General features: G+C 49.5%; 2 protein-coding genes across 2 annotated transcripts in view; one reads left to right on the forward strand and one right to left on the reverse strand.

Moving 5' to 3' along the window:
• Positions 1–5,504: 5,504 nt before the first annotated feature.
• Positions 5,505–55,930, forward strand: EFCAB8 (EF-hand calcium binding domain 8). Its single transcript, XM_065921829.1, has 27 exons — positions 5,505–5,630; positions 9,584–9,635; positions 12,338–12,506; positions 16,930–17,048; positions 18,572–18,675; positions 19,148–19,283; positions 22,434–22,539; positions 22,776–22,860; positions 23,422–23,546; positions 25,463–25,536; positions 27,597–27,727; positions 32,257–32,324; positions 32,647–32,798; positions 34,705–34,842; positions 36,178–36,291; positions 37,453–37,680; positions 39,100–39,170; positions 40,205–40,409; positions 41,234–41,446; positions 42,379–42,513; positions 44,592–44,798; positions 45,342–45,479; positions 48,279–48,447; positions 52,008–52,140; positions 53,717–53,921; positions 54,006–54,104; positions 55,354–55,930. Exons 1-27 carry the CDS (start codon positions 5,542–5,544, stop codon positions 55,618–55,620), a joined length of 3,732 nt encoding a protein of 1,243 aa, XP_065777901.1. The 5' UTR covers positions 5,505–5,541; the 3' UTR covers positions 55,621–55,930.
• An 8,308-nt stretch (positions 55,931–64,238) lies between these two features.
• Positions 64,239–70,231, reverse strand: part of SUN5 (Sad1 and UNC84 domain containing 5) — a 22,828-nt gene continuing 16,835 nt past the window's right edge. The window contains exons 9-13 of the mRNA XM_065921830.1: positions 67,977–68,055; positions 66,697–66,812; positions 66,026–66,193; positions 65,436–65,522; positions 64,239–64,370 (exon numbers count right to left, since the gene is read on the reverse strand). Coding sequence (XP_065777902.1) covers positions 64,239–64,370; positions 65,436–65,522; positions 66,026–66,193; positions 66,697–66,812; positions 67,977–68,055 — 582 coding nt within the window. The remainder of the gene's footprint in view (positions 64,371–65,435; positions 65,523–66,025; positions 66,194–66,696; positions 66,813–67,976; positions 68,056–70,231) is intronic.

The following is a 70,231-nucleotide window of genomic DNA, read 5'->3' on the forward strand; positions in this document are numbered from 1 at the left end:
GACATAAAATTTCTAACGTCCAATTGGCAGAAATTCTGAGTGAGGCGATTAGAAATCTGCATTTTACTATGTGCCTCAGATGACATGGTTTAATGTAGTCTTCACAGTTAATTTTCGTCTTAACATTTATCTCTGCAAGCTCAAATGTAACTGGCAGGGGGGTATCAGGTTGGAGTCCTTGTAGATTCCTCCTAGTTTCGTGACTTTTAAGCTATTAATAATTGATCTCTTGTTCTGACCTGCAAAACAAGGATGGCAGTGTTGACTGCAGTGCCTCCCTCACCAGGTGCTTGTTGACATCAGAATGAGCTGAGAACCAGAAAAGGCAACCACAGCGTCAGAAAGCACTGCTTGGTTCTTCGGATCCAGTTTGAAGTTTATGGATCAGAAAAGCTTAGGCCAGGGTTTTTGTATCCTGAGAATTCAGGCAGGAGATTCTTCAGATAGGCTTTGAGTATTTTGTAAAAATTATAAGTAACAAGTTCTAATTTTTTTTTCCCCCCAGCTTGGACGATTGATGAGTACAGCTCCTTTCTTTTGAGACTATCATTTTCATCCCTTTTTTTTCCCCCAAGTGAAATCATGGTCTAAACACACCTTTCACCTTTTTCTTTTGAATGAAGATTCAGTGATTCAGTAATTCAGATTCATTGATTTAAAGATAAGTGTTTTCTTCAGGATATAATGTGTTGGAAAGGAAGCAGTTTCCTTTTGCTATATCAAGATAAGTATAGGGAAGTTTTTCTTTAAGGATTGTTTTATGAGATTTGGTATGAAGAACTCCTTTTGTGATGGTTACCATAGTTCAGCATAGTCTATAAACAAAACCTTAGTTTTAGGCCTGATCAGCCTGATCAGATTAGCTTGCTAGTATGTGGGTGACCCAAATCTGACTGCTGTCAGCAGAGTGGAAATGATTGCTTTGAGCCAAGTTGAACCTGAGCCTGAGCCTGTCTGTGGTCAGTGTTCTGAATCACCAGTCATTTTGCTGGTCTGGCACTGTTGCCATTGATTTAAAATCAGGTGTATATTGTAGTTTTGAATTCATACATTACAGTTACAGAGTTTTAAAACCTGATGAGTTCATGTTTATTTCAGACACTTGCTACTCTTTACTGTTTTCACATGTGAGACTTGAGTATGCAGAGTCCTTTTCTGAAGGAAAGCCCACAGAAGAATTCTGTGCTTTTACACTGAACTTGACCATTACCCCACATGCCTTCAGCCAGATTGTTAAGCAGCTATAATTTGTGAAGGTCTGTTTTCCTTTTGGCTTAATCTGAGTTGGAAAGCAGTGTTACCTTAGCCTAGCATACAGCTTTCTGTTGAGGTTGTGGTCAGGTTGCTTCACTAATTTCATTATCTAGATAAGCAGGTCTAACCTTAGTGTTGGAATTCTGGGCCCCTTATTCCAGGACTATGTATATATACATATAGAAATTTTAAAAATTAAAATAACCTATATTTCTTTTGAATTGGAGGCTCCGAAGTTCTGAAATATAAAATGAACGTAGCCTTCACAAACATGTTTCTGGGGGTAGGGTGAGGAAAAGAAATCTTTATCTTTTGATCATAGGAAGAGCAAAGCAAGTTAGCCTTCAAAACCTAGAACTTCGTAAATGGCATTGAGAGACTTAGAATTACAGTGATCGGTCAGCAGTTTGAAATTCTGTAAGATGTCTTACCTTTAAAATTCAAAAAAATTGTTCCCTTCTTCCTGGATGACTGAATATTTTTCATGGTCTGTGTAGGAATTGGTAAGGATAGGCTGGATGCAGGTATGAAGAAGAGGAGAAAGAGCAATTTACTGTATTTGCTGATGTTTTTAATTTTCACTGCTAGTGGGAGAATGAGATTTGGGAAGCTGGTAGTGAGGTTCAGTCCACCAGGGTAGATCTTAACAAAGCTGTCTTTATGTCTCTTACTAGTTTCCAGCAGGGACAAAGATGGGTTTCTAAGACAACCTTCATGGATGATTCACAAACTGCAGTGTAGACTGTTATAAAGTTAAGCCACGCTCAAGCATGCAAGTGGGTGGACTGAATATATAAAGGGAGTATGTGTCTGGAGCCCTTTTCTGACCTTTATCAAGATGAACGAAGGAGAAGTGCTGTGATCAGGAGGCCAAGGGCCAGGAGTTGAGACCAGTGTCCTCTTCCAGGCCCTGCATCCCTGGTCTGCAGAGCTTTTCTTTGCCTCAGTTAGGAGATGAGTGAGGATGGTTTCCCTGGGATCCCTTCTGAGCCGGGAAAAATTACTTAGATCTGTAAAAGCCAGCAGGATACCAGAGCCAGAAAGAGTGGGAGAGTGCCCAGTTCCATCAAGTGTTGCCTCTGGAGGCCAGGTTTCATCAGTTAAACAATTTTGGTTCAAAAAACACAATGTTTTTCAGCATCAATGACATTTTTTGTGTGAAATTTTGAAAAAACTCACACTGACAATGAAATGGTTTGTAAAGTGTACATCCTTTTGTGTTTTAATAAAAGTTTTGACCCTGAAAGACAGGTGAAATAAAAAGTGGCTCAACACATGAGTTTGGCTCTCTCTGGCCCTTGCCCTCCCCCCATAGACTGCAAGCTGCAGGGAGAGCTTTGCTAATATAGCCATTCCTGGCCCCCCGTTTAGTGCAGGAATCAGAATGTATTGCTTCCAGATCTGGCACGGTTTATCCTCGTCTAATCTTGAGTGACCTTCAGATTTCTTTCCTCTCTTGCTTGCTTCACAGTTACTTTATCACATTCTTATTTTATATTTCTCCTGATTGGGCTCATTTATATATTTTGGAGTAGTTCTAATGATTTTAAGATCCAGCATACCTCAGGGTCATCTGGGTTTTTCGCATTCTAAAGGTTTCTCACCTGATATTGCCTTTTTCTTTGGTATTTTATGTGTTTTTCTACAAAATAATGTGAGTTAAATATGTGTTATTATATATGACTGCTGTTTTTACTTTGAAATTTAAACGCTACCTAGAAGAATGGAATAAACTTTTTTTTACAGGTAGCTGTAGGCGAATCCCAGCTTGCCCCTGTGTGTGCCCCTCCCTTCCTACTAATTTTAAAGGCGGAGAGAAGAAACAATTATGTTGAATGAAATAAAGTTATTTTAAAAAAAATTCCCCAAGCATCTGTAGCTCTCTTGACTTAATTTTTGTTTTTCATTCTTTTTTGGGAGGAAGTGGGTAAGTAGATAGTAAACCGCCCAAAGAAGCTACTGTTTTCTTTTTTTTTTAATTATTTTTTTTTTTGAAGCTACTGTGTTCTTGAATCATGAGTGGTATTTTGAAATCTTTGGTATTTGAACTGGGAATTCTCTCTGGTGGTGGGGTGTGGTGGGAAGAGCATTGTTTTAAGTGGCATGTGAGGTGAGTTGTTGGTCTCATCTGAAGGTGTAATCTTAACATTCGTTAATCCTCTGGGTCCTCTACAGTTCCCAGCAGTCACTGGCTTCTGTCTTGTTTATTTGATTTTGAAAAGGAAAAACCCTGGTTAGCATCAAGTTGCACCCTAAAGCTTTTGATACATTTTATAAAGCTGAGGATACAAGTTTTCATTTTTGCTAGCTTTATTAAGGAATAAATTTTTTTAAAAACTGTGTTAGGATACAACTTTTTAAAATTAAAAAAATTTTTTTGGACCACACCATGAATCATGAGGGATCATAGTTCTCTGATCAGGGACTGAACTTGAGCCCCCTGCATTGGAAATGTGGGGTCTCAACCACTGAACCCCCCAGGGAGATCCCAGGATACAATTTTTGAGATTTTAAAAACTCACAGTGGTAAAGCTGAAGAGAGCAGAGTTGGTACCATTTCTGAGCAGAGCTCAGAAGGGCCACCTTCCCTGGATGAGTCAGCCATGTCCTTGAGTGCCCTTGAAGCCTTCCTGCAACACCCATCACATCTCCAGTGTTAGGGAGCAGAGTAGGGTCTCCTTGGCATTGGCAAGTGATGCCTGAACTTGTAGGCATTGAGTAGGACTTTGAACTCTCTCCAGGATTGTTTTGTACAGAGGTTTTATCTAGGAGATTTTTTTTTTTTTCTTCAACACCTTCCCTCCTGCTTCTGTTTTTAAATGAGTTACTGGTTATCATGATTTTATTCTTTTTAGGTGGGGGTTTTCTGAAGTTTTTCTTACCTAAAAAATGGAATGCATCTTAACTAATTTCCCTGTTCGCATGTTTCTTGTTTGGGAAGGAAAATGATATTGTGAATGAATCTAGCATACCCATGTAAAAATGGATAAACACGGACAGCTGTAAGTAGAAATGGTAACATTGGATTGGAAAATGAAAGCCTCAAGTCAAAAAAACAGTGGGGGAACAGTCAGATGTAGCACCATCAGCCTTGTTTCTGTTTTTTCTTTTTTTTAAATTTTAAATAAACCCTTCTAGTTTATTAATACCTAGTTTAATAAAACTGGTTTAAAAGACCTGTGTCTTTTATGACATTTCATTGAACCACTTCTCATATTTTACAATATGATGAAATCTTTTGTCTTCACTGTTATGAAATGGGAGCAGGAATTTCTTTCTGTCTGCGGGTGGTCTCTGTGGTGAAGATCTGGGGAGGGGGGTCTTGGCTTGGTGGTCAGTTAACATTTTGGTAACATCTAGGTGATCATGAAATGTGACTCAGCGCGGAATCCGTGTCCCTGTTTGAATTCTCCCCCAAGAGATTTACCTTTGGCCAACTGATGCTGCTGAATTGTGCCAGGGGCAAGACTGAACAGTGCTGCCTCAAGTCCAGGCCTGCCATGAAGTCTGGGTTTATAAGACCCTCGTGTTACACACGTTTCTCTTGTCACCCTCCTCTGTTTTGGAGCTCGGGATTTCCTTGGTGGTCCAGTGGTTAAGAATCCTCCATGCAATGCAGGGGACACAGGTTCAGTCCCTGGTTGGGGAACTAAGATCCCACCTGCCACAGACCAACTCAACCCACGTGCTGCAACTCCTGGAGCCCTTGAGCTACAATAACTAGAGCCCTCAAGCCACGACTAAGAGAGTTGGTACACTGCAACAAAAGATACCTCCAGTGGCAGTGAAGATCCCGCGTGCTGCAACTAAGACCCGATGCAGCCAAATGAAGACTTGGAGCTTGCGCAGCTCATGTTAAGAGGGCTACTGTGCCTTCCACTGTCTCCCAACTGTGGGGCCAGTTGGCCGCCTGGATTTATCGTTAGACTTGCTGGCAGTTTTCCATGGTTTCCATGGCAGGTGGGTTCTCTGTGCTGCCTTTGTCCTGTGGTTCATCCTCCACTCATGTTTGTCCTGGCTGCAACTGCTGGAGCTCCTTCTGTCAGCTGTCTGCTCTCAGCCCAACTTCATCAATAACAAGAATGTCTCAGATTGGAGGAAAAATGGCCGCGTGGTAACCGTTTGTGGGGTGGATTCTGATGTTCCATTTTGTGTTCTGCATGTGGAATTCTGTCTCATTTCCCAGGTTCTAAGTGTGGACAACTGACCCTGCAGTCTGTGGAGGCCCTCGGAGTTCCACAGCGACTTCACAGAGGAGCCACTCTGAACTTGGGGGCGGCTGCTAAGATGTCTCGGTCAAGAAGGAAGTTGGAAACCGATAAGTCTCCGTTAAATACAATGAGCAGTATTAACTGGGGAGAGCAGATCGGGTCAGGGTGAGTGTCTGGGGTTAGTCTCTAAAACACTGGACCCCTGGGCCCTAAGATCCAGTTATTCAGTCACTCAGTTGTGTCCAACTCATACTGCAGCACACCAGGCTTCCCTGTCCTTCACTATCTCCCAGAGCTTGCTCAGACTCCTGTCCATCCAGTCGGTGATGCCATCCAGCCATCTCATCCTCTTTTGTCCCCTTCTCCTGCCTTCAATCTTTGCCAGCATTAGGGTCTTTTCTGATGAGTCAGTTCTTCACATACCTGAGACTCAAGGCCAAACAGGAGAGCTGAGCCTATCTCAGCTCGATTTCCAGGGCAGTTTTACTGCCCTTGGTCTTCAGTCACCTGCTGCTACAGATTCTTACAAACAGCAAACCAGTTATTCTCCCATTCCCCGCCTGTCCTTCTAGAGGCAGTTCTAAGCTCTCAGCCTTATTTCCAGGTTTGTACCAAAGACCCCACCCCAAACCCAGCCACCTTCCCTTCAGAGCAGGCTTCCTCTCATCTGCTCTCATCCTACATGGATATTTAACTGTCCAGCTGAATCTTCTTTGCTGCCAGTACTTCTCTCTGCTTCTTGTGCTTTGCTCTTGGGTATCTTTAATTGTCCTCCACCAGTATTTTTTCCCTCTTGTTCAGTCCTTGAACACAAACAGAGCTCCCCTCTTCTGGTTAAACTCATTTCTCATAAAGCTTATAGTTTTGAAATAATAAAGTTTTAAATAGATTTAAGAATAGTATAAAGAACTCCCCTTTACCCAGATCTTCTAATAAGCAGGAAACAACATCAATATTACCTAAAAATGTAAAGTCATGTTTAAATTTCACTGATGGTCCTAATGGCCCTGAGACCTTTTGCTCCCCTAGTCTAGGATCCAGTTCAGATCACACATTGCCTTTAGTTGTTACCTCTCTCCAGTCACCTTCGGTGCACTTTAATCTTTGTCCTTCATGACACTAAGATTTTTAAGAGTAAAGCCCACTTGCTTAGAAGAATGTCCTTCAGTTTGGGGTTGTCAGGTTATGGGTTTGTAGGGGATACCACAGAAGCAGTGGTCCAGAGTCCAGCACACCATGAGGCATGACCTTTGGTTCCCTGATGAGTGATGTTGACTTTAGTTACTTGTTAACCCAGACTTTAAAGCAAAAGAAAATACGGTCATTTTCTGTATACCTACCCATGCTTGCCTTCTTAATATAAATGGAATGATACATGTGCAGACTTTTCGTATTCCTTTATTTCTGGCCCACCTTTTTTTTTTGCCACACTGGACCCCTACTCTCCATGATCCATATCAACACCCTAGTTTCTATGCTCATAGTTTTGTGTGTACTGACAGTACAGGAGCCCCTTAGACCCAGGCCAAAAAGGCCCCTGCCCTGAGCCAGGCAACCTGTTCTGTCCCCTGTCTGACCGTGTCCCTTCCTACTAGATGAGGGAGGTCCCAGGGGCTGAGAGGATGGCTGCTCAGCCCTGTTGGTTCACCGCCCCTCTTCCCCACTGCTCTCAGTTCTGGAATTCCCTGCCCAAATCCCTTTGAACCGGATTCCAGAGTCTGGGGGCCTATTCCTCAGTGCATCATTAAAACCTTTTTAAAAAATTCTTCTTACTTTTTTGGCTGTTGCTTGTAGCATATGAGATCTTAGTTTTCCAACCAGGGTTGGGACCTGCACCCCCTGCAGTTGGATGTGCAGAGTCCTAACCATTGGACCACCAGGGAAGTTGCTCAGTGCATCGCTTGAGGGCACCCCTGCCTAGGCTTGTGGTGGCCGTGGAGCTGTGGAGGCATGGGATGTATGGGTGTATGGGTGACGGTGGCCGTCCACATGCCACCATTTACAAGCCCCCCCTCAGCAGGAATGAGAGGGCAGCAGGACAGAGGGCTTGGAGGTCTTCCATGTTGTTAGGAAAAGTACTTGTGAAGGCACATGTATGTATTTTATTTAACAGTATATTAATCTATGAACATTTTAAATAACTAGACTTGCTGTGTGGACCAGTATTTGTTCTTTTGCCCTTGGCCCCGTAACTATTAAGGGTAGACCTGTTTACAGACGTGTGTACATGTACATGCACATTCTATGTATCAGCACGTACCTATTCATCATCCTTTTGTAAATATTGGCCTCATTCTGTGCACACTTTTCTTTTGAGTATCTCCTGGAAATTCCCCCTAGTCATCTGCTGAAGGTCTGATTCATCTTTTTGGTTCCTTGGGTAACGTCCTGAGTGCAAGTGCCCTGACTTATTCAGCCATTCATCTACTAGGAGTCGTTCACTGTACTTGGTGCTGTGAACAACGCTGCTGCCAGCACTCCTGTCCCGTGATCTTTCACAGATGAGTAAATTGTACCCACCATTCATTCTCTTGAAATCTTCAAGATTACCATGAATCTTTTCTGAATTAAAAACTAAAGAAAAATACATGGTTTTATACTATAGACATTCTCTTTGATCTCACCTGCCAGAAATAGCTGCCATTACTTTTGGAGTATATTTTTCCAGGCTCTCTAGGCACGTGCCAACACCTACATAGAATATTCTTGACAGAAATGAACTCATGAATACATCTCTGCAGCTTTCTCACTGGTGACCTTGCATCGCCATGTTCAGTGTCCTTCATTATCACTGTGGCTCATTCTGGAGCATTCCAGACTTCTAGTTGACCCACCCTGTCATCTGTGTGTTTTCCGCCCCACCTCTCTATCCCCTCAGTGCAGCCATTTTTCAGTCCCCATATTTCTGGGAACTTGTTTTTTATTTCTAACTGGACGGCCCAGCCAGTATCACGTGCATTAAACCACTTTCCCTCATTGTCCCTTTCCTGGAAATGTTTCTGGCATTTCCCTCAGTTACTTGGTTCCTGGCTTCCAAGTCTCCTTTCCTTTGGCTCTTCTTGCCCCTTTGGTCCTTATATCTGGGCTGTCACCGGGACACGGTTAGGTTAGGACACCATTGGCCAGTATCTAGTCTTCTTCCTCCTCACTCCCCACATCTTATGCTGGTGAGTTTTCATAACTGCCCTTCATCCTGTTCAGACTTCCTGGTGAAGATATTTAAGATTCTGCTTCCATTTTTCTCCTCCTTCCTCTTGCACTATTCCTCCCCCCACCCCACCCCAGGAGCCCTTTGTCAAGCCAGACTGGCTCATTTGCTCTGTCCCCCGAACCTGTCTGGGACTCATCTCTTTCCTGGCCATTACCCTGCCGTCCTGGAATGCCCTGTTGATTCCTGCTGGTGGCACTTGCTGATGGGGCGGATGGATGCTTCTAATAACCCAACACAACACTGTCTTCCATCCTCTGTGGAGGTCTGTTGACCCAGGGCAGTGTGCCCTTCATTTTCTCAGAGCAGAGATCCATGGAACAGACCTCTCCCACACACTTGCACCTGCCCCCATGCTGCGTGAGGGGAGTCCTGTCAGCTCCCTAAAGATGTCCTGTCTCCAAGGACATCGAGGGCTGGGCGTGGGGGTGCTCGTCGTGGAGAGTCAGGGACCCTTCTTGTCCCACCTTTGGTGAATGGAAACCTTTGACCCTCTGGAAACATGCTTTCCCTGGATCTTATTTCCCTAATCTGTGGATTACAGTTGAACCCCCGCATGACCTTCTAAGCCTTTTCTACTTCTGTAAAATGGGTGACTCCCTTTAGGAAGCTGCTGGCATGAAGCCAGGAGTATAGTAACCTGAGAAACCTCAGGTCATCAGGAAGACAGCTCTCCCATCAGCAGAAAGAAGGCTTGCAGGTATAAGCTCTGGAGAAGCTCTGTGTTGGAGGAGCCCCAATGGGAAATGGGGTGCTTGTCAAATGCTAGTTGGGGGTCCACAGGCCTAGGGCAGCCACCTTCTCCCTTGACCTTGACTTCTTTTCCATTCTCCTGTGATGCAGTTAGGTCAGCCTCCTCATGGTCCTTACAGAGATCAAGAGTTAAAGCCACTGTGATTCCCTATTCTAGGTCGAGACCTGTGTCTTCTGAGGACTTAAAAGACAAGACTCTGCCTCGAAAGGTAAGAAAATCCTCAGAGTTGATAATGGGAGGGGTATTCCAGGGATGCCAGACATCATCCTTGAGCTTCTACGTCTGTTGATTATCAGGTTATCAGCCTCCGCACCAGGGGTTGCAAGCTTAGATATTTATAAAATGTTGATAATTTAAGCTGCAGTAGGCTGGTTTTGCCTTTTAAAGCACTTCATGGGCCAAATGCAATAAACCTGAGGTCACCAATTTATAGTATCTACTTGGACTCTACTTAATTTTGTCCAGCCAAGTTGTGATAACGATGGGGTGGGCTGTGCAGAGTATTATCAAGTCAGATGAGTATTCAGTGTCCATTGTGTTCTTGGGACTGGGAAACAGAGAGAGAACTAATGTAGATTAAATGAAGATAAATTAAAATGCTCTGGCCTTCAAAGAACCCACTTTGGTACTTCCCTGGGGGTGTAGTGGTTAAGAATCCGCCTTTCAATGCAGGGGATGTGGGTTGGTTGGATCCCTGGTCGGGGAACTAAGATCCCATGTGTCATGGGGTATCACAACTGCTTGTGATACCTGCGTGTCACAACTACTGAGCCCATGCACCCTAGAGCTGGTGCTCCACAGCTAGAGAGGCCCCGTGCACCCAAAGAGGCCACGTGCAGCAGGGAAGACCCAGTACAGCCAAAAATAAATAAATAAAGAGCTCACTGTGAGATGGAGAGAAATAACAGTTCTCATGGATTGTGTAATACAATGTGGTGGGGCTTCATGTGTGTTCATGTGTCATTTTGTCTCACTACAACCCTGCTAGGTGGTTATTAGGGAGAGAGATTCTGCAGACAAGGCAACTTGTGGCTCAGAGAAGTGAGGTAATAGCCCTCACCAAATGAGCCTGGGAGCAGGGAGCCAGGCAGAATCCTAGTTCAGAGATTTGGGACTCTACCGTCATGTTTCCCACCATGTCTTGCTGCTACATGTATGGACAGACACGCACAGGAGTCATGCATGCATGGCAGATGGGAACAAAGAGTTTGGGAGCACAGAGGTGGCGGTGATGACTCTCACCTGAAAGTCACTGAGAAGCTCCTCGGAGGAGGTGCATTTGAGCCAGACTTTGAAGAATGGGTGGGACTTCACCTCTGGAGGTGGTGGTCTGTGCCGCAGAGAGGGAAAGACATGAGTAGATGTGGAATGTTGGCTGTGATTGTGGGGCGGTGGAGAGCAGTTGGTGTGCCTAAATCGTGGTGTGTGCATTGAAACTAGAGACAGGTCAGAGCTGCATGGCAAAGGGCTTTGAGTGCCTTGCTCAGGAGTTGATAGGGATGATGGGAGTATTCTGGAAAGTGTCAGCTGGGGTCAAGTCATGATCAGACTTGCCTTCCAGAAAGAAGATTGGCTCCAGTGTTGGGAGGTGGATTGGGAGGGAAAAACAAACTCTGGTCCCAGTTGGGGAAGGGCACTGTACTTGTCCCAGCAGAAGGCTAGGGCTTAAGGTGGGACAGGGGTGGGGGAGAGGAGGGTTTAGATGTAGGAACTGGATTACAGTAAGAAGCAACACGAAGGTCAGTAAGAATGCAAGGGAGGCAGAGGGAGGAGCCAAAGATGGTGCTGGGATGTCTAATCTGGGGGCTGCATGGTTGGTGAGAGAATTAACCAGCTCATCCGCTGGGTTCTATGAAGGCAGGTCTCCACTCTGTTCACTGGTGTGTTCACAGTGTCTGGTACTCAATAAATGTGCACAGACCCTGAGTGAATGAGGGCAAGTTCACAGTTGGATTTGCAGTTGGATGAGCTCTGTGTTTGGTGCACTTGGGATAGGGTGAGTGAGTAATCCAACCTCCACCTTGTCTTTTGACTTTCTGAACCGATGTCTCCTTGACTGCCCAACACCCAAAGCAGTGTATTTCAGTGGGCAACACTCAATGGTTACCACGTAGTCCACACCTGGAGTCTTCTGGGAGAGGCAGCCTTTGATGACCTGAGCCTCCAGTAACCTGAAACACCGTGCTGAGTGTCAAAATGAGTCTCGTGTAGGGGCTGCAGAGAGGAAGCGTTGTGGAGGGCTGAGAGTCCCTGATGGTGGGGACTGCGTGAACTTGGCTGTGTGCACAGGTGATCTGATCTGACCTGGGGTGTCTGGTCTGGTCAGGACAAGATTGTGATAGCTGGGGAAGATGGAGCTGGACTCTTTGGGGTCTTGAATTCCGACCACTGAAGATGTGGAACTATATAGTTACCAAACCGAAGCACCTTATGTGATGTGCTTATGTGAGTCCTGTGATGTGTGAGGTGGGATCTTGGCTGTGGGCACTGACCTCTAAGCCTCAATCACAGCACATGTGTAATAGAGGAGCAGCAGTTAACTCCCCAGAGTCAGGGGACGCAGTTAGATCTTCCTTGGACTTCTTAGGGCTAAAAGTGGTTCAGATCTACTTGTTTGCATCAGTAAGTAACACACCATAACACTATATACCCCACAGATGTTCTCTTTCTTTTTTTTTTTTTTAAATAATTATTTTTATTTGGCTGCGCTGGGTCTTAGTTGCAGCATGTGGGATCTAGTTCCCTGCCCAGGGAATGAACCTGGGCCCCCTGCATTGGGAGCACAGAGACTTAGCTACCGGACCTCCAGAGAAATCCCAGATGTTCTCTTTCAATAGATGTGCTTAAAACTGTTCAGCTCTGGAAGTCACCCCTTTCAGGGCCTGGTTCTTGTCATCATCTGTGTTCCAGGTGTCCTTTGCAGGTGGACCCGGGAAGAACAAGGAGGTTCTCAGCTCCCCAACACCATCCATCTCCGTTAGCCAGACATCTGACTTCCAATATGAGTCTCAGCTGTTCACTGAGGCACACCTGGCTGAGATGGAGAAGACATTTCACAGTGAGGTCAACTCGACTGGAGGTAAGGCTGTGTCATGGGCCTAGCCTCTGGCCTCTGCACAGGGTGGGACCCAGGACCCGGCCTGGGTGGAGGGTGCAGGCTGCATAAGCATTTTTGCATCCTGCGTGTCCTTTAAAACTTTTCATCATTATTCTCTGTGAGTATTGTAAGCCCACTAGAGGCTATTTGGGACTGAGGGAAAAAATACCCTTAATCCAGACACTTGGGTAACCACAGTCAGCATTTCAGCATGTTTGCAACTGAACAATTTCATATGCATGGCTTGCTATCTATTGCTGTGTAACGGTGTTTCTACAAAATTCATGGCTTAAATCAACACACTTTTATTATCTCACCATTTCAGTGAGTCAGGAGTCTGGGCACAGTTTAGTTGGCTCCTCTGCTCAGGGTCTCACTAGGCTGTGATCAAGGAGTCAGCTGGGGCTGCAGTATCAACTAGGCTTGAGTGGGAAGTAGTCATTTCTTTTTTTAAGAAAATATTTATTTATTTATTTGGCTGTACTGGGTCTTAGTTGTGTCATTTGTGATCTTTAGCTGTGGCATGTGAACTCTCAGTTGCAGCATGTGAGATCTTTAGTTGGGACATGTTGGATCTAGTCCTCCGACCAGGGATCGAACCCAGGCCCCCTGCCTTGGGAGGTGTGGAGTGTCAGCCACTGAACCACCAGGGAAGTCCTTGTGAAAGATCCACTTCTAAGTTTATGCAGGTTGTTGGCAGAATTCAGTTCCTTGAAGCTACAGGACTAAGGGCTCTCATTTTGTCCTGGCTATTGGAGGGCGACTGTCTTCAGCTCTTGGAGCTGCCTGCTTCCTGGCTTCTGGGACTCACCAACATGGCTGACTTCAACACTCAGGCCAGGTAGAAACTCCAGCAGCAGGTATGCTACCATCGCGTAGTCCTGCATACACAGTCCTGTACATCCTGTCACCATTGCCGTCCTTGTTGGTCAGAAGCAGGTCACAGGTTCCACCACACGCAAGGGGGCATGACTGCTAGGAGGTCTGCCATCACGGGGCCACCTTCAGTCTCTTTGCCCCAGATGACTACACGTGTTTTCACATGTCTGTAAACCGTACTTTAATTTCACACCCTCCTTTTTCTCTTAATGTTAATTCCTTAAGGGTTTTGTTTTTCATATGTTATGTGATCTGCTGAACCATCATTAGCAGTGAATGCAAGGGCTCCACTGGTTGACTAAGACATTTCCCTGAACGAAACATTTAGTTTTTTTTAAAGCATTTGTTTATTTGTTGTGGCTCTTGGCATCTTTGTTGCGTCATGCGGGATCTTTCCTGGCAGTGCACGGACTCTCTAGGGGTGATGTGCAGATCCTGGAGCACAGTCTCTCCAGGATTGTAAGCAATGCATGGGCTTACAACATGCGGGATATTAGTTCCCTGACCAGGGACCGAACCTATGTCCCCTACATTGCAAGAAGGATTCTTAACTACTGGACCACCAGGGAAGTCCCCAACTTTTAGATTTTTTGCCAAGTTTAAATAACATTGTGAAGAACATCCTTTGTACATAAGGTTTTTTTTTTTTTCTCTTCAGAGCTTGAATTTTCCCCTTGGGAAAATACACATAAAGGTTACTTATTATTCCTATTGGAGTTCTTTAAGGCATCTTTATTTCTATCCAGTAGACTCAGAGCACCAATGCTGGGACCATGGCTACTTGCCCCGTCAATTTGAGTTTGATAGCCACACTGTAATGTGGGCAGGAAGGGTAACAAATGGCCTGTTCATAAAGAGCAGAGTGAGGCTGGGGAGGGATGGTTTGTGTCTGACCTGAAGCTGAGATGCTTCCTCATCTGAACTCTTTTGAGTGTTGGTGTTCGGCGGCCAGGAGGTGCCACCACTGTCTTGGAGGACCCGACAGTTCCAGTTTTGGCCACTATTTTTATTGTGTTTTGTTTTGAACAGGTAATATATTTACACAGGTCAAAATTTAAAAAGTGCCATCACCTCGCCCTCTTTTTGAAGTAGACCACTTTTTTTTTTTTTTAAACAATAACAGTAAAAATAACAGTACTTTTACAGTGTTGATCCTAGGGAATATATAGGCTTCCCTGGTGGCTCAGATGGTAAAGAATCTGCCTGCAATGCAAGAGACCCGTGTTTGATCCCTGGGTCAGGAAGGTCCCCTGGAGAGGGAAATGGCAACCCACTCCAGTATTCTTGTCTAGACAGAAGAGCCTGACAGGCTGCATATAGTCAATAGGGTCGCAAAGAGTCGGACACGACTGAGTGACTCTCACTCACTCACTCCCTCCCTCCCCAGGGACATGACATTTTCACTTTTGTGCTTCAAGAGCTATTTTTAAAATTTATTTACTTATTTGGCTGCATCGAGTCTTAGTTGCGTCATGCAGGATCTTTCCTGGCAGCACATAGACTCTCTGGTTGCGTCACCGGAGCATGCGGCCTTCAGTAGTTGCAGCATGTGGGACTCGTTGCTCCTCGGCTGGTAGAATCTTAGTTCCCCAACCAAGGATTGAACCTATGTCCCCTGAGTTGCAAGGCAGATTCTTAACCACTGGACCACAAGAGCTATTAATGAACCATTTGTTCATTATACGTGTGAGACTGGGTGAGCATTTCCTTTTAGCATCAATGTGCAGGGGACCTGACTGGCTCCCACATTGTACCCATCCTTTCCAGGACACCATTGTGTCTAGTCTTTTGTTCTACTCAACAGTTTTTTTTTTTTTTTTTCCAGTAAGCTGTTTTTAAGAAGAAGAATATGAAAGTAATACAGCAGTGAACAATATATATAGGTTCTTAAAGAGCAATGAAAGGACTCTCCCTGTAGTGCTGTCAAGAGGAGTTTGTTCATTTGTTCTGCACAAAGGCGCTTTGACTGCCAGCTCTTTCCCGAGGGGACGGCTCCGAGCTCATGGGCTGACATCCGTCTGATACACAGAGGGACCATTACATGTCACTCAAATGTGTAAGGCTCTTGGCTATCACTTCAGATGAGCAGGCTGGATCTTTATTTAAGCAGGGCACCTTTTGTTCAGACTTTCATTTGCTCCTCAGTCTAGCCGTGAGCGATGACAGTTGTCACTTTAGCACAGAGTGGGTTGTTTTATGAGGAGCATGGAGCAGGGTGAGAGCGTGACCCCAGATTGGGGGGAATGGCTCGGTGCCACCACTCACCAGCTATGTGACCTTGGGCTCACACCCTCCCTCTTTGTGTCAGTTTCCTCATGCCCCCCTCACCCACACCGCGACCATCAGGTGGTCAGTGTGAATAAACTCAGATGATACTGATGATCAGTCATCATCATCACATCCCCCAGTGCTGAAGGAAACACTCAGGGAACAAATGTCTGCTTCGCACAAGGACTCGGTCATGGAGAGGACGGGCTTAGCCCTGTACTCCCTGAGCTCATGGCCAGGGTGGTGATAAGGAAGGTCAGGGGGCAGTGGAACCAGGCAGGGTGGCATGCCGCCTGCTTAGAGAGTCTCTGGGAAAAGGCTTCCCTGTGGAGGAACCAGGCAGCACAAAGGCCTTGAGATGACAGGTGCGGAGACATGGTGGCTGCAGCAGAGAATGAAGGGGACAGTAGGGGTGGGGTGAGGTCCTAGAGAAGAGCCTTAAGGCCGAGGTGAGAGTTCCATGTATTTGGAGCGGGTTTTAGAAGCACTTAAAAAAATGTTTCTACTTATTTTTTTGACTGCAGTAGGTCTTAGTTGTGGCACTTGGTATATTTACCTGCAGCATGTGGGATCCCCGACCAGGGATCAAACTGAGGCCCCCCTGCACTGGGAGCATGGACCACCAGGGAAGTCCCCATAGGAGTGTGCTTTTTAAAGACTGATTATTTTTTAAAAACCTAGACAGGAGTAATCGACCCCTCTGCAGACAGATTCCCTTGTAGCCACAAAACCCAGCAGGGGAAAAAAATTGGTTCTTGTCCTTCTGTTCCTTGTTCCTCTCCCCTTTTCATTTTTCTCTCCAGCCCAAGGTTGTATTTTAATTGCCTCTAAAAGATGCACATCTCTTTTCCCTCTATAGCTTTGGATTTATTTATGTCTCCTTGCTGCCATTGTTGAAGTTTTTCTCCTTTCCTATTTATTTATTTATTTATGAGTTTTCATCAGTTTTCTTTGTCTCAATGCCTGGTCTGTCTTATTTGCTCAGAAATGGGATCTGATCTCAGATCTGATCTGTTTTTAGTACATGTCCCCTCTCACTGCTCTGGGGCCACCACAATGCTCTCATGCAGCAGGTGTGGAGCCAGGATTTGTGGGTGATCGAATGTTGAGCAGATAAGATGGAAAAGGTGACCCAGCAGTGTGACCCTCTGTGTGTCCCGCCCCTCCAACACCCAGACGTCCAGGAACACTGTGGCTGGTGATGGGGCCAGGGGTCTTGCGATGAAGTGGGCGGTGTTCTCCCTTCTCTCTCTTGAAGCCCTGGACATGAAGACTTTCATTAAGGCTGTGAAGAAGATTCTGAGCAATATGTCAGAAGAGATGCTGGAGGCGCTGTTTTTGAAGGTGGACTTGAACTGTAACGGCTTCATCACCTGGGTGAGGAGGGCGCCCCTGCTGCCTCAGAGAGCTGGGGGGAGGCTGGAAGGCATGGGCCATGGCTGGTCAGAGGAGCACAAGGAGGGCTGAGGATCCGGGGGGCAGATTCTGGGGGACTTACTGGGTAGAGGGAACACTTGGAGTCTTTAAGGGGGCCCTCTTGAGACTCCCGAAAACTGGACTTGTTGCAGCTTGTTCCCTTCCAGGGAACAGGAGAGTGTGACAAAGGCCACTGACCCCTGCATGAAGCTGGCTGTGCCCCCAGCGGTGAGCAGCAGAGGCCTGCAGCTGCCATGTAACACTCCTGCACACCGACCTCCCATTTGACTAAGGGGGCTCCAGCCAATGCCACAACTGTCTCGTGGCCCTTGGTGCTCACTCAGTGTCTGTTAAATCACAAAAAGTCAGAGTTTTAGAGCCTAATATGCTCTCATGCAGCATACCTACCCCCTGCTCCAATTTTAAATGTTCTACAATGAGCATATACATTTAAGAATGCAGAACACAGTAAAGTACAAAAAAAAAAAAAATCAGTCTGATGTATTGATGTAGAAATGCTAACAGTGACAACTAGCATTTACAGCAGAATTTATCTAAGCAGTCTAAACATTTAACTCAAACCTCACGGGAATCCTATGGGGTAGGTGCTGGTAATGTACCTCTATTTGACAGACTAGGAAACTGAGGCAAGAGAAGAATAAACTGGCCTGAGCTTACAGAGCTACTTTAGCTGAGTCAGTCTTCAGACCTAGGGATTTTCCTTCAAGAGTCCATGTGTAGTCAGCTCTGTCATACCTCCCTCCAAGCATAGATGTACATTCTGTTTTTATGTGTGGTTTTTGCTTTCATTTCTTGTTTTAAATTTACTTTCAATTGGAAGATAATTGCTTTATGGTTTCTGCCATACAACAATGTGAATCAGTCATTAGTATACATATGTCCCTTCCTTCTTGAACCTCCACTGCCCATTTCTCTTAATATTCTATAATAAGCATGTTTCTAGCACCCTGTCATCTACACCATGGTCTTTCCTCATAGCTCCCTGTGTCTTGTTATGGCTTCACTTGGTGGTTCTCTCTGGCCTTGGCAATATTTTCGTGAGGCTGGTCAATAGAACCTAGAATTGTTGTGGCTTATGGGTGCTTCCCTACTATTGACTTGATATAAGAGCTGGGGCAACTCATCTATACTTACGTGGGTCTCAGTCTTATTATCTGTACAGTGGGAGGAATAAAGGGACTCCGAGGAGATGCCAGCTGTGGAGTGAGGTGAGGATCATGTAGAATTACAGACACGAGATAAGGTGGGAGGTACTGTTGTGCCATCTTCACCTACATGTGCAAATAGGCCCTCTGCACAATATAGATCCAAAAACAGCACCAGTGCTTGACAGTCTCCCTCCACCAGAGCCTCCGGGATCTCCTAGAGACCCTTGGAAGGGGCTGGGGGAGAAGGGGAAGGTACTGGAAGCCTTGGGTGGGTTTGGCTGACACCCACCCTGCTGGCGCTTCTTCCCGAGGCAGCAGGAGTACGTGGACTACGTGATGCGCGAGTTCCAGGGGAAGGAGAAAATGATGAGGGGCCAGTACCGCCTACGCTTCCACCTTCCCATGAGGATCATCCCCCTGTAAGGAGCCTCTCCCTGGGCTGAAGGGTGTGTCTGGACAAGGCTGGGGCCAACCTGCACCTGCACCCCTTCCTGAGTCCTCTCTCCATCTCTAAGCACTAGAGTTGTGGCTGGATATACTGTTATTTCACAGTTTTCATCACAAGCCCCCTCTACTTGCCTTCCGTGAGCTGTTTTTCCCTTAAAAGAACGTCTATTCCCGGTCTCGTCTGGCCCCTCCCATCATGAAGAAGCTGACTGACTATTTCATGGGTTAAACTTATGACTCGGGATCCCTGTGTCACCGCAGCATCATTCGTGGGTCTCCTCTCTTTCTGGCCACCGTTGTTAGTGGTGACAGTCCCCTGGGGGAGAGGTGGAACCCACGTCTCAAGGAGCGAGTTTCTCTGGGTGCAGGTGTGGGAAGCTTGTCTGTCCTCCTCTGGGCGTTTTCTCACTTTGGCCTGGGCTCCCCTCTCATCACCTTCCACAGGAATCACGGGTGTGAGATTGTGAAAGTGGAGTTCTTAATCCAGCGGCTCAAGAAGATTGGGCATTTCCTGACTGTCACCAAGGACGGCATCCTGCAGTTCTGGTCGGAGTCCTTCATGCTGACCAGCTCCTTCAGGGTGAGCGGGGCCCACAGGGGTGGTCGAGGAGCCTCTGCCTTCATGCCCAGCAGGCTTCTCTTCTGGGCTTGTGGGATAGGCATCCGTGCTTGCAGGCTAGGCATCCGTGCTTGCTCTTGGGGGCAGGTCTGGCTTCCCTGTGGGACCATGAGCCTCACACTTCTCTTCTGAGACTAGGATACCACCTGGATGTCCACTGTGCTTATATGCCCAACAGGCACCCTAAACCCACTTGGTCCAAACTGCCTGTCACTGTGGCCCACCTTATCCACCAGACTTCCTTGTCCTGTGACCCAGGGCAGTGAATGGCATCACCATCCACCAAGGTTCTTGTGATCAACCTCCTGTCCCTGTCCCACCTGCTCCACCACCAAGTCCTGCTGGTTCAAATCTTCTGCTTGGACCAGGGAGGAAGTCACAGTGACTATGAACATGGGCCTTGGAGCCCAACTGCCAGGTGTAGAGCCCTGACTGCACCATCTCTCAGCTGTGTGACCTTGGAAGTGACTAGAGTGCTCTCCATGTATCAGTTTCCTCATCTGTCAAATGGGCCTAGTAATAGCAACCCCTACACACAGGGCTGCTGGGAGAATTATCACAACATAATCCATGCCTGGTGCTTGGAGCAGGGCAAGGCACACAGCAAGTACCCAACCGACATAAGCCGACATTGTCATCACCACGGTCGTCTGAGCCGTTGGCTTCCGGCCCAGTGCGGTGAATGATAAAATGCTCAGAAACACCTTCTGTGGACTTAGCATTGCCAGGCCAGTCTAGCCTCCTCCAGCAGATGAGGAAGGCCTTCAGAGGAGGCTGAGTGAGCATGCCGTGTGCCTTCAGAGTGTTTCCTAGTTGCATCAAGGGTCATGTCATCCTTCGGGGCAGAAGGATTCTAGATCATCCCCCCACCCCTGGTGGCCGAAGGAGTGAACCGAGGTCTGTGGAGTTCCAGGAACTCTCTTGGGTGCTCCTGGAAATTTGTCCCTGTGTTCCTGAGGCTGGGGTTTCTGGCACATTTCACCCTCTTTTTCTCTTCTGTGCTTATTGGGGGAACACATTATAGCCTGAGATTCTGCTTGTGGCTCTACGTGGTCACCTCAGTGCTCCCGAGGGCCACAGCCTGAGAGGGCCAAAGAGGACAGAGGGAGGGTCCCCTAGAGGGCCGCAGACTTGGGCTTCCTTCCCTGAGGGGCTGCTTGGGCAAGTGGATGTTGGCAAGAGTAAGCCACCAAGCACCAGCCTCGCACACTCTCGGTAGGTCCACGGTCGTACAGACTGAAAGCCCCAGAGTCTGGGCTTCACTTACCAGCTGTGCAAGCTTGGGCAAGTCTCTGAGACTTCCCAGGGGTCTGTTTCTAGTCTGAACACCAGCGTGTGTGTATGTGTGTGTAGTGGGGGGGGGGTGATGGACATTACCATCACCTCCATTGCGTGTGGGTGAGACCCTAGCCTAGTGCCAGAGAGGGGCTTCTGGGGCCCTGGTCCTTTGTCCTCACCGTCCCTGCTGTCAGTGCAGGCCCCTGCTCTTGCTGCTCTGGGTTCTGATGGGACAGTTCAGAGCCTGCGTGGCATTATTCAGGGAGTAAAATGCAGATTCCTCCTCTTCCCTAGCGCAGTTCATTTCTGCTGACCCATCTTTGCATGGGGTGTCCCCTGCCAGGAATGCCAGCTCAGGTTCTGTCTGTGTAAGAGTTGTGTGAGGCTGGCACCAGGGCGGGAGGCACCCCTGCCTGGCCCAGCTCCCCCCAATGCCAGGCAGCACTCAGATGCTTCGTCTGTCATGGTTCCATTCATTCCTCACAACCTGGCAGGACGGTTTCTCGTTAATAAGCCAGGTGACACTGGCAGATGGTAAACAAGATTCAGGCAAAACAAACAGAATGAATACCAATGTTAGGTATCAATTATATCTCAGTAAAAATCGGAGAAGAAAGATTCAGGCATTGAGGGGCAGCTGTGGAAAAGTCAGTTTCTCTGTCTCTCTCCATCCCTAATTCTGTTCACTGGAGGCAACTGCAGCAACCAGCCTGTACACACACCCCTCCTTTCTATTTAAATTCACAAACGGTAGCACATTAGAATGCTGCTTTTCACCTCACTTTTTCACTTAATAACAGATCTTGGTAACTTTTCTGCCTTGCATGTACACAGCTCCCTCGTTCCTAATGTCTGGGCAGCAGTTGGTGTGTGGGTTTATGTAGGGCATCCTTTCCAGGCAACGTCTGCCCTGTTGCTATCATAGCTGGGCAGCCGTGCCCGTTCCTGCTTACGCTTCCCTGTGAATACCTGCAAACACATCAGTAGATGCCTCTTGGAAATGGATCCCAGGATCACAAACTGCACATTTAAAACTTTGATGAGCTTGTCAAACTGCTCTAGAAAGGGGTTGTGAGGCTAAGTGTTCTGTAAGCCCAATTTTTGTTGTTCAGTTGCTCAGTTGTGTCCGACTCTTTGTGACCCTGTGGACTGCAGCATGCCAGGCTTCTCTATCCTTCACTATCTCCCTGAGTTTGTTCAGACTCATGTTCACTGAGTCGGTGATGCCATCCAACCATCTCGTCCTCTGTCGTCCCCTTCTCCTCCTGCCTTCAGTCTTTCCCAGCATCAGGGTCTTTTCCAACAAGTTGGCTCTTCACATCAGGTGGCCAAAGTATTGGAGCTTTAGCTTCAGCCTCAGTCCTACCAGTAGATATTCAGGGTTAATTTCTTTTAGGATAGACTGGTTTGATCTCCTTGCTGTCCAAGGGATTCTCAAGAGTCTTCTCCAACACCACAGTTCAAAAGCATCAATTCTTTGGCACTCAGCCTTCTTTATGGTCTAACTCTCACATCCATACATGGCTACTGGAAAAACCATAGCTTTGAGTAGAAGGACCTTTGTTGGCGCAGTGATGTCTCTGCTTTTTAATACACTGCCTAGGTTTGTCATAGCTTTTCTTCCAAGGAGAAAGCATTTCACAGACATGGAAATTGGTTTTTAAATTGGAAGCTTATCCAAGGCCCCATCATTGTAGTTGGTGGTAAGGCTGGGCTCCTCACCAGGTCTGTGCCCGGCTCTGGGGCCTCAGGGGACAGGAGAGGGTTTGTGGGGACCCTGTGCTCTTCCGGTGAGCCGCCCCAGACCAGGTCTCCTCTGTCCCCCTCTGGCAGCTTTACCAGATCCATCCGTTCCACAGCCAGCAGATGTGGGTCATTGACATGGTGTGTCTGCACAACATGAACCTGGTGGCCATTGCGTCCACGGACCAGAAGATAGGTGAGTCCCCGCTGCTCCCCAGGCCTGCGCCCAGCCACTGGGAGTCATGCATTTGCACTTGGAGAGATCTGTCGCTCAGCCAACCATGAGCTGGACTGGAGTCCCCTGGGAGGACTGCTGAGTGGTGATTAATGAGGCTGCTCACCATCACCAGAGATGACTGTCCCCCCCCAACCCCCGGCCTGGGACACGGGTCTGGGTTCCCATGCGGGCCTCCTCCTCTGTCTCTTCTCCAGAGTTCTTTGATATCAGTAGCCACAAATGTGCCCGGGTCTTCACCTTCACCGATCTGGACAGCTGCGTCCTGACCATGAACTACTGGTGAGAATCCTGGGAGAGCGCTGCAGGGTCTTGGCAGCAGCCACATCACTCTGTGGGTCTGGGGTCTCCAGAAAACCTCTCTGGAAGCGGCTCTGGAGTGACCCCACCCTCTGCGCCTCTGTCCTCTTTCCCCCAAGCCGCTCCTCTTTCAGGCCCCTCTTCGGGGTCACTCAGACCGCAGAGTTGTCGTCAGCTCCTCTTCCTTTCCCTCCCGCGCCGGGTCAGCCGTCAAAGCTGGTCTGTCCTGCTGTGGCCTGAGGGCTCTGAGCACGTCATGGTCCATCGGTAGGGTGACCTGGCAAAGAGTAGCCGAAGGACCAGGGAGCCATTTATTTTGCTTTTTTAAAAATGTGCTGATTTCTCTTGGACCTGGTTCCCTGATGGTCTGGATCTGGGTGGCTGGGCCCATGTTTGTTGGCTGTTGGGGCCCAGGCTGGAAAGCTGTGTGGGCTCTGCCCTCCCTCCTGAGGTGGAGGAGGGCCTCGGAAGCCAGGGAGGGGTGGGCAGCGATGCCGGATGTGCTTAGCTGCTCCGCGGTCTCCTCTGTCTCCCTGTTCCCAGGTCGGACTATCACAGGGCTGTGTTCTGCTATGGGGACACCAAAGGTAATGTCATCATCTTCACCTCTGACGATGTGACCACTGGGCTCTTCAACCCCCGAGTCCTCCCCAGGACCTCCAAATGGGGTAGGGAGACGTGGGGAGTCGGAGGAGATGGTCCTGTCCTGGGAGCTCCTCCCCGTCCCATCCCTGGGGAGGTGGTACACCCGTGTGCTCAGCTCAGAACCACCTATGGGGGTAGGGTATGGGGGACAGCGGGGTAGGGACAGGGCTGAGGAGACGGGCAGTCTCTCTGAAGGTGGGAAATTGTGCCTGTGAGGGCTGGTTTGGGGGCTGAAGCAGGGAGTCTTCAGAACCCTCCTCATCCCAGGGAGAGAAAACCTGTGGCAGCTGTGTGACCCCTCTGGGCCTTGGGACAAGGGCATGCTTCCTCCATCGTGTGAGCAGAGTTCTGCTCCCCGTGGCTGGGAGCTGCCTGTTTGTGGGCAGTGGGGTAGAGCGGAGAGGCTGCCCTGAAGGTGGGCTCTGCGGGGCCTGGAGGAAAGCCCAGCTCCCCAGCATGAACCAGCACGTGACCTTCACCGAGCCCTCGGGGGCTGAGCACCTCCTGCAGTTCACCTGAGCCAGGAGGGGCTGATGTTTCACCGTCTGTTAAGGGAAGAGCAGGGGAGGCTAAAGGGGGTGAAGGCTTGCACAGGCCCCACAGTGATGACCGAGATCCCAGGCAGGCAGTCTGCCCCAGAGCTGGCAGTTGAACCTCTTGCTGGGCTGTATCTCAAGCTGACTCAATGCTGGAGGGTGCTGTTTGGGGATGCTCTGCCAAGTGGCAAGGGATCCCACGGCCTCGGAGCCTGCGGCTGTCCAGGGCTTGTCTGGACTGGACCCTGGCCAGGATTGAGGCTTTGACCCACAGTGTCAGTTCTCCAGGCCACTCCACATCCATCTAGGGGAGGCAGAGGCCACTAGGGGCCCCAGCTCCCAGGAGCACTGACTCCCGTCCATCCAGGACTCCAGAGCGGCCGCTTGGGCTTCCAGTCGGAGTTTCTGAGCAGGACTCTCTCCAGGGGCTCTCAGGCCTTGGTGACACCTGTCTAGCTTGTTGGGCAGCATCCACCACCGGCCAGGTGGAAGACGGGTCCTGTCCTGGACGCAGAAGGGGTCTGGCACCCCATGTACCTGCCTCATCAGCCTCTACCCCTGCCCTGAGCCAGCCCACCCTGGTCACTCTATGCCACCCTGCAGATTGGCACAGGAAGCTGTGGAGGTCTTTGAGCTGAGTGGTGGACAGGAAATTGGAAGGGAGGCAGATGAGACTGGAGTGTTGGACGGGAGTCTTTCCACGCCACATGCTGCCTGGAGGCTGGGACAAGCAGGAAGGGGCATCCAGCAGTGCTGACTTGGGAGGGGCTGGACAGACCAGCTCTGTGTGACCTGGACCCCGTTGCTTAACCTCTCTGCGCCTTGGTCCCCTTACTCGAATGGGGATGAACACATTCAGTTCATGGATTCGCTAGAAGGTAGAAGGAGAGAAAGTGGAGGGGCAGAGCTGTGCTCACCACACATGCTCCAGACATGCTTGCTTTACGACGCATGCATGCAACTTCTTCTTGGAACTTGTGTTTGCCAGACAAGATGGGGCATGTAGTTTGAAGCAGAATGACAAACTCCCAAATGACTGTTTTCAGAATGAATAAGAGCCCAGGATCTCAGTTCATTCTCTGCCCCTGCAGAGTCCGAGCTCTCTAATGGAGACTCAACGGGAGAGTTCAGTCTCTAAAATGTGGCTCCAGCTCTGCCAGGGGCTGACATGGGGATTCTGGGCAGCGGTGTTTATCGGCTCGGGTCTGTTTTCTGGGTGCTGAGTTCAGTGTCTGCACTGAACTTGCCAGGACACAGGGAGGCTTGAGCGAGCCTTTGTATGGGAATGCCTTTTGAGATGCATGGGAGTTGCAAACCAGCTCAAGGGGTCTTGCTTTTGAGGTCTTGTTTGTCCTGCAAATGGGAAGACCTGGTGACCTGGGCCTTGATTTTCTCACCATCAGATAACTGGACCAGTGTTTCTACCCGGAGGCTTCTAAGTGAGAAGTCCCCTATGTATAGAAGTTACCGGCTGAAGGTAAGGGGGGCTCTTTCCTTTGCTGTTTCCATGGTAACTAGCTGTACACATGTACCACTCAGAAATAAACACAGCAGGTGGATCTGCCCTTGGGTCTGTGGCATTGGGCACTGGTCCCCGGGGAAGGAAGGGGTGGAGGCACCTGCTGGATCCCGCCTGGCTCTTTCTGCAGAATCCCCAGGCAAGGCTGGTCTCTCTCACCTCCTTCCTTGCTCAGACACGGCCCTCCTGGGTGGCTTCTCACCGTTGCCCAATTCCTTGCTCCACATGGTGCTTTCTGCATTCAGCAACTTCAAGAAAGATGAGTTAGAAATATAGTCAGGTCACTCCTTTGCTCAAAATCCCAGTAGCTGTCCTGTTTGAACAAAGTCTCAAGTGCACCCACGACCAGGACAGGAAGGGCTCTGGCCCCTGGCTTGTTTCTGGTCTTGCTCTCTACCCCGCTTCTCCTCCCTCTGCCACAGAAGTGCCAGCAAACTTTGCTGTTCTCTGAGTACGAAGCCTTTCCCACTGCAGGGCCTTGACACGTGCCATTCCTTCAGGCTACCATGTTCTCCCCCCACTTACTGTATGCACCCCTCTACTTCCTTCAGGTCCTACCCAACCAGCCTAGCACAGCCCTGCTCACCATCCGCCTCTGCCTTCATCCCCTCACTGCAGCGCTGATAGCAGTGGTCCCCAACCTGGCATGAGGGAATGGTTGGAAGACAGTTTTTCCATGGATTGGGGTGGGGGATGGTTTCAGGGTGATTCAAGCGCATTACATTTATTGTGCACTTTATTTCTATTATTGTTACATCTCCACCTCAGATCATCAGGAATTAGATCCTGGAGGTTGGGTACCCCCTGGCATATAGGATTATGGCACCTGTTACAATGATTATTTTTCTCCCATACCTCTGAGCTGTTCTGTGACACGAGCTGGCTTTCCTACAATTCAACTCAATCCTAACACTGTCTACCCAAATATAGTGTCAGACCCTGCGGGATGAGACTGCCCTTCACTTCCGATGCCAAGTGCAAGTTCAGGTTGTCACCTGTGCTTCTGACCCACCAGCATAAATGAGGTTTCCATGACCCGCCTCCTTGGGTTCGGTTAATTTGCCAGAGAAGCTCGCAGAACTTGGAGAAACGTTTTACTTTACTAGATCACCGTTTTGGTTTTTTTAATGAAAAATGTAATTTAGGAACAGCCAGGTGGCAGAGATGCAGAAGGCACGGCAGAAGGGGTGGGGAGCTTCCACCCCTGTCTGGGTCCCCACTCTCCCTGTACATTTTCTCCAGCCCAGAAGCTTTCTGAATCCTGTCCTTTTGGGTTTCCATGGTGCTTCGTTACATAGGCATGATTGATCGCTTCGTCAGCCATTGGTAATCAAATCATCCTCCAACCTTCACTGTGACAGGCACTTGGTGAAATAGCACGCGTGAAACCCGGCTGTGCCCGACGACCCCTCCAGTCACCTTGTTCATTCTTGTCCTGGAGAGGAAAATCTCCCAACTGGAAGGCCAAGCATGGGGCCAGACCTCAGAGTGCATCCAGCCAGGCCATGCCCTTGGCCTGTGGGTTGCAGCCTTTTTTCCACCCAAGTGGCACCAGATAACATCCTCGTGTTCTGCATACCTCGTCCTGACAAACACGAGGGGGGCGTGGGGGAGCCGGGAAGCACTGTCGACTAGGGATGAGGGTGGATGACAGGGGCTGTGGACTAGGCAGACTTGGTCCATCCTTCCTTCCACCTTGGGATGGGGCCACAGAGAATGGTATTAGTATGCACTTGACCTAGCCTGTCCTCTAATCTATAAACAAGAGTTCACGTGACAGGAGATTTCAATGCTTCTCACCTGTTCCATGGACAACTGGTGGCCATACTGTCCTGGCCACGACCTGGGCTAGAACTGCGGGGCCGGAGCACTTTGTTGAAGGCACTAGACTCGGGATCTCCTAGCCCTCCAGCCCCCGATACCTGCCACTTTCTGGGAGCTGAGCCTGTACGAGGTGGGGCTGGGTCTGGACGACTGTGCTTGGGTTGGGTCTCCCACTACCACCGCTCTCTTTCCAGGCTCTCCACCTCAACTGGTGTCAACAGGTCAAGTTCATCCCCCAGCTGAACCTGGTGGCTTCCTGTTCAGCCATTGACAAGTCCTCTCTGGTGCTGACAGTGCTGCCATCCAAAGTCCCAGAGAGCCTCAAGTAAGGGGCACCCACTTCCAGGCAGAGGTGGTGGGTCTGGGAGGGGGTGGGTGGTGACACTGACTCTGGGATGCCGGTTTCACTTTAGCCACACGTGGCCGTCCCTGCTGAGAGGTGGCCTGCCTCCAGGACAGTGGACTCTCCTGTGGGCAGTACAGAGACCTGCGGGTCAGCCTGGGTATGAAGAATCACTTGTGTCCTGAGAGCCAACAGTGGGCTGTAGTGGTTGGAATGTGGGCTCTGGAGTCTGTTTTTTTGTTTTTTAAATTGAGATTGTCAGTTTTGAAAATTGACATATAATATTATATTAAGTTTCAGGTGTGCCATAGAATGATTTGATACTTATGTATAATTTGTGAGGGCCTCCCCGGTGGCTCAGTCAGTAAAGAATTCACCTGCAGTGTGGGAGACCTGGGTTTGATTCCTGCGTTGGGAAGATCCCCTGGAGGAGGGCATGGCAACTCACTCCAGTATTCTTGCCTGGAGAATCCCATGGACAGAGGAGCCTGGCGGGCTACAATCCATGGGGTCCCAAAGAGTCACACGTGACTGAGTGACTAAACACGTATATTGTGAAATGATCACAGTCTAGTTAACATCTATCACCACACACAGTTCCACATTTCTTTTTTCCTTTCCTGTGATGAGAACTTTTATGGAGTCTGGTTTTAACCATTCTGGCGTTGCCACCAGCAGCAAAAATATAAGGTCTCTTTTACCCACCAATCTATACACAAAATTCAGCACAAAGGCTGGCACATAGTATGAGACAGTCAGAAAAATGTTTTCTGAGTGAAGGGATGAGTGTGAGTTGCTTCACTTCTGTGAAGCTCAGTTTCCTCCTGTTGTCAAAGGGGACGATAACAGCCCTTCACTTACCTCAAGGCTTACGTGAGTGAGCACCATATGTGGCCTGTGTTCAGTAGTTGGCCACACTAATTCTTTGGAGATGGTTCTAATATATTTCCTTCATTTTTTATTGCTTTACCCAAGAGGGAATATTTTCTTCTGCTGTCTTTTTTTATTTTTTGAAAATCAACTGTTAGGAATTACCTGGTGGTCCAGTGGTTAGGGTTCCATGATTTCACTACTAAGGCCCAGGTTTCATCCATAACTGGGCAGCTAATATCCCACAAACTGCAATGTGCGGCCAAGAAAATAAAATCAACTGTTAGTCACACAGGAATATGTATATATGTAAAAAGGATTCAAACATAAATGAATCTGGAATCTTGTGGGACCGCCTCCCCATTCCTTTATCCAATCCTCGAGTCCTGGAACTAACTCTAGGCTGGAGGAGGGGAGCATATCCCTGAGGTGTTGGGGAGGCTTCCATCTTGCTTTTTGTGCTTTGAGGGGAGTGGTGTGGTGGCATTTTGCTTGGAGCTGGTTTGTCGGTTTGGTTCCTCTGATTTGGTGGGAGTATTACCTCATCTTGGTGATCTGTCTCTCATTCAGCTTCCTGTTTTATTGGGTCTCAGTGGCAGGAGGCTGTCACGGGGATTACTGCGTTGTGGCCACGAGGGCCTGGGTGGCTGGCCCTGCTGCCTTTCCACTCCAGCCACACTGGCCCCCTCGTTGTTCAAGCATGTTCCTGCCCCCAGGCCTTTGCATTGCTCCTCTCTGCCTGTTTTTTTGTTTTTCTAAACATTTTTCCTTTTATGAAAGATTTTAAACACATAGAAGTAGAGAAATAGTATAATGCTTTCTAAATTTAATCCCTAGGTTGAGAAAATCCCCTTAAGAAGAGAATGGCTACCCACTCCAGTATTCTTGCCTGGAAAATCTCATAGACAGAGGAGCCTGGTGGGCTACAGTCCATGGGGTTGCAAAGAGTTGGACACAACTGAGCAACTAAAACTTTAATATTCCTAGTACTAGTCCAAGTTAATCTTTACCCAAGTGTCTCGAAAACATCTTTTTATTATGATTTGGAATTAGATGGGCAAGGTTCTAGGACGGTTCTGAGCAGAGGAATGGTGTGGTCTGACATGCGGAGCATCTTTCTGGCTGCTCTGTTGCAAGTGGTGGTCGTGGTGGTATTAGTCGCTAAGTCGTGTCCAACTCTTGTGAACCCATAGACTGTAGCCCGCCAGGCTCCTCTGCTCATGGGATTCTCTAGGCAAGAATACTGGAGTGGGTTGCCATTTCCTTCTCAGGGGATCTTCCTGACCCAGGAATCGAACCCGTGTCTCCTGCATTGCAGGCAGATTCTTTACTGACTGAGCTAAGAGGGAAGCCGTATATGGGCAGGAGGGGAAATAAGGACACCAATAAGGACACCACTGTATTAATTCAGGGTACACATGATAGTGGCCTGGAGTCTGCCAGGAGTGGAAATCGAGATATATATTAGGGGTGGATTGCAGAATATATACACATGTGCACAAACCCCATTTCATGTGTGAGTGCAGTACACACCCTGGCCAGCAGGTGGCACCATTGACTGCTCTTGTTCAGTCTCTCAGTCGAGTCCAATGCTGCGAGCCCATGGACTGCAGCACGCCAGGCTTCCCTGCCCATCACCAACTCCCAGAACTTCCTCAAACTCATGTCCATTGAGTCCGTGATGCCTTCCAATCATCTCTTTCTCTGTCATCCTCTTCTCCTCCTGCCTTTAACCTTTCCCAGCATCAGGGTCTTTTTCAGTGAGTTAGGTGATGCCCTCTTGGGGCATGGCCTCTGCAGGTGGGGCCGGCACTGTCAACTCAAATTCTGCCTCTGGAGTGGCCTTGTGGACTTCTTCCCTGAGTCCCACCCTGACCTTTCAGTCTCTTTTCCACACAGCAGTCTCCTGCAGACCTGGTCTCCTCCAGCTGTCTGTTTATTTTCCTGCAGGACTTGCCATGATGTGTATATGCCCACTTCCTTGTCTCTCTATTCTTTACTCAGGCGGTTTTCCTCTAGGAGGGAGGCTCCAGTGAAGGCAGGAGCATCCTGTCTGCTCATCCTGGAAGGGCACAGGAACTGGGAAACCTTGGTTGAATAAATGGGTGAATCAGCCTGAAATAATTTCTAGTAACATTTTGTGACAGTTCTTCCAGAATATTTCTTTGCACATATATGTATGGAGGGAGACATATGTGGTTTGACAGCACAGGTGTTTCATATCCTTTTCTTGAACTTTTGAGTTTTAGAGGAATCCTTCTGGCTGTGGAGTGGGGAGCACAGGGAAGTGGGAGAAAGGCAGGAGGTTAAGAGCCCCCACCCAAGGAGGCTGATACAGAAGTGAAGGGGGCCTGGGCCCTGGTGGGATGTGGGCAAAGAGGATTTGGGGCTCGGCTGAATAATGGGAATTCAGGAGAGGGAGCCTCTACTGTGATAAGCAGCTTTAGGCCCCTGGGTAGTGGCAGAGGAGCAGTTCAGGGCCCAGTTTGGTTGAGAACATGCTGGAGTTGAGTTTATTTACTTATGGCTGTGCTGGGTCTTCGTTGCTGTGTGCGGGCTTTCTCTAGTTGCTGTGAGTGGGGGCTACTCTTCATTGCGGTGCGGGAGCATCTCGTTGCGGGGGCTTCTCTTGTTGCTTCTCTTGTTCTGTACTACAGACTCTAGTATACGGGCTTCAGTAGTTTCAGCACATGGGCTCAGTAGTTGTGGTGCGTGGGCTTAGTCATTCCACAGCGTGTGGAATCTTCCTGGACTGGGCATCGACCTGTACCCCCTGCGTTGTCAGGAGGATTCTTACCCACTGTGCCACCAGTGAAGGCCTGGAGTTGAGTTTTGAAGGGAGAGTTTGAGTGGAAAGAGTTGGTGGGGTAGGATGTGTGGACATGAGGGAACAGCACACGCAAAGGCACAGAGCTTCTAGGGCTCTGGGGCCTGTGAGGCCGTTGGGCTTGACTTTCTCCCTGACCTTCCCGGAACCCCTGCCTGGGCCAACCTGCCCTCCTGAGCACCCCCTGAACCCCCCTACCCTCCAGCCCTACCGCACCTCTTCCATTCCTGGGGCTCCGGTTCTGACCCTCCTGCCTCTTCCTGTCACGCCCACGCTGGGTCTGAGTCCTGACACCCTGCCCCCACCCCCACCCCCCTCCTTGGCCAAGCTCCTCCTTTCCATGTCCTCATCGTGGCTGCTGACAGTCTTCAGGGTTGTGTGAGGGTCCCAGTGACTCACAAGACGGTACCCCACACAGGGACCAGCAGGCAGCAGGAAATTTATTCTCTCCCCCGAGCCTTTGGGGGCCCTCCCCTCCCCTGCCTTTGGGTTTACGTCCTGGGTGGGAGGACCCTCATCCCAGGAGAGTGAAGGTACTGATGGAGTGAAGTCTCCTGCTCTGGGGGCTGCTCTCACCTTCATATGCAGGTGGGGGTGGGCGTCTCTTCCAGGCGCTGCTGGTTCCCGATGAGCTGGGGGCTGCAGGGTGAGCCCAGGGCAGGGTCCCAGGGGCTGCTCCTCTCCTTGGATGGAGAGGTAATGACTTGTCCCTATAACCCCCACCCGCCATGGCCCTGCCTCCAGCTCCTCCCACCCAAGGCTCAGAAGCTCTCCCAAGGCCACTGGTCCCAGCGTGCCTCCTTTGCTGTTGTAGGGTTTCAGTGCTGAATTTGAGAAAAGGGATTCTTTGCTTCGATTACTGCCCAGGAAAGAACGTCCTGGGTAAGTAACCTTTGTATCACGTGGAAGGTGCTGGTCTGGCAGAACTAGGCTGAGGACTGCTGAGGGTGTAGGACCCATCAGAGCTGAGGGGGAGGGCTCGTGGCACCTGGCCTCTGGCCGCTCCGGTGCCTGCCCGTGGGCACCTGGGGTGGAGTGGTGACACGGGCTTGCTTGGCTTGGTGGTGGAGGGGATGGGGCGGGGGGGGCACGGATGCGTCGTGACAACAGCTATTGTCTGCCAAGACTGGATGGAGTCTAAGGCCTGCCCAGGACAAAGTCCCAGCACAAGCCCTTGTGGCTGATACCCGATTTTCAACTCCAGTGACTGGCGGCTATGACCCCCTCATCCGCCTGTGGAACCCCTTCTTCTCAAGAAAGCCTGTGTGGATGATGAAGGGGCATCAGACTTCGGTGACACACATCGTTGTGAACAACAAGGACAACAGCATCCTTCTCAGCGTCTCCAAGGACAAGGTGTCACCCTCGGGAAGCCCAGCCCTGATGCCCCTCTGCCCATAGTTCCTGTTTCCCAAAGATGCTGGCCCATGGATAGTGAGCTAGCTCAGTCAGCCAGGGGGCTGCCAGTTGCCAGGAGCCTGAGGCTCAGGGAGTGGTGGGACCTCCCTGCCCATGGTCCCACCCCTGGCCGAAGGCCTAGAGGAGGGTACCCCAGGTGGCATCATGGGTCTCTGACCACCTCACCCCCCACCACAATAGAAGCCTGAGCCCAGCTATGAGCTGCTCACCAGAGCTGTTTCCATGTAGCCCAGACTGGCTACTTAATTTGGGGCCCTGGGCGGGGCCCTTCGCTTAACTGGGTCTCAGCCTCCTCATCCAGAGAAGGACTGCTGAGGGGTTTAGAGGAGGTCAGGTGCTAAAGGAGCAGTGACCTGACTGGCACATAGTAGGTGTACAACACAGGTGAGCCTTTCCCCTCCCCCAGACCCAGACTTGCTGCCCTCAGCTCTCCCAGTGGCCTCTCTCGGCTGCCCTGGCTGTCAGGGCCAGACTGGACCTTTTTCAAATGCCTGAGCTCCTCTGCTCAGGTCCGTTACTCTGCTCCTCTGAACTATGGGTTCAGGGTCTCTCCCCACCTACTGGGGATTGCACATCAACAGTCGCAGGTGTCTTCCTGCAGGGGACAAGGTTGTGTCTTCTGGGACTCGGTAGATCAGGAGCAGGCAGGGCCCTTGGGTCACCAGGACATGCTCCCCAGCACACCCCACACTTGTTATTGTCTGGAATGCTGCTGGCAGTGCTGTGAGCTGGGCATCGTCACCTCTGATGAAGACTTTGAGGCTGGAGGGGTGGGGAGACAGAAACAGACGCTCACGGTCAGTGATGAGCAGAGCCAGGGTGTGGATGGGGTCTGTGGGTTCAAGCCCCAGCCCTGTCCAGCTTGCTGCCGATGCCCCCAGGTGAGGAGTGTCCTGCAGGGACTTCCACGGGCCCCTCTGGGGACACTTCCTCAACCTGGGAGGAACCCAGGGGGACAGGCTGGCTTTTGGGGCACCTATGTTGGCAGTTCTGTCTGTGCCCCGCCTGGCTTTACTGGAGGGAGGCCGGGGTGGGAGCTGAGTGTTTGGGGGTGGGGCATGGGCGGCCTGGTGAGGGCTCCATCCTCAGCTGATGAGCAGCAGGTGCTCAAGCAGGATAGACACCTTGGGAGGAGGAGACTGGGAGTAGTGTGTATGGCTCAGCTTCCTCATTTGACCATAAGCAAGAACTGATGCTGAAGCTGAAACTCCAATACTTTGGCCACCTGATGCAAAGAACTGACTTGTTTGAAGAGACCCTGATGCTGGGAATGATTGAAGGCAGGAGGAGAAGGGGATGACAGAGGATGAGATGGTTGGATGGCATCACTGACTCAATGGACATGAGTTTGAGTAAACCTCAGGAGTTGGTGGTGGACAGGGAAGCCTGGCGTGCTGCAGTTCATGGGTTTGCAAAGAGTTGGACATGATTGAGCAACTGAACTGAGCGACTGAACTGAATCTGAACTGAATGATGTCTCTGGGCTTCCCAGGTGGAGCTAGTGGTAAAGAACGCGCCTGCCAATGCAGGAGATATAAGGGATGCGGGTTCGATCCCTAGATAGGGAAGATCCCATAGAGGAAGACATGGCAATCCACTCCAGTATTCTTGCCTGGGAAACCCAATGGACGGAGGAGCCTGGCAGGCTACAGTCCATGGGGTCGCAGAGAGTCAGACATGACTGAGCGACTAAGCACACATGCACAGTATCGCTGTCATAGGCTTGTGGTCTGTGGCAGTGACTTAGCGCGGTGGCTGTGCCCCCAGGAGCACCCCCAGGCCTCAGGCCAGCCACATCCCTGAGGACCCACTCTTGACCTCCCTGCCGATTTCCCACCCCCAGAATATTCGCGTGTGGGACTTGCAAGACTACCAATGCCTTCAGTCCTTCTGCGGGAAGCATTTTGCCCTGGGACATTGCCCCATCACCAGCATCTACTTCCACAAAGAGGACAACTCACTCATCTGCAGCACCTATTCAGTGAGTGATGTGCGGGAGGGAGGCAGGCCGTGGCTGCACAAGGAGGGGAGGGGCCACGGCCATGGTCTCTGACCCACGGGACACCGAGGGGTGGTCACATCCTGTCCAGACCGAGACTGCTTTATGTCATGAGGACAAAGCCACTGGGCTCCGTGGCCTGGCCCTCAAAGCGCTGTCCCCTGTGATTTCCTGGAGGACCATTTCTAGGCCCCCAGTGGTCACCCTCTATGTTGCTCTTGCTGCTCTCTTGACCTTTGTCTCCTCCAGTCTCTCCTTCTGGAAGCCCCCCTTGACCCCCAGGTAGGTTAGAAGCCTTCACTCCAAGCTCCCTTGCCTGCCCTGGATCACAGCCCTTATGACTGTCCTGTCAGGGTTACATGACTGTCTTTCCTGCCGAATCATGAACCCCAGGATGGCAGGGCCCACACCCACACCCAAGCAGTCCCTCTGAAGGTGAGAACCTGGAGGGACCTACCGTGAAGCCTGTCTGTGAGCCATGACTTAGCTGGTGCCCATGTGAGGTCTGCCCTGAACCCCTCAGGACGGGACAGCCTGGGAGAAGCACAAGGGGCTGACTGTCCAGGGTGCCGGTTGGGGAGGGCTGTGACCAGATGGAGGTTAGGGGGCTACAGGGATGCTTGGCAGCCAGTAGAAGAGGTTCGACCCAGAAAGGGAGACGAGGGTGTCGTCTGTGGTTGACAGGAAGTGGTGGCTCTTCTTCCCTCTGTTGGCAGGTGACACACAGTGTCCTTGTGCCCTTGGCTGACTCCCCCAGATGGCAGGTGTCCTGAGAAGGGAGTTGGTGGGTTCCTTCCCCTCTGCCGAGTGTCAGGACAGCTGTCAGCGCTTGTTGAATTCAACAGACCTTTGAAGTCCATTTCAAAGCAGAGAGTATATTAATTAGGCACTGGCCCATCCCTCAAGGAACTCATGGGGGAGTAGCATAACAGATAATTTTAATAGAAAATGTTGTGCATTATGATGTAGATGTGGGCTGGGTGCTTCATGGAGCACAGAGAAAGGATCCTGAGCCTGGCTGAAGGCTAAGGTGGTCAGGGAAGGCTTCCTGGATGAGGGGACACCAGATTGAGGCCTTGTGCTTTTCAGAAGTTATAAAAGGGACCTTGGACTTGGGCTTTGGGGTTGTAGGCGCTCTAGGGTTTGGAAGCTCTGATCTCAGTAAGTGGGGGCATGGAGTTGGGGTGAGGTATCAGCAAGCCTGCATGCAGTTGAGGATGTCTTGGTGTCTTGGTTTACTGGAAGTTTCTCCCTGGTGCCAGTCACTGACAGCGGGCCCTTCTGACTGCCCAGCCATCTGCCCCTCTGCCCCTGCAGATTGGAATCCTGAAAGGGTACCTGGAGACACACGGGCCTGGGAGAGCAGAGGAGAAGACCACGACCTACAGCACGCCCCTGTGCGCTGTCCTCTACAGCAAGGTTTTCAAGCAGGTCAGCGGGCAGCAGCCCGTCTCCAGGGCTGGCAGCAGGCACCGGGGGGGAGGGGGGGGCGGGGTGGGGCAGCACTCTGAGAGCGTGGGTGGTGGTACAGAGCAGCGGGAGGTCGGCGAGCAGCCGTCTTGCACTGGGGTCGCCCTGGGAAAGACCGGAGCTCCACCAAGTGGCCTTTGGGTCACCAAACTCCTCTGAGCCTGTGTGCCCCTGGCTGCCACCCCAGGTCACTTCTGGATGGGCAGCCTTCTTTCCACTGTGTGTGATGGGCTACGGGGTGTGGGCTGCTCTTTGAGGACCCTGGAGTGGGTGTTGCTCCTGGAGGTCATTTCCAGGGAAACAGTGGTTCGACTTTGTTATGGAAGGGGGAGGGAGGCCCAGGCTGTGGTTCTGAGCAGAGGTCTCTGCATTGGGCAGAGCAACTGGGCGTGTAGATTCTGACGCGTGGGGACAGGAAGGGCTCCTGGGCCCTCTGCCCCTTCCCACTGGTACCCATTTCCTGGCCCGGGCTCTGGGTAGGGCGGCCCTGTCGGCTGCAACGTGGCCTTGGCAGTGGGAGGCCAGCACTTACCTCTTTGGGTTTCCCTCTCGTTCTGGCTCCTGGCACCACACTCCCCATACCTTAGGGCTCCTCAGTGCCCTTAGACAGTTAAAAAAAAATCCCCCTTATCCAGCTTTTCTAGATGTTCTCAATGGGAAGGTTAGTCTGAAGTAACATCCCCTGTTACTGTTTCATCGTTACAGTCATGATGTTGCTTCAGGTGAGGTGACCTATCTTTACCCAATATTTCCCTGCTTAGGGGGTTGTCGGTGTATTTCCTGTTTTTTTTTCCCTATCCTCCATTGTTAATGCTTTTTCAGTATGTGTCTTTTCTGGATTAGATATGATTTTCTCTGGAAAGATTCTGATAAATTCCATTTCAGAGTTAAAGGGGATTTCACCAGAGTGGTTCTTTCTAAAACAACCGTGCCAGTTTGCACAGGGCAGAGGAAGGCCTGTTTTCGAGAGAGGGTTGTCCTGCTGCAGGATGGCCCAGAGCGCCTGTCTTCTCAGTACATTGAGTGGTGGCCGGGCTACCAGCAGTCATGCCAGCTGGCGGCTGCCCTTGGGAGTGGGGGCCTTCCCCTCCCCAGGAGCCCCGGCTGTGTGCTCCCCCGCAGGTGGTGAGCGGCTGTCTGAGCGGCATGGTGAGTGTGTGGGAGGTCGTGACGGGCAGGAGGCTGATGGAGTTCTCAGTGACGGGGGACCAGCAAGTGGAGCTGACCGCCATGTCCCTGGATGAGTCAGAGGGGTGCCTGCTCACGGGCCTGCGTGACGGCACCGTGAAGATGTGGAACTACAGTGTTGGCGAATGCCTGCTGACCTTCCCCAAGGCGGACCAGTTAGAGGTCAGTCTGGTCCATCAGCTGGGGCCGGGGGCCCCTCACAGCTCCTGTGACCCCAGCACGTGCTATTTTCATGTCTCCCCGAAAGGCTGTGCACACAGACTCCCTGGCGTTGTGCCTTCCTGAGCCTTTATGCATAAAATGAAGATAGTTGAGACTTCCCTGAAGGTCCAGTGGTTAAGACTTCACCTTCCATTGCAGGGGGTGGGGCTTTGATCCTTGGTTGGGGAGCCAAGATCCCACATGCCTTGAGGTCAAAAAACCAAGACCTAAAACAGAAACAATATGGTAACAAATTCAATAAAAACAAAAAATGGTCCACATAAAAAAAAATCTTAAATAAAATGGAGATAGATAATAGGGCCTGTCCTCCACAGACATTCTTCAGATGTCAGCTACTCTTGCTCTTTTAGTGTGTTAGCACTACTCATCTTATATATTGGGAGGGTTTTCCCAGGTGGCTCAGTGGTAAGGAATCCACCTGCCAATGCAGGAGACTCAGGAGGTCCTGGGTCAGTGGGTTCGATCCCCAGGCCAGGAAGATCCCCTGAAATAGAAAATGGCAATCTGCTCCAGTGTTTTTGCTTGGGGAATTTCACGGACAGAGGAGCCTGGGGGGCTGCGGTCCAAGGTGTCGGAAAGAGACATGACTGAGCAACTGAGCACACAGGCACCCTACATCTTAGGGCTTTAGGTGGCATTGTTGGCAGTGGGGTCATGTGATTCAGAGCCACCCATACCCCTGTTTGGGAAATGCCCACCAGGGTGGTGAGGAAGGTCTCTGGGTGTGGCAAAGTGCAAAGCCAGCAGTTCCTCTTTGGGACTTGAGCCTATTACAAACTTGTGACACAGTTCTTTAAGAAACTCAGAAGGAGCACTTGGCCAAGAAGCAGGGATTAGGGGCTGGTCCAGATCCTATTCCCTGGTGGCTCAGACGGTAAAGGATCTGCCCACAATGCAGGAGACCTGGGTTCGATCCCCGGGTTGGGAAGATCCACTGGAGAAGGAAATGGCAACCCACTCCAGTATTTTTGCCTAGAAAATTCCATGGCTGGAGGAGTCTGCTGGGCTACAGTCCATGGGGCTGCAAAGAGTTGGACACGACTGAGTGACTTCACTTTCACTTTCCAGATCCTATGACTCAGTTGTGTGAACTTAGCCAGGCTTAACTTTGGCTTCCCTCCTGTCCCCTATAAGATGGACATGGAAACTTACCCAATCTGCCATCTCCAAGTCCATCACATGGATAATGGGATGTGAGAGCATTCTGAAAAAAGTAATATGGTGGTTTCACCGCTAGGGAAAGTCTCATAATCATGGAGTGTTTGGATTTCTTGCTTGGTATGGTTAGGAAGACATTTGGGGCCTGGGGCCATTTTCTCTGAGGTACCTTAGAGTTCTGTTTCCTTTCCTCTTCAATAGATTAGTGGAATTGTCCACATGAACAAAGTGTTCTACACGACTGGATGGAGTAAGAGAATCACTTATTATACGTGAGTAGCCAGGGCACAGGGCTTCTCTGATGTGGCTCAGACAGTAAAGAATCTGCCTGCAATGTAGGAGACCCAAATTTGATCCCTTGGACGGGAAGATCTTCTGGAGAAGGAAATGGCAACCCACTCCAGTAGTCTCACCTGGAGAATTCCATGGACAGAGGAGGCTGGCATGCTACAGTCCATAGGGTTGCAAAGAGTAGGACACGACTGAGTGAGGAAATCACCACCACCGGCCAGGGTGCACGTGGGAGGTGAGGGCAGCTGACCTTTCTCTCTTTACTAAAGATGGGTTCCTACATCCTTAACTTTGCTGATGGTTGGAACACCAAGCAGGAAGTTAGTGTCGGGTGAGGTTTACTCCTTCATCCTCTCATCTATCTATTTATTCATCACTCCATGAGGCCAATAGGCTTTGTACTAGGTGCTGGGAATGGCTATAAGCAAGAACATGAAGTCTCCATCCTCCTGGAACTCAGACACTAATCAAATAACTTAATTTATAATGATAGTCTGCTCTGTGCTATGAAAAAAAATACAGGTTTCTATGGGGAGTGGACAAAATCTGATCTAGTGTCAGGGGCCATAAGAAAAGGGTCATCTGAGGTGACATGGGTGGAGTGGGATCTGAAGAGTGAGCAGGAGAGGTCTTAGTGAAGCAGTGAGGGGCTGGGGACAGGAGCAACATTATAGGCAGAGGAGTAGAAAGTGTAGGGTCCCGTCCTCTTCAGAGAGCCTTTCTAGAGTCATGGTTTCCCCTTCTTTCAGCCTGAGGTCTTACTCAGGTGTCTGAATGGGGCGAATCTGTAAGATTAATGTATGTGAAGCTCCTAGGACCAGGCCCTTACAGCAGGCACATAGCAGATGCTCAGTTAATGCGGTCAGCAGGGCAGAGCTCCAACTCTGCTCTACGCCTCCTCTGGAGGGGTCCTCCTCTGGGTCAGTGCTTGGGACCCTAGAGACTTGGATGCTCTTCTCCCAGGATACCAATAAAGCTGAGTGCTCCACCCTCCTGCCTCTGGGCACGTGTGCAGGTTCCACAAGATCAAGCCGGTGCTCTTGTGCTACCACTGGCAGACCTTCCACACGGAGGATGTCCTGAGCATGGCCAAGTACCAGAACCAGTTCATCGCCACCTCCTCCTACAATGGGGACATCCTGTTCTGGAACATCGGCACCTTCAGGCCCATCCTCAATTTCAACGCCTCTCAGAGCCCCTTGCCCTTGCTGCCCAAGAGGGTATGGTCAGCAGAAACACGCTGTTCTCTTTGTGCTCTCTCAGCTGTGGGCCAGAACCATGTAGGGCTAGGGGGTGGGTCAGGGACACCCTGGGAGGTGGAAGGGAGTGATGGTGACTTGTTCTGAAGGAGTTTGGGAGCTAGGGAGGTAGGTGGTAGCTCTTATAATTATCCTCACTTGACAGATTAAGAAACAGGCACAGAGAGGTTAAGTATCTCTCCTGAGGTCACATAGCCATCAAGTAATTGATCCAAATCCAGGCTGTCTGACTCCAGAGTCTTGTGGCTCTAGTCCTAGTCTCCCAAGGAGATTACTCTCTCCTTGAAGGTGGGTCACATTGACCCATTGCTACTACAGATTACTGCTCTGGGCTCACTGGGCTCTTGGTAGGACATGGGAAGCCCCCACAGTCTCTGAATGACTCTATCTTTGCAGATTAAAGCTGGAAGGGGCCTTCAGGGTCACCCCGTCCAGTAGTTTTCCAAACTTGTGGAGAGAGGCTTGGAGACTATTACAGCAGCTTCTCCAGAACACTTCAGCTTTTTGTCTATTTTACACTTTGGAGTTTCCCTTCAGACTAAAAGCTACCTCAAAAATACTTGGAAAGCACTGTCCACTTACAGATGGGGAGACTGAGTCCTTCATGGGCACTGTCCCCTGCCTGTGGGTGCCCTGGGGACAGGCTTCTAAGCTCTGGTTCGATTCCCATTCTGGGAAGCAAGTCCAATGCACCCGGAGGGCCCCGTGGTGTTGGCATTGGACGGGGAGGCCTCCCTTCCATCCAGGACGCAGCAGCGCCTCACAGGTCTCCCTCCCAAGCACAGGTGAAGGATGTGGACGACTGTGTGTTCGATAGCCACAGGCCCAGCAAGCCCTGCGTCGAGCAGGAGAAGTGGGCTTATAAGCCGCACCCGCAGCCCCCGGGCCTCGGCACGAAGGCCACAGTCGATGCCAACCCGAGGCGGAACCTGATGTCGGCACCTCCAGTGATGAGACACCCCAGAGACAAGGAGCCGGCAAAGCCAGTGCCCCTGAAGGTAGCTGCCCTGTGTCCCCACCATCCGAAGAGGCGCCTTGGCCAGGCCCGGGTGGGGTCCCTTCCGTTTAGGCCCATGGCTGCCTCGGGCCTGGGCCCAGTCTCTTCCAGGAGCACGCCAGTATAGACCTAGTGTCTGCAGACTCAAGGGTCAAGGGTACAGCTGAGGTTAAAGCCTTTCTCTGTCCTTGGACTCTCATCACCCAGGCAGAGATGAGCCCCCATGCCTCCTGCCCCAGAGAACGAGCTGTGGGGGTCTGAAGCCCAAAGGCAGCCACTACTTCCCTCCCTCTCTGAGTCCTGGCCTGTGCCCCAGGTTAACCTTCCCAGGCTTGTCGGACAGCCCTGTTTTGGAGTGGGGGAGTTGGAAGGAGGAGCAGGGGGTAGCTATTCTCTCCTGCTGACCCAACATGCATTGGCCTCTGACCCTTAGCCACAAAAACCGTGATCTCCAGTGAGGGGCTTGAGGGACCAGTCAGATTGTCTCAGCACCTGCAGTCTGATTCCCATTCCGGGGAGCTGGGCAGACCCAGAGGGCTTGTGAGGCGCAGGGCAGTCTGCACTTTGACCCACACGACCTGCTGGATACATGCACACCTTTCACTCTGAGGCTCTCAGACCATCCTCGAAGTGTCAGGGTTGCATAACTACATACACACCCCTTGATCCTTACCTCTAGCCACAGTGTCTTTTCCAGGATGAAGGAGGGGGCTTCCCCAAAAGTCAACTGTGCTCTCTGCCCAGAGAGCAGACACTGCCGGTAACTTAAACCAGAGCTTCTCCAGCATCGGAGTGTCTTTATACCCAGGATCCTTTGGACACCCAGCTGTATCTTTTGGGGTGGGGTGTCTACTCTTTAAGCATTTGCCTCTGTCTCTGTTCCCCAGAGGTTGTCTCAACCTGAACTGAGAGGTCCATTTATTTTTTTTCCAGAAACCTCTCAGTGCTAACAGCCTCAGTCAGTCAAGATTATCCCTTGGCAGATATTTAACTCTCAAAGAGGTTGAAAGGAAAAAAGCAGACTTCCAGAAGACGATGTTGCTTCAGTCCAATGCATCGGTGGAGAAGGTTGGCCATGCTCAGGCAGGGGCTGGGTTGTGAGCCAGGGGCTGGACAGTTGGGATGCAGACTGGAGATGTGGCACCTGGGGGTCTGGGGGCCCAGCCTCATTCTCCCAGGACCTGGAGAGGCCTGCTGGAGATGATGGCAGTGCTCAGGATCTTGGCTACGGGGCTGCCATTTGGGAGGTGTCCCCAATGTTGGGGGGCTGTCTAGGGAGGGGGGCAGTGTTCCTTCCTGGTTGGGGGGCTGGACTGGGAAGTAGGAGATGTGGCATTTTCAGAACCCACTGGTGAAATGCCCTCCTGAATTTTTGCGTGACACGTGAGTGGGGACCGGATTATCTCTGTTCTTGCTCCTCCTATACCTTCCTCCTTTCTGAGCTTGGACACATCTCCCTTTGCTGTCACCCCTGGGTAAGGTGACCTCTAAGGCCCCTTCCAGGTTTAATCTGAAATAATAGGGTAATTCTATATGGGTCTCCTAGGTTCCTACCATGAGCCCAGTGAGAATATAATTAATAGCTGTAGGTTGCAGCAGGGCTGCTCCATGGCCCAGCTTCTGGGACTCAAGAACAGGGGAGCAGTGTCCTGTGGGACTGGGTCCTGTGGAATGGAGCAGACAGCCACCAGTGGCTGGACCTTCTCCTTCAGGTTCTGAATGTGCTCTCCTCTGTTTTAAAAAAATGACTTAAAAAAACCCTCCAAAACTTAAAAAAGTAGTATTGGTTAAAAAAAAAAAAGAAATATGTGTAAAGCAAAAAGTAAAAGGTCCGTGTTTCTCACTGTGCACTCCATCTCATCCCCAATAGCAGTAGTCACAGTCACTGCTAACAGGCTGGTTTAGCTTTGTCTTTTTTTTTTTTTAAGGGGAGTGATGTTAAATTATATAGCTATGTGTATTTGCTTTTTAAATTTAACTATATTATAGATATGTTTTCTCATTAGCAATTTGGATTCAGCTTAATCTCAGGGATGGGGTCGCACAGAGTCAGACACAACTGAAGTGACTTAGCAGTAGCAGTATCCCTTTATTAGGTTAAAAAATTGTTTTCTTAAATTTCCATGTCTTTAATAGTACATGAATCTGCATTTGTCCTCACACTAAGCCGGTTCTAGACATCAGCCTTGTCTTCATTTCTGCCAGTCTGGTAGGTGGAAAATAGCATTGTCTTTTGATATTCCTTTGGTTATTTGCGATGTTGAGCTTTTTGTAAATTTGTTAGACATTTGCATTTCTTCAGTGGAATAAATGTATATTCATATCCTTTTCCATTCTTTTCTGTGTTAATTTCTTGGAGCTGTCTATATGTTCTGGAAATGAATCCTTTGCCTGTTGTGTCTTGGAAACATTTTCACCTCATCAGCCTTCGTGGTGTCACACTGAGGTTTTAACTTTTTTTAAAATTAGGTAATTAGTTTTATTTTTGGTTGCTCTGTGCACAGGCCTTTCTCTAGATGCGGTGAGCAGAGGTTACTCTTTGCTGAGGTGCACAGGCTTCTCATTGCGTTGGCTTCTCTTATTGCATTGCATGGGTGCTAGGGCACGCGGCTTCAGTAGTTACGACTCATGGGAACTAGAGCGCGGGCTTAGTAGTTGTGGTGCATGGGCTGAGTTGCTCCGTGGCATGTAGAATCTTCCCGGACTAGGGATTGAACCCTGGCATTTCACTGTACAAATATATCAAGGGGAATGAGTTTGTTCTCTACATCATTCTGAGTTGAGTACAGGTCTTTAGAATATTTTGTTTGAGCCTTCAGACCAATCAAACTTGTATGTCTTCATTTGGTAACCATTCATCAATCTATTATGATGTGTCAGGCAGTGTCGTATGGGATAAAGTCGTGAACAAAAAAGATACAAATCCCAGTCCTTGGGGAGCTCATAATCTGGCCAAAAGTTCCTGGTCACCAGCTAGGTAGGTAAGGTGGTATTGCATCACTGTTCTCACTGGGTGTCTAGGAAACTGGGTGATCAGGCGGGTGTGGCTCCTTGCCTGGGCGTCTCAGCACTGTGCCACAGGGGAGCTCCGGCCCGCAGCACCCCTGAGTGGGTTCCCCTCTCTCGCATAGATAATCTTCTTACAGACTAGGCCCCGCCTGCCGCACTCGGCGGCCCTGCTGAGCAGCTGCATGGACGGTCACATCTATGCCTGGTCCATCCACGGGAGCGGAGGCCTGCTGGGCAAGTTCCCTGTGGACGCTGTAGACAAGGGGGACGTGGTTGTGGGTGCCATGGCCACGGATCAGAATGACTGGATTCTTGTCACAGGGGATTGCAAAGGCTGCATCAAGGTGAGGAAGAACTGGCGCTGGGATCGAGGGGCTGGCATGAGCCAAGCTCTGGCCACCTCTTTGCCATCTGTGGTCCTCGCCTAGCCCCTATGCCCTCTGGGCACTTGTTTCACTTGTGACGCTGTGGGTGGTGGGGTGGGTTACCTCAGAGTCCCCTCCTGCCCTTGTGGGCCCAGGGAAGTGAGGAAGGGCTTGGTCAGGAGGCCCCCTGCCCAGAAGCTCTCCTATGGGTCCTGTGCTTTAGAATTCTCTTCCTGCTACTCGCTCGCCCCCAGCTGTGCATCTGATCTGTGATCAGATGTCTCAGCAGCAGATTTTGTGCTTTGTGGTTACGTGAGGTGTGACTGTTTCGTCCTTGGGTCGGTCACACTCTCCCTGTATGCTAGCTAAAGGTCTGGCCTAGAAGATGCCGTATTCCCCTCAGGGGTGTGAGTAAGAACCAGCTCCCTGAAGTGAAGAGAAATGGTCTGGGAGGAACCCTCAGAGTGAGGAGGTGTTGGGGATCAAGGAGTGCTGGGCTACTAATCCACGCTTTGTGCCTAGATCTGGGACATCAAGGATTACTGCACACATTCTGACAAGCAGACGAACCATCCTAGTGATATCAACAAGTTTCGGTTCCTAATTTCTGAACGGATTCAGGTCAACCTCCCAAACTACAGTCCCCCGGAGGAGAAAAAGGTAGGATGATTAGTGGACAATTGCTGAGAAAAGTGCCTCTGAGCCCCACCAGAGTCCCACACTGAGATTCTGAATCTTTCGTGTTTTTCTGTACAAGGTTGTCTGGTTGGTGTGGAAAAGGTTTTCTACTCACCAGAAGTCACTATTAACCAGTGAAACATAAGTATACGCACACCAAGTAGTCATGTGCATATACATGTATGCACACATGTATACACATGTATGCATATGTACACATGTGTATACCTTCCATGGGCTTTGATCTTTGCAATGAAGGCCCTGAGGTCATAAATTCCTTTAAAAAATAATGAAAATATTTATGTATTTTCTTGAGTAGGTAATGCATTTGCATGTGTGCTAAGTCGCTTCAGTCGTGTCCCAGTCTTTGTGACTCTATGGATATAGCCTGTCAGGCTTCTCTGTCCGTGGGATTCTTTGGGCAACAGTACTGGACTGGGTTACCATGCCCTCCTGCAGGGGATCTTCTCAACTCAGGGATCAAACCCATGTGTCTTATATCTCCTGGCAGGTTCTTTACCAATAAGGCCACCTTAGGAAGCCCAGATAATGCATCTACATAGTTCAAAAATCACTTGATATTTCCCTGATGACTAGTGAATTTGAGCACTTTTTCCTTAGTTGTCAGGAAAATGCAAATTAAAACCAAAAGGTGATATCACCACATATCTACCAGAATGACTAAAACTGAAAGGACAGGCAATGCCAAATATTGGCAAGAATATAGGTCAACTGGTGATAAACCATCTAAAATTGGTTATGTTGATGGTGGCAACTCTGAATATATGAAAAGCCACTGAAGCCAGCACTTTAAATAGATAAGTTGTATGTGAATTGTATTTCAATAAAACTGTGTTTAAAAAGCTATAGAAACAATAGGGCAGATATTCTTTTTTGTTTTGTTTTGTTTTTTTACAAATCCTTGTTTGTAGTTGTTTATCTACACATCTGGTAATTTATCCCAAGGAAGTAGTATGTAAAAGGACATAAATCTAAGGTCTTTAATGTGTACTGCCATACTGCATTCCAGAAAGTTTATATAGGTTTTCACTTTATTAGTTTGTTTCGCTTTATCCTTGACAGCATAAAGTTTTTATCATTAACAGTGTTTATCTGAGTGAGTGCCCCCTGATAGATATATAAGGCATTCAATGAATAAATGTTTAAAGTAAAAAAAAAAAACCTTTTAGCTGATTTTTAGATATAAATAGTTTCTTTTGATTTTATGAAAATATTTTTGCTTATATTGACATCTGCCCTTATTTTATTGGCTATATGTATTTTGTGAATTACCTCTTCATGTCCATGGTCCATTTTTCTTTTGTGGTGATCATCTTTTATAAATGATGTACAATCATCTTAAAATATATTAAAAGATATTAGCTTATTGCCTGTCATATGTATTACAAACATCTCCTTCCCCCAGTTTGTCATTTGCCTTTTAATTTATGATGAGTTTTAAATTACAATATGTTTTTTGGTGGTCAATTTTTCTTCCCGTTGTGATATTTTCTGTTGCTTATCACTTTCTTATCAGAGATAATAATTCAGAGATAATAGTTACTCATTCTTTCTCTTCAATGTTTTATGGTTTCATTAAAAAGGATTCTTCAACCCTTCTAGTGTTTACTTATAAGATATAGGGCAATGAATTAAGTTTTACTACTTAGTTTATCAGGAATTCCAACACTGTTGATTGAATCCTGTTCTCTATTACCACCAATTTCCTGCCATTCTTGTCATTTATCAATGTTTTAAATATATATGTGGGTTGATTTCTGAGATATTGTCTTCCATTGTCTCGTTTTTATTACTGTGATGTAAAGTACTTGAGTATGATAAAACATGTCCTCCTTCGTTCAGTTCAGTTCAGTTCAGTCGCTCAGTCGTGTCCGACTCTTTGCGACCCCATGAATCGCAGCACGCCAGGCTTCCCTGTCTATCACTAACTCCCGAAGTTTACTCAAACTCATGTCCATTAAGTCAGTGATGCCATCCAGCCATCTCATCCTCTGTCGTCCCCTCCTCCTCCTGCCTTCAATCCCTCCCAGCATCGGGGTCTTTTCCAACAAGTCAACTCTTCGCATGAGGTGGCCAAAGTATTGGAGTTTCAGCTTCAACATCAGTCCTTCCAGTGAACACCAAGGACTGATCTCCTTGCAGTCCAAGGGACTCTCAAGAGTCTTCTCCAACACCAGAGTTCAAAAGCATCAATTTTTCTGTTTTATTTGAAAATAGTCTTGGATATTTACACTCGTTTTCCAATTAAGTAAGATTTTATTCTTTCATAGTGCAATGTGATATATCACTCCATTTATCACCCTATTCCATGCCTGATGCCCAACTAAATAGCTTGAAAAAAAGACCTGGGTTTTTGTCTAGCCCCATCACTTTCTAACTGTGTGGTTCTGGACTGGTTACTGAATGTTTCTGACTTTCACTTCTCTCCGCTCTGCAGTGATGAGACTCATACACATTCCATAAGGTTATTCTGATGCTCAAATGAAATAATCTGTACATAGGAAGCTGGCAAGCAGTACAACAATATGCAATTTTTTTGTTTGTTTTTAATGATTTTACCAAAGGGACCAGTGAGGGCCAGAGAAATGCTTGGATTTACCTAAGGTCACCAGAAAGTTCCTGTGGGGGTGTATCTAGAACTAGAACCCTGGCCCATTTCCCAGCTCCTTCCAGAAGCCTCTGCTACCTCCAGCCCTGGGTGCCCTCTGATGAGCCAGTGTCTTGGGAGTTTAATTAATTTTCTTGCCCTGTCCCCTGTAGGTTGAGGCCGGCCAGACCATTTCCCTGATTCCACCCCAGCTTCTGGTTACCTGGAAGGCCCATTTGGATAGTGTGGCAGACATCCTATATGTGGACAGCCTCCAGCTGGTTATCAGTGCTGGCCAGGACCGGGATGTCAAGGCTTGGAAACTCTCTGGTGACGCCATTGGTACGGAGGGTCCTGCTGAAGCTCAGTCATGCCCCATGGCCCTTCCTGGCCCTGACCCTGTTAGAACACAAGCTGGCATAAACCTCATATCCCATGGGGTGGGAGTTTCAGACCACAGCAGCTGTTTTTCCTCAAGTAGTATCACAAGGTGTGAGTCTGTCCAATTGTCCATTCAGTAGTCTGTCCATTTGCTCATTCACTCATCTGTGCAACACTATTTGCCTTTGCATATCAGATCATATATCTGATAAGGTACATTACAGTCTCTTTTTAAAAGTAAACTTAATTCTTGAGGTATAACATATGTAATGAAAAGCACACAAACCAGAAGTGTTTTCAGCTTAGTGAATTTTCAGGAAGTAAACATATAGCTATATAACCACCATTGTATCAAAAAACAGAACATCACCAGCACTCAGGGCTTCCCTTACCTCCTGACCTCTACTGTCTCTACCTACTCCTTTCCAAAAGTAACCACGGTTCTGATTCCTAAATCCAAAGCTTATGTTAGCCTGGCTTGAACTTTGTCTAAATGGAATCATTTGACAGTTTCTCCTTTGTGTCTGGCTTCTTTCTCTCAAACACCATATATTTGTGCTGTTCAGCCATTCATTGACTATAGTCGCTCATTCATTCTTACTGCTGAGTGGTATTCTGTTGTTGATACCATACTTTATCTATCTGTGCTACTGTTGGTGGGCATTAGGGCTATTTCAGGCTATTAAAAACAAATACTGCTATGAACACCCTCATACAGGTATTTTTTTTTTTTTAACAAGTGTATGCATTTCTGTTAGATATAATGGAATTGCTGAACCACAGAGTATACACATTCAGTCTCAGTAGATACTGCTAAACTATCTTTCAAAGTGCTTACCAGTTTTCAGTCTTTCACCAGCTGCATACAGCAACTCTTACTGTCTCATAACTTTGTAAATACTTGGTATTGTCATTGCACTAAATTTTAGCCATTTTGGTGAGTATGTAGTGGCATTTTACTGTGGTTTTAATTTGAATCCCTGATGAGTAGTGAGGTTGAACATTGATTTATGTATTTATTGATCAATTATATATTTTATAGTCGCCCCATGTCTCTCATTCTCTCTTCTGTTCTTTTCATTTTTTTCCCCATCTCTGCATTCCAGTTTGAATATTTTCTACTGATCTGCCTTCCAGCTCATTAAACTTGTCTCCTGTATGCAGCCTGCTATTAAATCCATTCAGATACTGTATTTTTTAGTTCTAGAACACTCATTTGATTTTTCTCTACAAATTTCGATTAATGGTTGAAATTCTGCTTCTTTTCCTCCGTTCTGTTCACATTTTCCTTTATTTTCTTTAACATTTTTACAGTAGTTGTTTTAAAGTATTTACCTATTAACTCCAAAGTCTGAATTATCTGTGAATCTGACTCTATTGCCTATTTCTTCTTTTGATTATTAGTTATATTTTCCTGCCTTTTCACATGTCATGTATAGAAAAACTCCAATGAAACCAAACCAAACAAAAACCCAACCCAAATCAAGCTGAACTTTCCTGAACTGTGTAGAAAAGAAACTGTAAAGACTGAAGCTGATATGATTTTCCTCCAGTGCGTTGCTCTTTCCTCTGCGTAGCGCTTCTTGTCTCAATGCAGTTAGGAAGTGAGCTGGGTTGGGGCTGGGCTGCGGCTTCAGGAGCCTTAGTTTACTTCTGTGTTCAGTTGATTCCAGGGTAAAGCCTGTTGTGTTTGTTGTTGGTGTCTTCCTCCAGTGAGACTCTTGACTCCTAGTGAGCTCATTCTGTCTTTCTAACCCAACCCCCAGAACTTAAGCAACCGCAGGCCCCAATCTTCTTTCCATGCGGCAACCGCTCATTTGTCCTATGTATCTCTAAGTCTGTTTTTGTTTGTTTCATTTGTTTGTTTTGGTGTTTAGATTATATAAATGAGATCATGAGGCATTTGTCTTTCTTTAACTTATTTTACTTAACACAGTACTTTCTAGAGTCACCCATGTTGTCACAAATGGCAAGATTTCTCTTTTTTTATGACTGAGTCATATTCTCTAAGCTCTCCTGTAGGGAAAACAACCGTGCCTTTGGGACTCCACTAGACTTAATCTGTCATGCCAGCCAGATTGACTCTTAGAAACTCTGACGGTTTCCGTATCTTCAGGTATCTTTCTTCTGCTAAACAGAACCTGATTCTCACTCACCATGTGCCCATACTCAGAAAAATGCTCCCAGAGAAGAAAGCAGTTCCCAATTTTAGTCCTTCTGGAAAGAGCTCTTTCTTTTCTGTAATTTTGGTTTGTCTAGTCTTCTTTGCTTCTATAGCTCCCCAGTGATTTTTTTAAAATACAGTTTTTAAAGGTTACTTTCCATTTACAGTTATTACAAAATATTGGCAGAATTCCCTGTGTTGGGCAGCGTACGTCCTTGAGCCTGTCTTACACCCTGTAGTTTGTACCTCCCCGCTGGTAATCACTAGTCTGTTCTCTGTATCTGTGGATCTACTTCTTTTTTATTATATTCATTAATTTGTTATATTTTTAAAATTCGACTTAGAAGTGACATGTTTGTCTTTGACTGACTGACTTATTTCACTTAGCATATAGCCTTCAAGGTCCATTCTTGTTGCCACAAATGGTGAAATTTTGTTTTTTCTTTATGACTGAGTAGCTTTCCATTATATATATTGATATACATACCACATCTTCTTAGGTTGCTTCCGTATCTTGGCAATTATAAATAAAGCTGCTATGAGCATTGGGCTGTGTGTATCTTTTTGAACATTTTTTTGGATGTATACCCAGGAGTGGAGTTGTTGGATTGTATGGTAGTCCTATTTTTAGTTTTTGAGAAACCCCCATGCTGTTTTTCACAGTGGCTGCACTCATTTACATTCCTACAAATAGTGTACATGGGTTCATTTTGTTCCAGATCCTCACCAGCATTCATAATCTGTGTTCTTTTTGATGATGGCCACTCTGATTGGTGTGAGGTGATATCTTATTCTTCTCCAGTGATTTGTAAAAATATGACTTTGTAACACATCTGTTTTGTTTTTCTTAATTAAAAAGAATTCTGAAGCATGAAAATGGCCTACAGCTCACTATACCCTGCCCAGAAGTAGGACTCATATTTCTCTATTCTTACTACCTACTTTCTACTCCAGCCCTGATCCTCCACAGACCCATTCCTAACTTCACATCTGATAGGTGAATGATAGATGCCTGACAGTCTTGTATACACCATTGCCATTTTATATGTGAGCCAGTTAAAGCCTGTCTGAGGACTATTCAGTCATTGCTATAGCACCCTCTCCATCTTAGCCTGTATGTGTGGCAGGATGCTTTAGGCCTGAATGCCAAGTATATCCTAGGGTTAGGGTCTGACTCCTCCAGATATTTGCCAAATAGCTAGCATAATGCCTGGGATATGTTGGGCAGAGTCAGGTGTAGGCCAGGAATAAGGGATTGCTGGCTACCTCTTGAGGGTGGATGGTGAGGGACAGAGTGTTCACAGGAGGGAGGGGCTGGCCGGTCCTTGCTACTGAACTGGGTCTGGTTAAATCACAGGGACGTTTGGCCTGAGTGTTTGGAAAAGGCTGCAGGATACCCCAATGATGACTGATGGCGAACTAAATGAAAGATTAAAGAAGGAGGGTGACTTCTTCGGCCCCAGTGAGAAGACTTTCCATCTAGAGCTGCAGTGAGTTATCACAATGGTCATTGGTCGTTGGTCAACTGGTCAACTCTGGTCTGGATCCCAGGAGGCCTCCCTTGTAGGGTAGTCCTGGGCATATGCAGGTAGGGCCTTCAGAATGTCACAGGCATGGGAATTGCAGGTAACTTGACTCTACAGGTGGTGGCTGTGGCCTCAGAGCCCGAGGCTCTGTTCTAGCCCAGATCAGATGTGAGAATGAGCAGTGAAAACCAGAAAATATAAAACCCCAAGTCCTTAGATGGGGACCCTGCTCCAGAATCAGGCTCTGGAGGCCCCTGGTGGGAGAGCCCAGGGTTCTGGTCTTGACATGTGTGTTATTTCTCTGAGTCGGAGGAGGCAGGTTGCATGCTACATGTTCTTTCCTCTACAGGTTCCTCCTCCACCTGTGCTCTATCCCTATTCCTGACCAAGTCTCAGATAAATTTTTTGTTGTTCAGGTGCTATGTCCAACTCTTTGCTATCCCACGGACTGCAGCACACCAGGCTTCCCAGTGCTTCACTATCTTCCAGAGTTTGCTCAAACTCATGTCCATTGAGTCAGTGATACCATCCAACCATCTCATCCTCTGTCACCCCCTTCTCCTCCTGCCCTCCATCTTTCCCAGCATCAGGGTCTTTTCCAATGAGTCAGCTCTTTGCATCATGTGGCCAAAATATTGAAGCTTGAGCTTCAGTATTAGTCCTTCCAATGAATAGTCAGGACTGATTTCCTTTAGGATTGACTGGTTTGATCTCCTTGCATCCAAGGGACTCTCAAGAGTCTTCTCTAGCACCATAGTTTGAAAGCATCAATTCTTTGGCACTCAGCCTTCTGAGAGATGGTCCAACTGTCACATCTGTACATGACTACTGGAAAAACCATAGCTTTGGGTCATTCAAAATATATTTATTGAAGTCCTGCTGACTGCCAGGTTGTGCTAGGTTCTTGGACATCCAAAACTATCCAGACATAGGTCCTTCCTCAGAGAACTCCCAGTCTGCTGAGGGAGATGAATATGTAACTCATGGCAACAGTTCTATGTGGTGAACAATAGGACTATTAAGACAGGCTTGGCTCAGAGGATAATCACCTGACTGGGTAGAGCAAGTAAGGAAGGCTTCATAGAATAGAGATTTTGGAGTTGGATTTTGACATGTAAGTAAGAGTTTGTCAGGCACCATAGAGTTCTTGTGGCTCCTATGCTCCTATCAAGGCTTACGCTTTCACAGTCCTGTCAGGATATATCAACAAGACAGAGGCAAGGTTCCGCTTGCAAGGAGAGGAGGTTTAGGTGTCCTGCAAGGGGAGGCCCAGGGGAAGTCTGGATGGGGTGTCAGGCCTCCATAGAAGAGGATGTCAGGTGGTGGGAGGTGTCATAGGACTTGATGGAGGCCAGGATAAGCAGGGCTTTGTTAGTGTTAACTGAAAACTTGCCCACTGATGGGCCCTGGGCTGTACAGCCTCAGTGGAGGGATGAGAAGGTTGGAGAGGATCCAGCCCAGAAAGGAGAAACCCGCCTAGGGAGAGATGTCCCATCATGTGGACAGAGGGCATCTTGTGATGGAAAGCCCCTCACATCAGGGAGGAGCGAGATCTTGCTGAGGCCCTGATGTACCAGCGGCGGGAGCAGGTAGTCCTCTTGGATCTCCTGAATGGGAAGGCAGACACGGAGGCTAAAGCCTGGGCCAGGCTGCAAAAGATAACCCCGACATCCCCATGGATTGGAAAGCGCTCCCCAGAGGACATTGAGGATACCTGGTGCAAGTGGGAATCCAAGGGCAAGCAGGTGAGGCTGGGTGGGGCACTAAGTGGGTAGGGAAGCCCTCAACCCTCAGCCCCGAGCCTTCGCCCTTGCCTGGGACCCCTGCAGGAGAGCAAAGTCCTGGGAGCAGCATACAAGCCCAAGGAGAGGTCGCGGAGCCCCGGACTCCTGTTTACCAATGTGCAGTACGGCTGGATGAAGCACCAGGTGAGTCAGGGTGGGGTTCCTACCTGAGATGCTGGGCCTAGAGGCTGGGGGACCCACTTCCATCATGCCCACATGGCCCTCCAGTGGGGGTGAGGGGCACACCTTTCCTTAACAGGATTCTGTGCCATAGGCAGCTCTGGGATGAAGCCGGTCTGGCTGGTTTGTTTGCCAAGGCCCTGCCTGAGGCCATGGACACAGCTTTTGTCCTTGAGGACAAACCTCATTGAGCCTATGGCAGGAGGTTGTTTGTGGACCTGGAACCTGTTGATCGCCTTCAAAGCACTTCCCAGAGTCTGCTTGTTTGTTGGGCTTCCCTTGTAGCTCAGTCGGTAAAGAATCTGCCTGCAGTGCAGGAGACCCCAGTTCGATCTCTGGGTCAGGAAGATCCCCTGGAGAAGGAAATGGCAACCCACTCCAGCATTCTCACCTGGAAAATCCCATGGACAGAGGAGCCTGGTGGGCCGCAGTCCATGCGGTTGCAGAGTCAGGTTCACTGCTCGTGTCTCCACACTGGGTGCCATTCTGGAGCAGACACAGGGCCTCATGGTCCTAGGCACACATTCAGCAAGAGACAGCGGGAGAGGAACAGGCCTGTGCTTGGGGAGAGAAAGGGACCAGGGACTTTGGAAAGACCAGCCTGGAGTCCCATCCTGCCTCTTGCTTGGGCAGATCCCAGCCTCTCCCAACCTCTCTCTCCTCCTCAGGGGAGCTCCCATCCTCTGGGGTGTGGACTCAAAGGCAACCCCCTGGCCCCAGGCTGGGGAGGGGTCAGTGCCAAAAAGGAACTTGGCTTCCGTGCCCTTTCCTGGAGACGGGCCTCCCAGCACATCATGGCGAGTGCTGCCGGGAGAGGTGGGGGCAGGTCTGGAGAGTTCCTTGCATTCGAGCCCCACTCAGGGTCCAGCTCGAGGCCTCACTGTAAGACGGGGACGGTCCAGCACTGACCTCACAGGATTGTTGGCAGCACCAAGAGGAGGGCCAGGGGCTGGGCCTGGTGCCCAGGGGGCTCACTGCTTGGCTGAGTGTGGTCATCACTAGTGTTGCTGTTCAGTCGCTAAGTCATGTCCTAGTCTTTGTGGCCTCACGAACAGCATTCCAGGCCTCCCTGTCCCTCCCAGGTCATCAGCGACAGGCGTGCAACTCTGGGGATGGCTCCTCTCTCACAGGATGCCCCCAGAGTCCGTCCTCCCTGGGAACCCTGCTCTTGGTCCTTGCTGTTCCCCACGGTCCCCTGCTCTGTTCCCTGCAGATCTCACCTCAGATCTACCAGAGCCTGCACTTCAATGAGCTGGCATCCACCCAGAACCCTGCCTTTAAGACGCAAAAAGTCCTGGACCAGCAGAGCTGGCTCACCCTCCTGGTGACCCAACGCATCCGGAAGGACCTGGGTCCCTACAGGGAGACCGCGCCTGAGCACCCGGCCAGCCCGCCCACTACCACGGCCTCCTCTCCCTCCTCAGCCTCGCTGTCAGCCTCGGGCTCCAGGCTCCTGGCGTCCAGCCTGGCCCCGTCCTAATGGTCCCAGCCCTCCCGATCCTTATTGCAGCCCCCGTCTGCCCCCGCACCCTGTCCTCCCCCGCGGACCTGTCCCAGGTATCTCAGCACGTCCTGCAGAGACCGATGACCTCCCTGCCCCACGGCCCCTCCCTCAGGCTGCTCTCCAGGCCTCGGAAGGCCCACCTCCCGTCCTCCTACATCAGGCTGCGAGGTGGCCCGTCCCCTCTCCAGTCCGCCAGCAGGGCCACCAGGCTCATGAGGTCCTGTCTGTCCCTGGCTTACCCTTTGCCAGGCCCAGAGGGTACAGACCTCGCCCTGGCTCTCCCCACTCTGCCATCTGGTGAAGTCAACCTTCTTCGCCAGAGTCCTGGAGAGGAAAATAAATGTTCTCAGATGCTGAAGTCCCACTGGCCTTGGGATTGGGCTGTGTGTCTCTTGCCCCTTAGGCACCAGGCTGTGTCTCTGATTCGGGGTCATGCTCCTCTAGGCAAGGGGACGTGGGGAGGAGAGTCCCTCCTCTCAGGACACCTGGTGTGGCTGTCTGGCAAGTGACAGGCTGAAGCCTGGGGCAGGGGCTTCACAAATCCTGGGGGTGCGGTGGTGGGTGGTGTGAGTGAGGGAGGGAGGGGGAAACAGCGGGGGAGAGGTGGTCAGCCAGGCAGGTGGGACCTTGAAGACCAGGAAAAGGCATCTGGAGTGACTCTGAGTGAGACGGGAGCCGTTGCAGGGGCTGGAGCTAGAGTGCGACGTGGTGGGATTGAAGCGGAGCCGAGAGGAGGCTGCTCTGAGCAGTGATGGTGGAGCTGGTCAGAGGGCGAGGGGGATGATCAGGAGGTGAAGGTGGGGGGTGCTGATGTGCAGAGTAGACTGTGGGAGAGAGTGTCTTGATCAACTCGGCTGGTTTTTGTCCTGAGGCCCCTGTACACGGCAAGTCCTACTGAACTCCCAGGGAGGTAGTCATCTTCTCCCCATTTTACAGAAGGGAACAGAGGCTCAGAGAGGGGAAGTAACTTGCCCAGGGTCATCCAGCATAGAAGCCAGAGTGGGATCTGCACCCAGGCCAGAGCACACTTGAGCCCGGCTTCTCTCTCCTGGGTGCCTTTGTGTTCTCGCCCCACACAGCCTGGGTTACCATGTGCCAGGATTAAATCTCTTCCAGTCCCATCTGGAAAGCTAGGCAGACCCTCCTGGTGATTTAAAAGATTAAAATAAAAGACAGTGTTCTCAGTGGGTGACACTTGATAGATAGTCTAGGTTTGAAGACCTCTCAGAGTGGAGGAGGAAGGAGACACCTCTAAAGCCTGGTGAGAGAATCCAGAGAATCCAATCAATCCTGGTCTCTCAACTCCATCCCACCTGGCTTGCATACCTCCTGGGACAGGAGGCTCAGTCCTTGCGGAGTTGGGGACTGTTAGAACATCCTTCCTTGGGTGGCATCCACGTTTACTTCCTGCTCTGGCCCAGTTCTGTCCAGGAAGGTAATGAGGGGGGAGGCAGTGCGGATGCCAAACCGTGTTCCCCCAGCTTCTCACAGGGGCCACAGGAGAGGCCTAGTGCCCACTGCAGACCCCTATCACCAGCCCTTCCTTTCCTGGACATCCCATCACAGTGACTGCAGAGCTAGATAGCCAGGCCGGAATTCCTGCCCTGCAACTCTAGAGCTGCATGACCACATGCAGGCCACATCCCTCTTGTTTCCCAAAGCTGCACCTCTTTCGTGGGGTTGCTGGGAGAAGAGGACAGGGAGAGGTCTGGTGAGTTCCCATCTACAGACCCAGCAGGGCAAGCCCTCCATGAAGGGTGCTGATGAGGGTCATTTTTATTTCTCCCCTCCCTTGCAAAGCCCAGGTCTCATGTATCCTAGGATGTTGTGTGATGTATCTGTGCTCTTTTGAAGGGTCACCTGAGACCTTCCTTCCTGTCATAGAGGGATCTTCTGGAGGGGATGTCCCCACTTGGCCACATGGTGGGTTGGTAGCATTGAAGGCAGACAAACTGGCGGGTTAAGGAAAGAGTGGTCGCCAGGAGGTCTGCTATTCTGAGCTCTGGGGGGTGAACAAGGCCTACCTTTCCTCCCCTTTCTGACTCCAGACCCACTGCCAAAGCTGAGGGACACAAAGGGCTTGGGGCTGAGTGTTCGGAACAGACCCCTCCTGGAGCCCAGTCCCAGGGAACTGCCCCAGGGCTAGTGTCTGAGAACCGAACAGAGCAGGAGGCTCTTTACCAGAGTGAGAGGCAGGAGCAGGTGGTGTCCACACACCCAGGATGGAGGGGGTCCTAGGCCCCCAGAGTCTGGGCTAGCCTTCCAGGCTACCTAGAGCTTCCCTTAAGCCTCTAGGCCCCATGATGGAGAAGAGGGGTGGATGGGGTGTTCCAGTTTAGGCTCCCTGACCTTAACCATGACACATGGTGACCAGCAGTCTCAACCCCTCCTCTGTAGGAATGAGTCACCCCCAGAGCCCTGGGAGGGTGAAAGTGGCCTGAGAAACCACTGTGATCACTGTAGGGCTTCCCACTGACCGAGATATGTGCGGCCTCAGAGATGGCTCGGGTTTGAAGAAATAAAGGCTGTAATATTTCCCCCAGTTTGTGCGAAGGGCTCATAGCCATCATCACAATTGACAAGGGCCTTCCACGCCAGGATCTGGGGGCCTCAGTTCGCTCTGGCCTCTGGGAGGAGGTGAGGAGTAGCATCTCCTGGGTGCATATCGGGAAACTGAGGCTAAGAAGGCGACTCTGTCCAGGAGGCAGGGTGAGGGAGCTCAGAGCAGGGGCAGGGCCGAGGATTTTGCCTCATCACTGGTTCAGGGAGCTCTGAGCCTTGCAGAAGGGAGGCCCTGCCCATCAGCCCCAGCCCTACCTGGCCTGGCGTTCAGGGATTAGTAGGATTAATGAAAATCCTGGGGCTTGAGCTAGGCTTACCGGAGGCGCCACTCCGGGGGCCGTGGGGGGTGATTTGGCGCTCTGTACCTCCGGTTCTGTCTTGGTCACCGCAGAGAGCTAACTCCCAGCCTGGCTGGCTGCCCACTCCTCTGCTCCGGTCTAGTGGGTGGGCCCGGTGGCGGGAGGGCAGCCAGCCTTGTGCACTGTGGGCCTGGAGTGGGTGTGGGGGGTGGGGGTGGGCCACGAGGCCGCTTTGTCCTCCTGCAGGATGCTGCCCCAGAGCCAAGCCCCTTCGGACCAGAGCAGGCCTCTGGTGTGGGCCTTGGATGGCTCTGGGTCCCTCTAGGGGTCCATCATGGCACATAGATGGGGAAAAAATGCAAACAGTGACAGACTTTATTTTCTTGGGCTCCAAAATCACTGTGGATGGTGACTGCAGCCATGAAATTGAAAGATGCTTGGTCCTTGGAAGAAAAGCTGTGACAAACTTAGCATATTAAAAAGCAGAGATATCACTTTGCTGACAAAGCTCTGTCTAGTCAAAGCTATGGCTTTTCCACTAGTCATGTATGGATGTGAGAGTTGGACCATAAAGAAGGCTGAGTGCCGAAGAATGGATGCTTTCAAATTGTGGCATTGGAGAAGACTCTTGAGGGCCCCTTGGACTGCAAGGAGGTCCAACCAGTCAATCCTAAAGGAAATCAACCCTGAATATTCATTGGAAGGACTGACACTGAAGCTGAAGCTCCAATTTGGCCACCTGATGTGAAGAGCTGGCTCATTGGAAAAGCCCATGGTGTTGGGAAAGGTTGAGGGCAGGAGAAGAAGGGGACGACAGAGGGTGACTTGGTTGGATGGCACCACTGATTCAATGGACATGAGTTTAAGCAAACTCTGGGAGATTGTGAGGGACAGAGGAGCCTAGCATGCTGCAGCCATGAAGTCGCAAAGTGTCAGACATGACTTGGAGACTGAACAACAAGGGGCCCATCTCCTTGCCTGTGCAGTGGGGTTGTTCAAAGTCACTGGTGCATTTGCATTGTGCAATGCACAACCCAGGGTCTAGTGGTTTTGAAGGGTGGGTGCTGTGGGGCATGGAGGGGGCACTTCTGGGGCAGGTGAAGGGAGGACAGTGGTGAGTAAGGAGGACCTGAATAAGGCAGAGGGCTGAGCTGTCTGCAGTGGGGGCGTCCTGGTGAAGAGCAGCCCCACCCCCACCCCGTGGGTGAGCGACCCTGGCTGTGCCCTTCCATGCAGTCTGTGCCCTTCCCTGCAGTCTGTGGGCCGACTCAGCATCCTGGGGTGGGCGGGACGGACAGGCGGCTCCCCGGGGCACAGCGGGGTCAGACCCAGGAATTCTGCTTTCCCTTGCGCTTCCATAATCCATCCACCTGAACCGACTGGAATTTGAAATGACATGAGAAGGCTTGGATGGGTGAGCAAGCACTTTGGGCCAGGAAGGTCTGGATTGGTGTTGCAGCTCCACCACGCCCCTTCTGTAACCTTAGGAAATGACTCCACCTCTCCGTGCCTCAGTCACCTTGTCTGTAGGGAGGTTTCGTCCCTGTGGTGAGGAGGAGGTGGGGAGATGAATGTGAGCACAACTGTGCATTATGGAATGTTTGTGGACGATACACTTGTCCATCTAGAAAACTCAAGAGGAAGAGGACCATGGAGGAGTGAGGTTGCATGATTTTCTTGCACAGCAGCTCTGACCATAGAGAATGTCCCTGAGGGTAAAGATCCCATTTACAATCAGCCTAAAACTGATTTAAATATCTGGAACTAAAATCTGCCCAGAAAGGCAGAGAATTCATATGAAGAAAGCAATGGCACTTCACTAAAGGTGTTGAAGTGGGATCCTATGTTCTGAAAGGAGAAGAGCTGACGTGTGGCCAAGACACTTATTTTTCATCCATGAATTCATAAAACCAGTGCAAGTTTAGCTCTTAAAAAACTGCAACTTGACAAGCTGATTCTAAAGTTTGCGTTGACAGACTTCCCTGGTGGTCCAGTGGTTAGGACCATCTTCCGGAGGGGATGTGGGTTCATTCCCTTGTCAGAGAACTAAGATCTCACATGCTGAAAGGCAGCTAAGCCTGCATCCCACAACTACTGAGTCCACGTGCCTCAACTAGAGAGAAGTCTGCAGGCTGCAACTAAGACCTATTGCTGCCAAAAAAGAAAAAAAGCTTTGCCTTGAAAGAGAAGTGTATGAAAAACAGAAATAAAGAGAATGGTACTCAATAAAGCTCCTGGAGGAGGAAATGGCAACCCAGTCCAATATTCTTGCCAGGATAATCCCATGGACAGAGGAGCCTGGCAGGGTACAGTCCATGGGGTTGCAGAGTCAGACACAACTGAGCCACTGAGCACGCACACACACACTCAATAGAGCACATACTAACACACATTCCAAAGCTAGAGTAACTTGAAGAGTGTGGTTTGATACAGGACAAAGCAGGGAACCCAATGAAGTGGTGAAGCCCAGAGGCTCTGCACTGACTCTGTTTCCAAGCTACAGATGGATCATTTAATAAAGTATTGTGGTTTCTAGGAAGCAATCTAGTTTTAAAATTAAACTAGATCCCTACCTCACACCAGGCACAAAAATAAATTTCAGATCCGTTATAAAGCTTTTACACATTTAAATCTTGTGTGTGCACCAAAGAGCTAATATCAATATCTACAGTGTGTAGGTATGTATATGCATCTTATATAAATTATAAAATTACTAGAAGGAAGTATATAAATATATTGTTGTAATCTTGGAACTGGGCAGGACGTTCCTAACAACACATACAACTTAGAAGTTACAAAGGAAGAGACTGATTTGACTTTGCACATAAAATTTTCTAAAAAAAATAAAATACTTTGAATAAAATTAAAAGACAAATTTTTGGAAGAAAAATTGTAGGATGACTGGAGGGGTGAGTTTGGGAGAGGCATTTGTGGGAGGAAGTGGGGTGTCTCTGGGTTCACTTTTCATCAAACCTCAGTATGGTGCATTAATAACATTCTTGCTAATAACAAGAATAATTTTCATAAAAACTGTGGGATAATACCAGGTTGGATATGTGTGGCTCCCAGGTCCACTGAAGGCTGGGAGGGACAGGGAGTGTCAGGAGGATGCTGTGACCCCTCGAAGCCCCCTCTGACTATGGAGACCATCAAAGGATAGGTCCTGGGGCTGTGCGCTGGAGGGTCCCCAGGGGCTGGTGAGGAGCCTGGTTGATGGCCAGAGGGGCGGCTTCTGCAGCAGGACAGAGGCTTGTCCAGGGTGATCTCCCAGAAGACAAGTATGTTTCCGATTTACCTACCTTTCTAGTGCCCAGTTGAGCCCTTGCCAGCCTCTCCACCTGCCTGCCTCTGCCTCTATGAAGTCCCTCCCGTGAAGACTTGCTGTGCGCTTTCCTCTGGACCAGCCTGCCCCCATCTAGGACAGCATCACCTTGTCCCCAAGGACTGGGCCTCCTATCGCCTGCCTGGGGCCAGAGGTGGACAGTGGTCGTTTACCCGTCATTTACCCAGCACCTACTGTGTGCCATGCTCTGTGCCGAGAGCTCTGTGGGAGGACCACGGCGTTTTTTCCCTGGATACTCGCAGTAGACACTGGCTTTAGCACTTCTGTCAGCTCTTAAATACTAGAACAGGTGGGGCTCAACTATGGCAAAGATCACACACAGAAGCTATGAGTGACTGGTTGAGGGGACAGAAACAAAAAAATATTTACATCTGCCTTTCTAATAGTATACTGAGATGACATGCTATCAGAATTTACAGAATTTTCTTACAATGTTTTCAAAGTATACCAGAGTCTCTCCTTTATGGGATTTAAGATATTTTATAACTTTTTTTTCAGTTTTTAAAATTGTAGTAATATATATATATAGTAATATATAATATATTTAATAGAATATATATAATATTATAATATATATAAATGATATATATTATATATATAAAATGTAAAGTTTATCATCTTAACCTTTTCAAAGTGTATAGTTCACTGGTATTAAATATATTCATAATATTGTTGCAACCATCACCAACATCCCTCTCATAGCTCTTGCCATTTTGTAAAACTGAAGCTGTGTACCCATTTAACACTCACTCCCCATTCTTCCATACCTTAGCTGCTGGCAACCCGTCTACTTTCTGCCTCTATGAATTTGACAGAATAAGTATCTCGTATAAGTAGAATCATAGCATATTTGTCTTTTTGTGACTGGCTTATTTCATTTAGCATTATGTCTTCAAGGTTCATCCATGTTGCAGCATATTGCAGAACTTTTTTCCTTTTAAAACTGAATAGTATTCCATTGTATGTATAGGACACATCTGGTTTATTCATTCCTCTGTTGATGAAAACGTGTATTGCTTCCTGCTGTTACGAATAATGCTGCTATGAACATGGGTATACAAATACCTCTTTGAGACCCTGCTTTTAATATTTTTTGGTAAATATCCGGAGTGGGATTGTTTGGTCATATGGTGTTTCTATTTTAAATCTTTTCTTTTTTTTTGTAAAATGCCTTACTGTTTTCCACAGTGGCTCTACATAAATTCCCACTAATAGTACACAAGTTCCAATTTTTCTATATCCTCATCCACACTTTTTTTTTTTTTTTATGATAGCCTAATGGGTGTGAAGTAGTATCTCATTACAGATTTTTAAAAATTCTTTTTTTAAAAAGGTGTTTATTTTTGGCTGCATTGGGTCTTAGTTATGGCACACGGGATCTTCCCTTGTGGTACTCAGGCTTCTCCCTAGTTGTGGCACGTGCTCTCCAGAGTGTGTGGGCTCTGTATTTTGAGGAATGTGGGTTTAGTTGCCCTACGGTATGTGGGACCTTACTTCCCTGACCAGGGATTGAACCCATGTCCCCTGCATTGGCAGGTGGATCTGTAACCACCGGACCACGGAGGAAATCCCTCATTGTAGTTTTGATTTGCATTTCCCTAATGATGAGTGATGTTGAACAAGTTGTCTGTACTTATTGACCATTCATGTATCTTTTTCAGGGAAATGTCTGTTCAAACGCTTTGCCCATTTTTGAATTGAGTTTTTTTGTGTGTATGTGGTTGAATTTTAGGAGTTCTCCATATATTCTGAATATTAATCTCTTATCAGATATATGATTTGCAAATACCTTCTCCCATCCTGTGGGTTGCCTTTTTTACTTTGTTGATATTGTCTTTCAATGCACACAATGGACTAGAAATGTTTACACCTGGAAAAACAGAGGTCCAGAGAGGATGTGTGTTTTCTCTAATGTCACACTGAATCATCTGTGTGATGTTGACACACTCTGTGATGGTCACAGAAAGGATTTCTCATCTCCCACCTCATCTGATACAACAGCCATGATCCTGTCTCTATTGTACAGATGGGGGAACTGAAAAGACTGGGTCTTGCCCAGGGTCACACTAGGGTCAGTGGCAGAACTTGACTTGAAACCAGAAGATGAGTCACATGTGGGTGTCAGACGGCTTGGAGTTGAATCCTGGTGCTGCCATTTGCTGTGACTTTTGGCAAGTCAGTTTTTTTTGCCTGGAGACTTCATTGTCCCCATCTGTGAAATGGGGCCTCATGGGGCTGTTGTGAAGGTGCCCGGGTACCCAGGACGGGATTGATAATTGCCACACTGAGTTTCAGACATCAAGTCCTAGGCCACTCTCACTTTTTGGGGCCAAAAGACACTTGGAATTGGACGTGAAGAATAAACTTTAATCTCTCTTGGGGTGGGGGCTTTAGTTAGGCTGCTCTCTGGGTAGAGTCACAGAGCCATGCACACGTACTCGATACAGGCAGGTGAAGCGTGGGTTCCCCCAGTTGCTGGATATCTTCACCTTGACGGCCCCAAACGTCCTGGGAGGCTGGTTCTGAAGGAGAGCCACAGACAGGGGCCATCTCACTCATAGCCCCTGATCTGGCCTGTCCAGAGGAATGTTTGGGAGTGGAAGGAAACCCTCCAATTCTGTAGGTGGGGAAACTGAAGCTCAGAGAGAGGAATGTCCCAGAACCACATGGCAAGTCACTCAGGGGCTGGGATGCAAGGGGTTGAGGCCGGAAGATAGATCGACGGTGATGGGGAACGCATCCTAGCCTTGGGGGCCTGGCACATTCGTGCTCTGGCACCCTGGGCAAACCATACCCTCTCTGGGCTTCAGTTTCTGGTCTGTAAGAGGAGCAAGGGTAATGTGTGCTTCCCAGCGTTGCCGTGAGCACTGAAGTGAGATCTTGGGGCCAGATGGCTTACCAGCCCTGGGCATACAGTAGGTGCTATGTAAATGTGGCCCCCTCCCTTTCTTCCCCATAACCCAGAGGGGATGGAGCCCAGTGGCCCGTGAGATCTCACGGATGGTCTCAACCTCCCAGGAAATTACACCAGCAGAAACTGAGGCCCAGAGAGGAAGAGAATGGTCTGTGATCACATAGAACTTAGGGTTGGGTCAGGATTTGGGCCAGGGTCAGCCTGATTTCCAAACCTGGACATTTTCCTGAGTCTCAGGGCCATTCCAGCAGCCACCCTCTGGTCATGCTTCTGCCTCCAACTCCCTCCCCTCCAGGCCTCAGCTCTCCCCATCTGTAGTTGAACCAGGTGTTGATCACGTGGTCTCCCAGTCTGGAGACATTAAGTTCAAAGCCAGTGACCCTGGCCTGATGGGCCCTACCAGCTCAACACCTGCTGTCCCTGGGAGGAACCACAGCGGGCGGGGTCCTCGGTGGGTCAGGGAAATGGAGGTAGATGAGTCTCCTCAGGGTTCCACTCTAGGCCCTAGGCAGTGGCTCCATCACTCTGGGCCTCAGTTTCCTCATCTGTCAAGTCAGTTAGTGACAACTGTGCACCACCTCGGGCTGGGGGGCATGAAGTGGGGTCCCCTGCAAAGCGCTGCACACAGCGTGTGTTCAGTAGGTGCCCAACATGGGCAGAGTTTCTCAGGTACCTGGAGCTGGAACGTCTGAATGATATTTTCTGGCTGAAACTGAAATGCCCCCAGGAACACCTCCTCCTTGGGGGAGCCTTCCACGCCCTGGAGAATCAGAACCAAGAATAAAGCATCAGGTACAGGCAGGAACTCCAGAAGGTGCTGCCTACTCCAGTTGAGACTTGCACACCTCCCAGGATGGGGAGCTCTCTACCTCTTTGGGCACTGTTCCATTGCAGCACAGGTAAAGGATAGGAAAGAGCATTGGACTGGAAGCCAGAAGGTTAAGGGTCCACTTCTAACACTGCCATTGACTCTAGGGTTTGATGCGTCCCTGCCCTTTCTCTGAATCTGTTTCCTTTTCAGTAAAACGGGGGCTCAATTATTTTTGAAGACTCCATTGGCTCTGAAAAACTTGGGTTGTAATAGAGTACTGTTTACCCCCTATCCCAGAAGGCTGTGATCTGACCCTGACCCTGACTATCCCCAGCCTTAACATCCAGTCCCTCTAGGCTTCGTAGATTGTATGGTTTATCACAGTGCCGCGAAAGCTGCCATTACGAGCTGTCCCCTCAGCTAAGCATTGCTACCAGCTGGGGCGTGCTCACGTAGATGACGAAGTCCTTGGGGGCGGTGTCCAGGCTGCCCGACAGTGAGATGGTCTTCGGGATGTGCTGCAGGGTCAGGTTGGACAGGTAGACCTTCTGGGCCAGTCGGATGGTCACCTGGCCGCGGTCACCCGAGAAGGCCCAGCAGTTGCCAGGTGTTACGTTGGGCTGGAAGCGGCAGATGCAGTGAAGGTGGGTGGTTAAAGAACAGATTCCTTATCCCAGCCTGGCTTCCCTAGACCTTCTCGGCCCTTCTGGACAGGCCCAGTCCTTCCTGTCTACAAAGCTCGGTCGAGTACCACCTACTCCAGGAAGCCTCCCTGACAGCAGGCAGCAAGGATGACCCCTCCCCTCAGCCCAGCGCAAAGAGGGTTCCCTGACCTGCAAGACTTGAGGGTTGGGGGAGGGGCCTCTTCCGGTGCGAAGGCAGGCTGTCCCTGCCCCTGGCCTGTCCCCTGCTCCTGCCCAGCACCCCAACTTCTCCCCAGACTACCACCCCCACCCCATCAATTGTGCCTTTTTTCTCCCTCGGCTCCTCCCTCTCTCTTGCTCCTACTCTGCCCCAGGCCCCCACCCTCTGCACTCTCACCCCCACCTCTGCCTTCAGCTCCTGCCCCCAGGCCCCTGGCCACACCCCGGCCACTCTCCCCCTGTCCTGTCCTTCCTCCTGCCTCGAGGATCACGTCCGGGGGCTGTGCGTAGTTCCACAGCCGGATCCAGTTCCAGTAGGAGCAGGCCTTGTCGTGGTTGTATGTGGCTGACGTCTGCTCAAAGTCGATGGAGGCCCCTGTGTGGGAGGTGATGGCAGCGGGGGGGTGGGGGGTGGGGGGAGGGGTCTCAGCTGAGCGGCCCTGGCATCTGCCCGGTGGAGGGGAGTCTCACTAGGTGCCAGGGGAACACTTCAGAAGAGTCACTGGTCCTCTCTGGACCTCAGCGTTCTCCTCTGGGATAGGGGAGTAACAAAAGTAATAACAATAGTAATGAGAGCATCCATTTCATAGGGTTGTTGTGAGGTTGAAAGGAGTTAATACAATAAACTTTTTCCAGCAGTGCCTGGTGCAATGCAGGCGCTCATTCACTTATGTCAGCCTAGTTATTATAACCCAGTTAGTATCACTGTGGCCCTTATTATAGCCGTTTCTCAGAGGAAGAGACTCCAGGTCTGAGAGCTTAGACCGAAGCCCTCTGACCCTGCATCTCCTTGGGCCTAGGGGTGCTGGGGTGAACTGGTGCTGTCTACACCAGTCAGCCCGTCCTGCCCGCCCACCTCGCCGCCTCCCACGCAGCCCCTCACAGGGGCACCTTTCATATCAGTTCCTGTGGTTTGATACGAAAAGCACTTTACCCTCCTTGCTACTGCTAACTAAGTCACTTCAGTCGTGTCCGACTCTGTGCGAGCCCATCCCTGGGATTCTCCAGGCTGGAACACTGGAGTGGGTGGCCATTTCCTTCTCCAATGCATAAAAGTGAAAAGTGAAAGTGAAGTCGCTCAGTCATGTCTGACTCTTTGCGACCCCATGGACTGCAGCCTAGCAGGCTCCTCCGTCCATGGGATTTTCCAGGCAAGAGTACTGGAGTGGGGTGCCATTGCCTTACCCTCCTTACCAGACCTCAACCCAGAGTGCTCCTCCCTACCCCTCTATTGCAGCCACTGCTTAATTTTTCAAAGGCGTGATTCCTAACTGTAATTAGGCCTGTGGCCAGTCTCCCCTGCCCAGACAGGGACAACTCTGTGGACCCCTACATTTGGAGGGGGATGGGTGGCTGATGGCCTCCCCTTCCCACCTCAGCCTCTGTGGGAGAAAATGGAAAACTGTAACAAGAACAGCAGCCTGGCAGCTGAGGTTAGCAGGATATGCCCCTTCCAGAGCTGAAATCCACCCTCTGAAGAGTTTCTCAGGAAACTTGGGCTGGGCTGGTTGGTGAGGCAGGGTGGTGGGGAGTCACTCACCTATCGACTTCAGCGCAAAGTCCGGCTTCTCAATGTAATCTCCTTGGATCATCTTTATTATTTTCTGGGTCATTTTTTGCTGCGAAGGCAGAAAACCCAAGCTGTGCACTGGTGTGTTCTTACAGATCACGGTCCACAGTTGTGTTCACACCAGGTGACGAGTGGCCTCAGGACACCTTCTTGTCCCTGCCTGCTGGCCCCTGTCTGGTCCACACACAGGGTTGTCACGTGCTATGCTGTGAGGAGGTCCAGGGCCGCCCCCGGCCCAGCCATGGGGTTTACTCGGTGAGTTCACACCCTTTGTGATGCATGGTCATACATACAGGACCAGGAGTCTCAGTTAAGGCCAGGGCAGGGGGCCTGGAGTCAGACAGACCTTTCCTGCTAATGGTCCCTAGGCTACTTACTGCCCCCCGTGAGCCCCCCACCCCCGCCCCGCTCCGCCCCAGGTCTTGATTTTCTTCTCTATGAAGTGAACGTGTTAGTCACTGAGTCCTGTCTGACTCTTTGTGCCCCCATATAGCCCAGCGAGACCCCTCTGTCCTTGGGATTTCCCAGGCAAGAATACTGGAGTGAGTTGCCATTCCCTCTTCCAGGGGATCTTCCCGATCGAACCCCAGTCTCTTGCGTTGCAGGCAGATTCTTTACTGTGTGAGCAACCAGAGAAGCTGGAACAATAATCACATCCACCTCCTACTCTTGTGAGGATTAGAGCTAAGACTCATAAAGCTGCAACTATATGTCAGGACTGTCTTCAGCTTCATATATGTTCATACTTATCCCCTCTCAGCAACCCTAGGAGGTATGTACTATTATTGCCCCCATTTTAAAGAGGAGAATTTTGAGGCACTTGTCCAAGGTAACACAGCTAGTGAGAGGCAGACCCGGAAACTCTGGTTCCGGAGTTCAGGTTCTTGACCTCTACATTGCTAGATAAAGATCGTAAAGCATTGAGCACAGTTGGTGCTCAATAAATCACTGGCCATTATTTGATTAGACTTTTCACAAGAGTGTTGCTCAGTCACTAAGTTGTATCTGCCTCTGTGACCACATGAACTGCAGCATGCCAGGCTATCTATCCTTCACTATCTGTCCTTCACTATCTCCTGGAGTTTGCTCAAATTCAAGTCCATTGAGTCGATGATACTACCTAACCATCTCATCCTCTGCCGTCCCCTTCTCCTACTGCCTTCAATCTTTCCCAGCATCAGGGTCTTTTCCAACGAGTCAGTTCTTTGCATCAGGTGGCCAAAGTATTGGAGTTTCAGCTTCCGCATCAGTCCTTCCAATGAATATTCAGGACTGATTTCCTTTAGGATTGACTGGTTGGATTTCCTTGTAGTCCAGGGGACTCTCAAGAGTCTTCTCCAGCATTGCAATTTGAAAATATCGATTCTTTGGCAGTCAGACTTCTTTATAGTCCAACTCTCACATCCACACATGAATACTGGAAAAACCATAGCTTCGACTAGACAGACCTTTGTTGGCAAAGTAATGTCTCTGCTTTTTAATATGCTTTCTAGGTTGGTCATAGCTTTTCTTCCAAGGAGAAATGTCTTTTAATTTCATGGCTGTAGTCACCATCTGCAGTGATTTTGGAGCCCAAGAAAATAGTTTCACAGAGTAGCAGATTGCATTTTCTTAAAACGACTGCACAGAGTTCTCCCCTTCCTTGCTCTTCCTTCAGTGTGACTTTGACACCCTTCTCATGGACACATGGGACTTCAGCTCCCTCCCTATCCATCTGGGTGAGCCTGTGACTGTGGTAGGAGTGACGCTGCATGACTTGTGGGCTCAGTCCTAAAAGGTGAACCATCTGCTTTTGGGGGGATGTTCACTGTTTGAAGCCAGTTGCCGTGTTGTAAGGAAGGCCATGCCATACAAAGGGACCACCTATGGGCACTTTAGTCAACAGCCCTCAGTTCCCAGCTGACAGCCAGCATCAACCTCCACACAAGTGAATAAAGATTCCTCTAGATGATTCCAGACCCAGATATTGAGTCACCTCCAGCCTTCATGTCTTCCCAGCTGAGGCCCCTGATATCGTGAAGCAGTGACAAACCATCTCCACTGCGTCCTGTCTGAATTCCTGATTCATAGAATCTCTGGACATAATAAAATGGTTGTTCTGCACTACTAAGTTTTAGGATGGTAACTGGGTAACTAGCATAGTGTAGTAATTATACTCTATTTGTTGGTGTGGAAACTGAAACTCAGAGAGGTAAGAACTGAGCTCCTAAAGCTAAGAAAAGACA

This window comes from Muntiacus reevesi, chromosome 2, assembly GCF_963930625.1.
Source record: "Muntiacus reevesi chromosome 2, mMunRee1.1, whole genome shotgun sequence".
NCBI lineage: Eukaryota > Metazoa > Chordata > Mammalia > Artiodactyla > Cervidae > Muntiacus > Muntiacus reevesi.

Excerpts from the sequence above, each read along its gene's own strand:
- EFCAB8 (XM_065921829.1), top strand. The coding sequence starts at position 5,542 with ATGTCTCGGTCAAGAAGGAAGTTGGAAACCGATAAGTCTCCGTTAAAT. Across the intron at positions 27,728-32,256 it reads AAAGTCCCAGAGAGCCTCAA|GGTTTCAGTGCTGAATTTGA; the intron begins GTAAGGGGCACC and ends TTGCTGTTGTAG. Across the intron at positions 40,410-41,233 it reads TGCCCTTGCTGCCCAAGAGG|GTGAAGGATGTGGACGACTG; the intron begins GTATGGTCAGCA and ends TCCCAAGCACAG.